General features: G+C 41.9%; 2 protein-coding genes across 4 annotated transcripts; one reads left to right on the forward strand and one right to left on the reverse strand.

Annotated features, from left to right (window-relative positions):
* Positions 1 to 824: 824 nt before the first annotated feature.
* CHIC2 (cysteine rich hydrophobic domain 2) lies at positions 825 to 31787 on the reverse strand. 3 transcript variants are annotated; one of them, XM_059469978.1, is made up of 7 exons: positions 31494 to 31787; positions 24727 to 24781; positions 24429 to 24584; positions 11093 to 11149; positions 10867 to 10926; positions 7893 to 7973; positions 825 to 2316 (listed from the first exon to the last, which is right to left on the reverse strand). In XM_059469978.1, the coding sequence occupies exons 1-6, from the start codon at positions 31610 to 31612 to the stop codon at positions 7923 to 7925; spliced, it is 498 nt and encodes a 165-aa protein (XP_059325961.1). In that variant the 5' UTR covers positions 31613 to 31787; the 3' UTR covers positions 825 to 2316; positions 7893 to 7922. The 3 variants fall into 3 exon arrangements, with proteins under 3 accessions (XP_059325961.1, XP_059325960.1, XP_059325958.1); XM_059469977.1 differs by having other exon boundaries at positions 825 to 4549; XM_059469975.1 differs by having other exon boundaries at positions 825 to 7973.
* Positions 31788 to 48932: 17145 nt separating this feature from the next.
* On the forward strand, positions 48933 to 49910 carry GSX2 (GS homeobox 2). Its single transcript, XM_059471264.1, has 2 exons — positions 48933 to 49386; positions 49570 to 49910. The coding sequence occupies exons 1-2, from the start codon at positions 48933 to 48935 to the stop codon at positions 49908 to 49910; spliced, it is 795 nt and encodes a 264-aa protein (XP_059327247.1).
* Positions 49911 to 70168: the final 20258 nt, after the last annotated feature.

A 70168-nucleotide genomic window follows, 5' to 3' on the forward strand; every position in this document is an offset into this window, starting at 1 on the left:
TACATTAAATCTATCGTGCGCTTTTCTGCTCAGCAACATTGTATCTACCGCTTTGCAAGCCCACATTACAACACCCGGAATGCTTCACAGCGCCGGGCAGGAGCACCCCTCCCCACCCGCACGTTGGGACATGAACATGTCTAACACACCTCTCATACATGCTAGAGACATTATACACATGCACTTTGTAAAGGGACTGCCAAGACTGCCATACTAGAGTAACCAACGAGCTTAAAACGTTTCATGCAAGGAAAAGCTGCCGGCTGATGAGAACCAAGGCCATCCTCGGCACGGCGGCGAGCACAGACTTCGTTTTTGTTCATAAGGTTCAGGTTAACCAGCATTTCATATTGAATAGTCTGAAAAACACGTGAATTGCATGGATGGGAATGATTCCTTCCTGAATAGGTGGTGTCTGCCCCAACTAGAGGACACGTGAATAAAACATAAAAGCTTCAAAAAAGAACACAGCTTCAAAATCGCCATTCAACCATAATGATAGCACATTTAATAAATCCTACTATCATTAGGGCTTGAAAAGCTTAAAGAACTCCAAATGTGGACCTAATTAAAAACCAGTTTGAAACACTTATAGCAGGCAATGCCTGTAATTTGGTAACTCCAGTCCTAGAGCCACCTAAATTACCAAAATAATTTTCTCTCCCCTCTCACCCACCCCCCCCCCCCCATTTAGAGTAAAAGTATCAACTGGAAGTAAGATGAGACCATTGCACAATACAGCAGTTTCTCAAGTTTTTCCTTTTCTTCCTCTCCCTACCACACCCTCCCCCCAACACAGATGAAAAACTGCAAGGCTTAGAAGGTATGTTAAACAATTATTTTATTAATTTATAATACATACAACTTAAGAAATGCTTTTAAAAAAGTTATATTGGAGTCCTTTCCAATTCCAGGTCAGGTCAGGAAAAACCAATGTTGATGTATTAAATATTATTCTATAAGTCAACAATAGATTAGCCTCAGTAATTTAGCAGTCATGGTTAAATATTCTTAAATATGCATATATACAATTGTGCAGCCTTAAAGAAGTCCTTTAATTCCTATCTTCTCCTCCCAAAGCTGTGCACCCTGTAAACACAGTGCTGGCTTCTAAGCTTTGTGTCTCTCATCTGGACTTAGGATACTTGAAGAGGAATGTTACAATAGTGGAAATCACAGCAAATCTATCTAAACTCTGTGAGAGGAGAGATGCCCAACTGGCAAAATTAACATCAAGTCTCTCTAGAAGTAGCAGCTTCTTTAATTTCCAGTTTTAGGTTAAATTATTGCTTACATGTTTTCTGCTTGAAATGGATTTTTAACATACTACAAAATATTGGGGTTTAAGTTTCCCTCTTGATGGTAACATCTTTTCAGTGACTTATTGACCATAACTGCTTCATACATTTAACAGGTCTTTCCTAAGCACACGCAGTCCAATGCAAGTCTCTGCAAATTCTTTTCAATTCTCTGCAACATGAGTTACACATGGTCTAGTTTAGCACACAACATTTAGGCACTGTTTTGTAGTTTACTATTCTCTTTCAAATTTATGTTTGCAATGAGTTCATATTCTGATTGCCAGACTCCATCCTTTATGAAAGAAAGAGTCTGGGTTAGACTTTTCAAATCAGGAACCACTTTCACATTCCCTGTTATCTCACTGAACCAAACTGTTCACTGACAATATTAACCAGTAGGTACACTGCATATCCTAACAAGTTAGAAAGCCTATTGCTAGCATAAAGGGATCAGAGATACACACTTGGAGTGGATGAGTTAGATATTTATATCAGCACAATGAAACCAGTTTAAACATACAGCTACTAAAAATATCAGTTACATTGTATCAGGATATGACTTCTTGAAACATTTCTAAACATGACTTTAAAAATGTATTCATAAACCTAAAATACTGTAACAAAAAAAAGTATTCAGCTGACTACTAAGTCTAGTTTTCAACATGAAGCAAAGTAACTTTCATTTATTAAGTTATAAATGAGGAGCAAACAACAAGAAAAAAGCATGTTTCAATAAACATAAAAATCTATTTGTTCTCTCAAAGTGAGCATTTGTCGATGGTTCCTTTCTCCATAAAAACTACAATTAACTACAAAAGTCTTACTTACCTGAACATAAATTGTTCTAACTGGATCCTACTTGCGGGCCTTAGATATACTGTCACATGACAGGAGCTGTCTGGACAGGTCAAGAATTTTCTTTGGAAACAATTAGTCATGCATTACAGGCTCCAGCTTAGGAAAAGACTGTTCTGCACTCAGCACAGCTCTCATCAGCAATTCCATTTTGGTCTGGCTATTTTAAATGAAGAGATGCTGAGTTTAGAAGGAAGCTTACCTTCTGCATTATTATTCTACATGATAGCAGAATTGTCTATCAACTAGAGCATAACCAAAACAAATCAATCACACACCAAAACAAAAAACAGAACAGAAGTTAATACACAGTCTACATAACTACTGAAATGGACTGCTAGCTTTTGCTTAACTTGCATCATTCAATATAATTTCATTCAGTTCAAAACTATTTTCTGCCATACTCACAGAACTCTAAACCTAATCTTCAAGTCCAATCTTTTCAGGGTTGCTTCTCCTAATTCCTATGTTTCATCTTTTGCCTAAGTTGTTCCTACCGGTCTGTTGTATTTTGAAGAGCCTAGCATTTATGTACCCCTTTTCAAGAATATAAATCTTAATGAAATATTAATGAGCTAAACAAACCAGAAGACTTCTTTTAAAGGACAACTTCCATGAAACCAGTAAAATGTAGTTTCATAAAAATGTATATTACCCAGGTGTTATGTGGTAGGGACACATATATACATCAGCACAAGTGTCAACATATGACCTTTCATGCAAGGAATCAGGGGGTTTTAATCTTTCAAACACGGTTTCTAATTCAGCCTACACTGACTGACATATCAGGAAGATGAAAGTTCAAAAAGTAATAAACTGCAAAGTACTGTTACCAACAAAACAGTCCAAATGAATATCTAATTAAGAATAAACACATGGTTTAAGCAGTGACTTTTTTTCAATTCTAGAGTACTTTGCCCCTTGAAATTATTCTACTTTCTTAAGAAGAATAAGAGTGTTTTCTTAGTACACCAGTATCCCCTGATTCACCCAGCCTACAGAGAAAACTTTACAAAGAATAAACACAGGAGTTAAGAAGGTAGCACCATTAGAAAGAATCACTCCATCCAAATCAGAAAAAAACCCCTTCATTTATCCTTATCCAACTTTGACATTTAGCAGCCTAATAATACAGGGTAAAAGAAGCTCTCATAACTTTATATTGATAACATTCATAATGGTCATGCATATTACAATCAAGTTTCTAGGGTGACATTTGCAAGTAAGCCTTCATGCAGATAGGCATTCAGCTCATTAATTCCAAGTTTGTATTTTTTATTAGTCCCTGAGAAGTTAATATTTCTACCTACAATATGGCTATTAAAGGCATTATAATGATCATACACTTAGCTGTTTGTCATGGAAATGCAACATGGCTATAGGGAGAAGCAAATTACACCAAATTAGCAGTGATGAATATAGATTTCTGCAATGCTTTCTTTTCATAAGCAAGGTTACTGAAGAGCAACATAAATTATTTTAGTCACAGGTACAAAAGTAGCCAGCACCACTTATCCTTAATAAGTCACTACTGTGAATCCAAGACATTTGAGGCTCTGAGATCTCTCTAATTGAGTGTTTCTTTTACACAAAATCATCTGGATTTTTACCTAATGTAGGGTCATCATGATCCTTATTTTAATTACTCAACAGCAGTGCTGGGAGAACTTAAAAGAACCACGGATTTTCTTTGCTTAACAAGTCTTTCACCTCTTCAATTAAAGTGATCTCTTTAAACTGCTCAGAATTCAAATGGGGGTTTTGGTGGACAATTTGCATTATTGCCAGCTGCTCAAAACCCATAAACTAGGGCTACAAAACAAGGGGACCAATTTAAAATTAAGACTTTAGGGTAGGGGGTGGAGGGAAGGGAAAAAAGACAAGTTCTTTTTCCTTGGCTCCTGGCTTCTAAGCAGGTACAGATTGCATTTTAAAGCTCTTCCCACAATCTTTGGGGCTAAATAATGACATAAAGAAAAAAAAAAAAATCAAACTGACTTTTAAGTAAGCCTGTGTCTGAGAGACAGTGTGTTACATTTAAACATCATGGTCTTGAGAATTACAAAAACGTATAATTTAACAAATTGAATCAGAGGTTATAATTTACATCTAAGTACTGTAAAAAGTTTTTACAAACTATTTTTTTGGGGGTTTAAGTATCATGGGAAATTCTGGATTTGCATAAATAGTTTATTAAAATTATCTTACTGACCTATTACAAAAAATGTACTGACTTCCTGTATCTCCATAAACATTTTCATTTCTGGTGAAGTTTGTCAATCCCAATATAAACTTCGAGTCACAACTATTTAACAGCAGATGAGCTCTTCAGAATTTTTCACGTAGGGTCAGAGAGAAAGTCCTTCTCCCTCAGAACTTATTTCCACCTATGACTAAAAAATTTAAAAGAATTTGTTTCTATTATATGACAGTAAGTAAGAAATCTTTATTCACCAGTTAAAGGCAACTATATCTAAAACTAATAATTAGCTCTCACAGGGATTCATAGATGCCTTCACCATTAGTTCAGCAGGGTAAAGATGAAACAGGCATAATTTGCTAAATTATTATTATCAACTTGATACCTAACTTAACTGTTCAAGGAAATTTGAAATAGGTAAGTTTATTTGTAGGAACTGCTGAGTTGCAAGAAGCTAAACAAGTTAGTATAATGTAATAGTTATTTTAGCAAAGAGTAGGCTGTGTCCTGGAAGTTCTACTACAGCTTCTGGTCTGCTCAAACTGCAATTTTCTTCTTTGCCAAGTATTACAAAAAAGGTAATACATTATCTTCTCACTAGCAATCAAAATAAATAGATTTAGTATTTCAGAAGCAACATCAAAAGAAAATCCTGACAACTGCCGCAGGCATTAAACAGTTGATTAAAGCTCCTGCCATCTTCAATTTCCATCACTATAATTAATGAATTGAAAAGGATTGTATGAAAATGTTTTGTAACATTCTTACTAGGTGAGTGTACTACTTCTTCAGGAGAGTACCACTTCTGAGATAAAATTCATCTCTCAATATAGGCATCTTCTCAAATTTCCTGATTATATTTTAAGTCAGAGACTTTGTATTAATAAAATATCCAAAATACTTTTTGAAGGAGTAAGTCTGGCCTCCTTACAAAGGAATTTAACTTTTTAGTTGCTCGGAGCTCTACTTTGGATCTTTATATTATTTCTTAAAGAAAAAGTCACAGGTATAATATAGAATTGTCTGCTAACCAAGCCTACGACTGCTGATGCACCTAGAAGTAGACAAGATCTTAAGCATCACTACTGTTGATGTGGAAGCTTTACTAATGGGATACTCTGTAAACCTGTAAGCCACACTGTTCATGGCTCTGGTCTCAGCACACATCACACCTGAAGTAGCTTTACTGTCCCTGGCTTTGGGTGCTGCTGGCAAGGTAGCTGTGGATGTGGACAGAACATACTATGGGAAGTTTGAGAAGTAAACTAAGGCAAATAGCTGCTATGAACATATCAGAAGCCATATCCTCCACTAGAGTGAGGGGATGGGTTTCCACTTCAGTGGAAAACTGCATCCATGACACAAATTCTAGTCAAATGAAATTTTTTATAAAATCTAGGCCTCATATGATCCAGTATTCATTTTATTGAAAACTGACACAAAATAAATCAATTATATTTCTGGTCAAAAGTATTTATCACCAGTTATCACTTCTGTTCAATTCCAACCTCTCCTCTGCACCTCCAACCTCCCCTGTCCCTGCTGCCATCAATGTAAGGTTTCTGTGCTCCCACAGGCTGACTATACTCTGAGGTTACAATTGATACTTCTGGGTGAGAGGAGGGCAGCAGACTCAGATTTGTACTGAAGACGAGGTTGAAATTGATTTTTAGAAAATTATAAGCATTTACTTTGTAGAGAAAGCATGGGTGGCACTCAGATGCCTGAGGCCAGCACAACACTGGGATTTGTTTATGAAAAATCATATTCTGTCAAGTCAAAGAAACACCCTTGTGGGCTTATATGAAAAGCATAGCTGAGCTATTCTCAAAGTGAACAGTAGGAATCCACAGATGAAAGCTGTGCAAAAGATGAATTTTGGTAACAGATATAGAAGGCTTAGATTTAAGAAAACTTAAAACTTTCTAGACCACTCCCACTATGGACAATTTAGGAATATAATACTCACTAGGGAATATTTTACAGAGAATAAATATTTTGAAGACATAGAAAAATAGTTCACAGCATCAAGGTACCTGTAATACATTACCTTGAAATAAAACTTGTATATTTAAAAGATTAAAAAGAGAAGACTATTCTTGTAGTGGTATCAACTTTTCATTCATACAAATATTAAGCAGAGTATATCTGTTTTTTAATATATTCACATTATTGCTTGCTAACACAACTGTACAAGGAACATGTTCTTAACTTACATCAATTTTGTGTACAGTAATTTCAGACACCTAAATAAATTTTACAGTTATGAGAGTTGCAAGTAAAAAACCCCAAAAGCTATGTGTGAAGATATGTAAAACTAAAGTATAATCAGAAGAAATGAAATACAACTGGCCTGACCCAAGCATACATCACATATCCAGTTTAAAAAAGTCTTATACTTGTGCAGAAAATAAACCTTGTAAACTAAAATGAGCAAAAGAAAGGGTGCAATAAATAACTGCCTAACACATTTAAACATAGGTTGCCCAGTGCACCCTACTCGGATTACTTTAATACATGGCATTTGCATGTGGAACTGTACTGTTCAAGAATTCAGGAAGTTTTTTCCTGCATCTGTGGCTTTAAAAGAAACAAAAAAAACAACCATGAAAGGTTTTCTTGGGCAATTAAGTTTTACTAAAACATGTCCTTCTGCACCCCTGTGTACAAGATCTGGTAAACAGCATGAATAAAGCTGGCACATGGCAATTGACTGAGTTAAAACAGCTACATTATAAAATGCAATAATAATATACTTTTGTGATCTTGAGTTCTACTAACCAGATGCATGCAATGCTCTCAGTGATTCTTCTAGTCTGAGTAAAATTATTCCACTTGGCTGCCTTATTTTTTTTTTAATTTTTTAAAGCCAAATTTTTTCAGAATCAGTTGACAGGACTTCTTCATGAAAAGCATAGAGATTTCTACTAACAATATCTGGATCCCAAAAATCACAGTTTCAAAAAGAACTTTGTCTCCTTTTGCTGGAAGAGACTAGTCAATATCCCAAAAAGAAATAAAAGTATTTACAATTGACTAGTCACTGACAGAAGCTTCCAAAAATCTTAGAAGCAACTTCAGCAGCTTCAAAATGACTAAAGGAATTTACACAAGGTACAGTCAACCAGTTGCATCATATAGGGATAAAAAAATACCTGTTCACTTGTATGTCATTTTCAGCTGTGTATTTATATAATATATATATGTACACACGCGCGCGCACACATATAAAAGACTCCTTTGAAAATCAAGATACATTAATAAACAGAAGTAGCAAAAGTAAAAATAACTTAAGTAGTAATTAACATTTGTATGAAATTACTTTGCAGAGTTTGACCAAATACACTTAGAACATACTCTTATTTTAAAAAAAAACACAGAAAACAACTAACCAACAAAAAATAAACCAAAATAAACAAACATGAAAACCCAAAACAAACAAAAACCAAATGAAACCACCACAAGATTCTGTAGAACCAAAGTTATGTCACTACCAGGAGAGCACCAAGCAAGGCACCATTGGAAAGACAACATACTTGAATAAGTCTCTATAAATAAATTGAATGCTAATCCGGTCGAAAAATCGGTGTCTTTGGTAAAAATTCTATAAGGATGACCTGTACAAAAAGAAAACAAAAATGTATTAAAGATGGCAGCAATCCTATTATCTATCACAATTACAATTCATATGGTTTTGGGCTTGTTTTTTTTTTAATTAGTATATCAAGCTGTGATAAAAAACAAAAAGCATGGCATTTGTCTCAGGTAGGAGACCATTAGATAAGTCATGTATGATAATTGGTTTGGAGTTGAAAACCAATACTTATGGAATAAAATTCAACTCAAAAAGTTTGCCTACTGATATGAAACACAAACTGAAGTAATTATGTTCAAGAATTATTATACAGTAATTTATTTATTGGGGAAAAACTACGAAAGATATAAATGCATTCACTAAAAAAAATAAACTAACAAACCGCTTGAATGCACAATGCATGAAAAGTTAGTTTACAATTCCAATTTCACTTAATTCAGAATTGTTGCCACTTAACACAGGATTCTAAAAGTGTATCAACTTTTGCAAAGCTCCCATATCTACAAATGTTCAAGTAGTTAACAAAAACTTGACTAATGGCTTTGTGTGATTATTCTTATGGTCTCAATTCAAATTTAAACTGCATTTTTCCCAGCTAAGTGCACTATAGGGTTCATTCCAGAACACAATCCAAGTATTTATCCTCTTTAAATAGGAAGCTTGAAGAAAATGTTGACTTGTGCACATTCTTTCTTCGGAGACAGTCATAACACAGCAGCATGATCTGATTTATAAACAAATAAATGCATCTGGTACATAAATAAGGATTTTATTTACTTGTAAGGGAAACTCACCTTTTTAAGAAGTTAAAAATTATTTCTCAATGTTTGTGATTGTAAAGGAGAATACAACTTAGCTGCTTAGAAAATAAAGACTTCTATCTCTGCAAGCATACAAAGCCTCAGAAAATAAAAGTCTCCAATCTTATTTCTAAGGCAAATACTTTTGGAATTACAAAACCTGAAATTAGGTAGGTAAGTTTATTTTTTGAGATATTCAGAAGTGGCTTATCTTCAGAAGTAATGCAAACTGCTCAAAATCCACTGATCACTGACCTGAGTCAACCATTGGATTCTGTAGACATACCAGGGCTTCTGATTTTCAGGCAAGTTTTCAAAAAGGGAGCAAGAAGTAAAGCTGAAGCACTGTGTTTATGTCAAAGGTACAAGACTAACTTGTCTTTCTTAATTTGATTAATTATTTATTTGTCATCTACTACAGTGCATTTCAAACCTCAGTTTGGTGAAGTACCAAGTTTTGGGTACAAAAGTCTGATTTTAATCATCTGTTTAGCAAAACATTGAGGATAGGCATTTATTATTTAAAATTAAATCACAATCATATTAGGGGCAGTTTTTAAAGACACTAGCAAATCAGTTCACTGAAAGCGAGAAAATGTCACACTGAGGTTTTGTAAAAATTTTCTCATTAATATACCCAAAGATAATATCTGACATTTCACAAACTGAAAATAAAATCTTTGACCTTTATCCTGTGAAACTATATGCCCATGCATATATTATTACAGTAAGCAGGTCAACTAATTTGAAATTATATTTGATAGAATGAATATTAATCTGTAAATGTTGCTGGGCCATAGTATTTACAAACTCACATTATTTTTTTTCCAATTGAATCTGCAGAACATTGGGTTTGACAATGTTTCCTGTAGAAAAATGAAGTTTTCAGCAAAATACAAACGCTTCATTTAGGCAAAGCTTAGGTCTATTTTCTGAAATTTGATTTATTCCATTTTCAGTCACACCCATATATCCAACCTAAAAGATTCAGTAGAATAAATTTTACAATAAAGTACTTATTCAGTGAACTGAATAGAGCCATTCTGTAAAAAATGCTTTTTGAAGACCTTGTATTTCAAGCAAGAGATAAGATCTAGTGGAGGGGCAGGGAAAAGGAGAAGACTAAAAGATAAAGATAATTTTAATATAATTTTGAATCACATTTAAAATTTTTATAGGCATTATAGATTTGTTATTTTATAGAACAGACAAACTACTGTGTAATAGAAGATCACAGATAAGTTAGACCTAATGCAGTATATGTTTCTCCAAAAATAATCTTTATTTTTAAAAAGCATACCTTCCTACAGCCTTTAGTAACTACTAAAGCATGAAAAGAAATTATGGAAATTCCAATGCTGTTTACATTTTATCAGATTAATTTCATCCTATCCTATGTACATCCAAAATATATTGAAAATGGAAATAAGAACAGCACCAAAAAGAACAAGTTGCAAGCTAAATAAACTGAAATCCTATGCAGGACATAGTTCATTTTAAAACACACAACTTCTCACTGTATATTTCCAAGATGGGTTTATGGAGTCTCAGCCAAAAACTAAAGCATATTAAAATACCAGAGACTGACTTGAAAATATTTTAGTGACACCAATTGGAGATAAAAATACTTTCAAGATACTTGAGGTAAGGGGCACTTAAAATCCAAAAAAGGTTTAAAGGTTAAAATCTTAAAAAGGAGCTAAAGGTTTCTTAAGCTCCAACAGCTTAGTTGAAAGGTCTTCTTCCATACTTTTGGACTTGATTAGCATTATATAAAATAGCCATATCTGACTTGCTGCGTAACCAAAGTTGTGGTTATTCTTTATACAGCATCTAAAATTTCACACTCCATCAGCACATGTTCAAGCTATTTTATCTTGGCAATTAATTTATTATTTTTCAGAACACAGTGAAGCGTTGTTTTCAAGTCATTCATAACTTTATAAATCAGTCCTGCACATGAAACCATGCATCTGTGAACCGTAGAAAATCCTTGCACTCAGGCGATTAAGCTCCTGACACCTTTACTGATTAATAATCATGAAAAGAATAAGATCAGAAGCAAAATAAATGATCATTTAATAGAGAAACTCACAAAACAGCCCTTTAACTTACATATTCCATCATGTTATTCGTTTCACATTTCCTTTTGCTTAGTCTCCAATGCAAGCACAGCTAGACAAGGAGGAAAGAAAAAGAAGAAAAATGAGCTGTATTTTATTGCAGCACACAGACTAGCCCATTTGTTCACCTTTCATATTTTTCGTTCAACAAAAGCATCTGTTTCCATACTGTGCAATTCAAACTCCAACAGTACGAAGCTGCTCCCTGCGGCACTCACCTTGTGGTATAACCTATTGTTTTCCCATTCTAATAACTTCTCAATCGATCTTCGTGTCTGGAAGACAAATGAGAAAGAATTTTACTCTTGACTGGTTTTAGAAAAACTTTGTTTTGCAGCTGCTTTTTGTGTGAAAAGGAGAGAGGTACAGGACAGTGACTGAGTACAAGGTGGTCTGTAGCACAATCAAAACTTGTCTGGTATAAAATATCTAGAACAGAAACAACTTTTTGTGATAGCCGAGTAGGTACCTTCAATCACTTTGGAACAAAAACTGTTGATATGCATGCTCTCTTATGGCAGTTTTAACTTTAAATTCACAGAAATTTCAAAGTGATCTAAGTATAAAAACAGGAGAACTGCTCCCCTATGATCAGTGATCTAAATGTACTGCTTCTAAGGTCAGCATATAAACTCACAAATGTTGCAAACTATTTTGCAGTGCTGTATGTCAAGTGCAAATACACAGTACTCTAAATAAATGAGGAATTTTTGTTATATTTGCATCCAGATTTTAGAGAGTGAAAAACCAAATGCAGAAAGTTACAGTATATTCCCCAAATAAGCATTAGTAAGTTTGTGATCTGTATAGAGAGCGAACCCAATATTTAGGATTCTAAAGGAAAGGTTTACTGCCTGTGTCATCCATACTTGACATTTCAGACAGAGAATCCAGAAAGCTGTTCTGCACAGCTTTTTAAGATTAAGCATACTAGAATTAAAGGACGCTCTGTGCTGCAAAGTCTCACAGCATTTTGAGTATAATTATTCAGTTATATTTACATTTGAGAAATACATAGTGACATTTATGGTCATTTGACTGCCAGAATATATATTGCTTAGCTCTAAATGGGATTTGCTACAGACAGTGAATAAAAAGAGGATAATTCATGGTGCCAGGTGTTAAGATGAGACCAACAGAGCTGCAGGTGCAAAAGGACGGAGCAATGACAAGGATCAAATACAACTTAGTGCAGCTGCAGCTTCCTCACAAGGCAGAGCGGGGTCAGGGGAAAGGATGAGAAAGCATCTTGCTGTTATTGCTACAAAATACAGTAAATGGACCCTAACAAACCAAACTCAATGCTATCCGAGAAACAAAAATGTCTGAGTAAAATAAAAATTCGACAACAAATTGTTCATGTCCCCACATATATTAACATCTTGGTTTTCAAACATCCTCTAGTTTAATACTGAAGCAGTTGTAGGGAAACACAGCTAAGCACGTACTGTGGTCACATGATTAAAAATTAGATCATTGCTATCTATCAGCATTCATTACAGCAATTTTTTTATTATGTTTTATTTCAATATCACAAGCCAAGGAATTATCAAAAGGTGGACATACCAGTGACTAATTTATCACATCAAATGGAAATTGAGTATTTTCGGGTTATTCTTATTATTATGTTTTTAAAGACAGTGCCCTTTAACAATAATCAGTAGACCTCACTTGTTTCTTTGTAAAGATAGCCTTTTAGAGTCTGCTCTCCTTTTAAATGAAAATAGGGCAGCAGTTATGGTCACACTTTTGTTAATTTAGTTGCCAGTCAGCTCCAAATCAAAAGAAAATAAGGCTGCAGAGTGTAATTAACATTCAGTTCAGTCGTTTTGTCCCTTGTCTAGCCCCCAAGCTTTGTTAAAATTGCCATCTGAATGCTGAAGGCTGTAGGGAAATCGATTTGATTCTAATCGCACCATGAAAAGAACATGATCTAACTGCTTTCAGCCCTCCGTAAATCTGTACTAGGTCTTTAGCACAATGCAACTTCCAATTTAAAAAGCACTGAATGTCTCGTCAATGACTTTGTGAAGAAAAAAGAACAAGGAGCAGACATAAAAATTCCAATAGTTGTTTAAGCATTAAAGTTCATTTGCATCACAGCAAACCTGAAAAGGGCTGACCTCTCAAACCGCCTCTCAGGTCTATGAAGTTGTAGCCTTGACAAGCTCACATTGACAGAGCTCATTGACTCTGAAAGGCTACTCTATCAATGGTGAAAAATGGCAATAGGTTCTACTCTGAGCAGGCATCTGCCTGCCCACCCGCTGCTAAACCAATGGTAAAACTGATTCAAAACCTGAATCTACCTTGTAATCTTCCCTTCCAGGACCTTTTAATAATAGATTAAGATCACTATACTATTTAATTTCATTGTTTGCCCTAAAGACTGTGAAAAACATCCAAGCTTTTCAAATTCCAATAAAATTACATCTATATTACAATACATAAATATAAATAAGAAATTGATATGTACTATTAATTGGTTTATTCAAATAAAAGGACAGCTTAAAGACATTTGACTAGCATGAGATAAAAATACATGCAGACTCGGGACCATGATTCTTTATCTTCCCAGGGCCTTAAATACTACTTACCCTTCCTATAGTATAATCTGGAATAGTCATAGCTCCCAAACACACCATATCACTAATACAGAAATGTTAATAAAAATTAGACTGTAAAATATTTCTGCAAACCTCAGAGCTTGGAATAAAAAAGAAATTCATTAAACAGCATCACACAATTCACTATAGTAAGTTTTCTTCCTACTTGACAGGTGAAAAAAAGCACTTGCACGTGCAGCTTAATTAATCACTGCTCTTGACATCTCAATGATTTACAGTGAGGAGCAGGTGAGGATATACAAAACCAGAAAGGAACACTTGATTTGAGTGTAGCATTTCCAGCGCACTAGGATGACAAGCTTGTATATTCTATCAATGGTGTACAGAAAAACCCATACAGCAAATTATTTGTTAGCCACAACAAAAGCACAAATTAAGTGGAAGAGAGACTTGCTTATTAGGAAGATTTAATGCTATACAGCTTTTCATTTTTTTTTCTTAAAAACTCAGTCCAATATTTGAGCAAAGAAAAAAACCTGCAATTCAAGCACACTTTTCAGCATACCAAGGATAAGAAAATATGCTTTGTAATATATTTTATTAAAAAAACAGCGTCTTCAATGCTATCCACAGAATTTTGTTAAACAGACCTCTTCAACTGTCTAGAAGCAATGTTTAATGAAATATTTTTGTAAAACAACAGATTTTTTTAAAGATATTCATGTCTAACAGTGTCTTTTGAAGAATCAGACTCCCAAAAACTCTAGCACAGAGTACACTTTCACTAATGCTTATCACTCCAGATTCAGTAAAATAAAGTTTTTCTCTCAAACATAGAAGGAAAAAAAAATCTAAGCCTAAATATGAACTTTCCATGCAGAAACAAGGATAGCACTGAATATATTACCAACTGCAAGACATTTCAGTTACACCTTTGCAGGGTCTATCCAGTTAGCTCCAGATGGAATTCTGATCTGGACAGGAAGGCTGTGCAGCAACAGGACCCCTCTGGCAGTGCACAGCCAGGAACATGCACACTGCACTAAACCACACTAGCAAATGGGCCAAGGCCCCCTCGAGTCCTGCTGTAAATCAGTGAATGACTGGTACAATATTAAACAAAAGGATCTTACATGACTCCCAAAATGGTGCTAATTGGAGAACTTCCCTTTGTCTTTGTTATGTGGGGAAACAACGTGGATAGCAACAACTCGATCCTCCACTAACAATCATATTTGTAGTTGTTTGGGAAAAACCAAAGACTCTCCCCATGTGCATTTGATCTTTGACTTCTCATCTGAAAACATACATATGTATACCTTGTGCACTATTAGCCCAGTAAATAGCATGAGATTTTCAAACTCCTTCATACAAAACTTTACCACAATCAAGTATTATTGGTTTTGAATATCGCCCTGAACAAATATACTTTATGCTTAAATCTCAAAATACAAAGAGACAACACTGGGCAGACTTTTGTTAGCTTCTCACATGGCCAGAATTTATATTATCCACCACAGAAAAAAGTCAACAGATCCTGACAGAGGTCGGAGCTATAGTATCACTATATTCCACTCAGTCAAAGAGAGAAATTACAAAAGCAGGAATTTCTATTCATTCTGGCTACAAAATTTATACCCAAGTAATTTAGCTATCACCACAAATGGTGAAATAGAAAGTTAGATAATAACTGAGTCACATATGCTCACTTTCAATATGCCAGAACATACTCTAAGCCAATTTTGAGGCCCATACTGGTACCACAAAAATGCCAAAGCTGTACACAAAACACACTTAACTGAATGATGCACATCTGTGCTGAGAATGTCCTCATCTTGAACACTATACCTCAAGCAAACCAATGTAAACTGCAAATTGGTAAAGACTGCCGTGTTGCTAAGGAATTCTCCATTTGTGAAGGGAGAAAAATCACAAAGGTGAAACCTGACTTGATTTCAGACCCTGGCATCTGGACTATCTGCTTTAGTGCACAGTAGTTTGATAAGGTGTCTGTTCTACTACATAGGTGAACGTGGAGATCTTGAGTACTTTCTCCTATTAGCAGCTAGGATATTTCTTATTTTAGACCATTGTAAGACTGCTCATCCCAGAAGCCACTTCAGCATCCATGCAAGAAAGCAAGTGAAATCTATACTAAAAAGAATGAAGAATATCTGGAAATAAATGCAGCAGTCTGGTGCTTTTTACAGGATCTTGAAAAACTGCCTTGTCCAACAAGATTGCTATTGCTGCATTTGCCTTACCAGGCATTTGCCTTACCAGATCAATTACTCTGTGCAGAAGGTGAGTCAGCCTAAAGCACAGATCAAAACTCCATAACACACAGAGAGAAATTCAATCAACAGAATTCTGGAGCAGAACTGATGACATCGAGTTGACTTCATGAAACTTCACATTCTGGAAGACAGCCCTGAGGATATGGTCTCACACGATCCATAAACTAACTCATTTGTACAGGTCTCAACTGTGGCTTGGTACATCACAAAGAGATTAACTTAAAGTTTAGTGAACCAAATCACACCAATTACTTTCTGGAAAGGTCTCTTCCACCAAAATATTTGCTGACACAAAGAGAAGCTCAGTGTTATTTGACACTACTTCAGGTAACACTTTTTTAATATCTAAACTCAAGATGATTCCTCAGTTACCCTGGTTGCCTTGATTGTCAAATTCCTGGAGTGTTTAAAGAAAGTAGTAAAGCCATTAAACATGTGCAGGATAGAGAAGGTGTGCAGAAACATACAGCCCATGTATATTACGCAGGAGTAAAATGGAGAGGGTATTGAATCATCACCAATGTACTAACTGACAGATACTGAACAAGTATTTTCCAAAGGCATTTTGGTCTGCAGTAGAAACACTCAGCAGAGAGAAACTATCAAAGAAAGTTTCTAGAAGTTGATTAAAGTCCTCTGTAAGTTTCCTCTGAAATACACAAAATCCAAAAGATTCAATATGCTAACTGATATTTTAGCCATTGCATATTTTAGCTGTCCTACAAGAGCTAAGTCACCAACTAAGCATTGCTAGCTACTTTCTATAAGGATGTAACACTGACTAGAGGCAACCACTTGTGAAAATTTCATAATATGGAGAAGCCTTGTAGCAGAAATAGTCTTGACCTTGGCAAAAAGAACACACTTCCCTTAAGAAGGCCTTGAAATGTGGTGAAAAACACATTTCTCAGGCAGACTGGTGTTCAACTGATCCATGAAGCATCATGACTACACTTCATCCTGTTACTTGAACTTTTAAATAATATTTGTAACTCATTCATTCTAGGATAAAATCTAGCTCTGATTCTGTCATCATAATGAAAAAACCCATGAAGCTCTGATCCCTCCAAGGAAATTATTCAAATCTAGACATGACAATCTAAAGCATCCACCTCCTGCTGAAGGACATTCCCACCAAAAAGACCACAGAAAATGAACATGTAAATTGGAATTGACTGTAACGGGGATGAAAATAGGATCAAATCTCCACCAAGGAACTCATCAGGTGTCATTCTCTGTGGGAAACTTCACACTGAACATGAACGAAAATTCCACCTCCATCTCCTCTTTTAAGGTTAGAGAGATGTTCATTTAGGTCCCTGTCATTTATTTCCAAAATATCCAGGAGTATGCCACAGAAAATAGTTCAAGGCCAATGTAGGTTGAGAAGCTAAAGAATCTCTGGTTACATCTCTATTAAGAAATGAAACTGTGCCCAGAAACACTCCCATTCATTTCAAGCCAGCTGGCAGGGAACAGCTTACATCTCTATCAGTAAGCTTTCATAACCTCCAAACCACTCACAGTGCCTGAAGCATTCTGATAATGCCTATGAATTGTTACACCATACAGACCCAGAGCCTGCCAGGGACCCTCCTAAAGTACAAATTATAAAGCACCAACTCCTAGGAACATTCCCAGGTTTAGTTTATTAGTACATAGGAATCCTTTGATTCCTGCTGTTAGTAGTGTCTAAGGACAGTGGCCAAGAATGGGAGGGAAGCCTCATGACCAGAAAGACTGAAAGACAGCACAAAACTCCATAGAAGAGTGTAAAATCCATCACTTCATTAATCTGCATGCTGAAGAGAATGATCCCTTTTAAAGGGACAGCTCCTACAGTCCCTTGTATCTGAGGGCTGAATCAGAAAAATACTGTAGCTACTTTACCAATTTAGAAAAAATAAATCTGGCAACTTAGTATTTCCCATCATCACTATAGTTCTAGATTCAGTAATTTATTCCAAAATTCAGCAAAAAATATTTTTATGAGCTCCAAAATTAGAAGTAGCTGGTCACTTCACACTTAAATGTGTTTGGTATGGTACAAGATTTATTAACTCCTTCACTCTTCTCCTTTGTAGAACTGCCCCCTCATCCTCCCAGCTGTTTTATCAGCAGTAATGGTTCTTGAACTACTGTTTTCTTCATTAAATAACTTTCTTTATATATAGTGCTTGAATTACTGAGAATGCTACACTTCAGCAGAAATAACATTTTACTGTGATTTGTTTTAATAAAGTGCAAACATGAATACTTTCCAGACCCAGGGTACTTTGACAAAAATCAAGAGAAGAGGCACAGAAGTGTGTCACTACTTCACACTTGCCAGAACTCCATTCTGCTTTTATGTTTTACAGTAAAGTCTAACAAGCTACTGTTCTGTCAAGTGCTTTCTACTTAGTTTAATTTTATCATATAAATTTCAGGTAATTTTGTGTTCTACTACTTTGCTCAACAGTGTTTGCATATGTCCCTTATTTGGGATTATATTTAAGCTGCTAAAGACAGAACCCTAAAAATGTTCCTTTCTAAATTGATTTCCAAATCTTACAACTAACTAGATCATTTTAGCATGCTCTTTCAAAATAGCTCTATGCAAATTTCACCCAACTCATGCTTGTAGTTTCAGGAACACATCAACCTGGACAGGAAGAGCAATATCAAAAGCAACACTAAACCCAAGTAACTGCACGATCCCTTTATATACCTTAGCCATCACAATATAAAAGAGGCTGTAACACAGAAATGTTAATTATACCCAGATTGTTTTGATTAATATTAAAATGTTCAGAGACATAATTCTAATTACAAATGCAATTAAATTTTAAATAGCATTTAGAATATTTATGATACATCCCAGAGATACACAATATTTAGGATTTATATAAAATCAAGAAAAAACAAAATCACAAATTTAACTTCAGAATACATATTTTTGAACTACAAAAAGGTTTGTATTTGATCTATAAAGCACCAAATTAGTATTCTGTGATCTCCTTTTATCTGTAAGTATGCTTCATGCCAATCTTATTGCCCTGTCCTCCACCAGGCAAGTCTGCAAATTAAAACACATGATAAAACTAGCTGCTCCCACACCCCACTGTGCACCAGGAAAGCACATGAAAACCTGGTAAGTTTTTGTAGGTTGCTGTGAAGGAAATGAAATCTGATTTCAGATACAGAAAAAAAAAAATAACCACACAGGTATACACATCATGATTTTACATTTATTTGCTCTACAAGCTGAGCTGCTTGAGCATATAGATGACTTAGTGACTCTTCTGACCAAAATCATAGTTAATAACAGCTAAAGCAAAACACACCAGGCCTGAATCTTCTGATTTTTTAAGTTTCCTTTCATAGTTAACACTTTTAAAAGAACTCCTCCAAATACATTTGAAAACAACAGTCAAGAATGCATATTTGATATATACAAGTTCCACTTTAAAAAAAAGTTTTACTAAGTTGACTAGAGCCAACACAGAAATTCTACATGCTCTGGTTAGGATAACCATAATAAATACATTAAAATTTTAAAGATTCTTCCAAACTGAACTATAATATAAACTGTCTAAACACCTCAAAAACAAGGCACCTTTTGTTTTAAGTAATTGCCTTGTGGAACTCCTCAGAAAAGCATTAAGGTACCATTAAGAGTACCTCCAGTGCAAAGTCCCTTGCAGATGGGCATCGGAGAAAAACATATATTTTCTTCAGTTTTGATAATAAATGAAATGTATTTATAAATTCAATAAACTGATCTAATGTATTTTAACATTAGTGTCATCCACTGACAAACAAGACTATAAAATTTAGGGAAATTCATTCCAGCTCCTCCACCACATATTTAATTTATACTTTGGAAGTTGTAATTAGCTATGTTTATACAGCAATTTGAAGATGTGAACTGCTATGAAAGTGACAACTAATGATGAGGCTTAAGCAGCATTCATCAGCTTTGTGTGAATTCACAAACAAACAAATCACTCTTGAAAATATTAGTACAGATCACACTGTTAAATATCTAATTCTATTAATTTTAAAAGATTGCCCATGAATCATTTGAAACATGCAATTTACTTGTACAATACTAGCTTTTAAAAAATCTAGCAGTACTGCAATGCTATCATAGTTTTCATTGTTACTGTTTCTGTTGAAATTATATATCCTATTTACCCATCAGGAACTACAGCATTTAGTTAATGCTGAAAATGAGTGCCAATTCATTTGAAAAAGTGGCTTCAAATGGGCACCTCAGCCTGCAGTGCTTTTTGAATTATAATTCACTATGCCATTCTTTTTATTCAAATAACAACAACTTAAAGACTAAATGTTCATTTGTACAACCTGGAATTTGTCCCAGAAAAGATGGTGAATTCTATGAGTAAAACTTCTTAAGATCATTTATGATCCATATCTGCAAATGAGGGACTGTACTTCCTGTAACTTTCTTGCAGCTTTTATTCATTAAAATCGAATTAAGACCACATAAAAGGAGAGAAGCAATAAGATACTGAATCAAACAAAACACTTATTTTACTGCTGAAGAGTAGAAGGCTTCTTCCAAATATCTCAGTGCAAATGGAGAAAGGAAACAAGACTATGCAAGGACTCCAAAACCAGCACTGAAACGAAAAATTCAGTGAAGGGAAAGCTTTCACTGCATAGAAACAAATTAAAATTACATAATTAACAATTAAACTTACAAACATTTGTTGCTTAATTAATTCCTAGTTTGAAGCATCTGTTGATTTAAGGAAACAAACCATTACCTTATATTTCACTACATGAAATGAAGCATGTATTCCTAATATACACAAACTTTCAATAATTTCACAATTTGTACTTACATTTGTGATAACTTTCTCACATTAAAACTTAAAAAGTCAATGAAAGACAGTAAAAATACAGAATGAAAAGAACTACTAAAAAAATTATTCTAACTCTGAAGCTGAAATTGACATTTTGTCTACATAAACCATTACAAAAAAAAACCTTTATCTGAAAAAGAGCCACAAACTATACCAGCAATTCAAGACCAGGGTAGATTGGTTCAGACTGATTCAAACAGGTATTTCAATTGGTCATTCTGTGAAAAACTTCTATATTAAAACTGTTGTTTCATTTAATAAAATCCTTGAGAAACTCTCCCACTTGTTAGCTTCCTATATTTGTAATTCAACAAAACAAATTATTTAGTCTTCTGTTTCAGCAGAAAAGGGCAAATATGAAGACTTGTACATTTTTGTTATGAAATTAAAACACAATCTGCAGAAATTTCAGGTTGGGAACACTCCCATCATGCTTTCAGAAATCAAACTCTCTAATTGTAAAGTCTTGGGAGTCTATTGTGATCATTGCAGCAAAGGATACAACAGAAGTCAGCTCCAAGTAACTGTCCTTTCTCTGGGAATCACTTAGAACAGGGCTGAGCTAGCAAAGCCCTCAGGGTAACATTTCTCAGACAAGTGCAAGTAATGCAAAAAAAGCAGCCTTTTATTTATTGATCATTTGTTACACTTGTTTTACAGTATGAGTACAAGTGCTAAATAATTCATTGTATCTATAAATTAAAGGGAAGAAATAAGCACACATCTTTATAGACCCCTGTTTCCTCAAGAATCCTGGTTGTTGTGACTTGTGGCTGAGTCCAGCCAGGGAAGGGATAGCTAAAGAAGTCAAAGCATGAAAGGTAATTTGATCAACACAACCCTCTTCCAAGACACAGGTAAAGTCTGACACAAGCAGTTTGAGAGCTCAAATGTGAGCAGTTCACACCAAATACATTAGTCTTATGTATTGGCAAATCTGCAGCACTAGCAGCAAACCAAGGTGATAGTGGGAGAATATGAAGTTGCTTCTTGTCACAGTTCTACTGGAATCTACTGAGCAAATAACAGACTGGAACCTAGATGAACCAGGTATTTTTTACAACTGCTGTTTTTGCTGAGCAGCTCCAGGTAATTCACAATGCAGTTTCTCTTATTTCTACACTTTAGGAAAGTATGCAATGTTAGTTTCCTGCTCTTGTCACAGTACTTTGACATAAACTGACAGAAAGTCCTAAGATTTTTCCTTTATGCAGAAGCTTGTGGATACAATTCGATACTGATTGAATTATTATTATTATTACAGGGTTCAAACCCTGTAATTCCAGTTAAGAGGGATTTGTATTACTTCATATTTTCCCGCTATAGATCAACCAAGACAAAGTTAAATCCACCCATATCTGTACAAGCAACCCAAGTGGCAGCAACTTTTCACCATTTTTCTGTAAGTAAAAGTAGTAGCCCTGACTAGAATCATTAAAAACTCTTCTGCTTGTTTCCTACGCTAGAATTTCCAAACATGTCCTTGAAAAATATTCCACAGTTTTCCCCCTTAACTCCTCCAGCACAGAAAAATGTTCCTTCTCAGCCATTTCCAGGATGAAGAGTTAGGAGCTTGGGAAAGCAGACTCTCTCCTTTCCATTTTAGAACACAAGTTAATTAATTCTCTATATACACTCTTCAGATGTCCAACAGGCACCAAGTTGTGAGTTCTCTATCTGAGAAACAACCCTGTAAAGACACATTCATTTGGCAAGCTGCTGACATGGACAAGGGATGCTGATCCATTGATTTAAATTACTTTTACTCTGGAAGAATAATCAAACTGTTATCAGTGTCTAGTGCCATTGTGCCATCTACAGTGGCACAAGATACTTTGTTTAGGCAGCTGAGCCCTAGTTGCACTAATGCTGGACATCCAAGTGCTGAAAAAGATCCAAAGGTCCATAAATGTCTTCTGGTGCCAACTCTAACAGGAAAAATGCAACCTTTACTGATAGTCTGGGCCACACTCTAGGATGACTTAGACAAGTTCAGTCACAAATCTGTGTCCATGCTCCTGCTGTTCATATTATTTCCAGGACTCTTCTCTCATTATGCATTCTATATTACAGCAACAATGACACCATTATCTTCTTTTCAGCATCCTCTGAACAAAGTATCTGTGGTTGGGGCTTTTTTTTTTCCAGATTTATCCTTTTGGAAGGAGCTTACCTTTTTACCTTACCCCACACATCTTCTCTAACTGCTGCTTGACCAGGTTCCCACACAGAACCTCTCTCCTCAGCTTCAAACTGTTTTCTGACTCCAGATGCTAGAAGCCCTTGTATTTTTTTCTGACACTGTTTGACACTGTATAAAAAGTTGATTATAGGACCCAGTCTAGAAGATGAGAGCTTGTGACATCAGCCCCTACCAAGTTACATCCTGTTATCATTTCCTGCTACAACACAGTATGTGAGAAAACTGGGTCAAACTTGATAACAGCAGAAGCATTCACATTTAGAAGTTAAACATGGACAGTAGTAATGGATACTTCTCTTGTGTTTGCTACCTACAGTGCTAGGCCTTGACTGGTAAAGGACTTCTCTACAAGCTAGTGAAGTCACCTGCTTATCTGTTGAAGCAATCACCAGATTCTAATTTCTTCTAGCAGATTTTTGGGCTAAGAATGTATGATCATGCTACAGGATACTTACCAGTTTGCAACAGCTTGAAGATAAAAAACTTAGGGTTTGATATAATTCACACTGACACCAACATTTTTGTTTTGGTTCATTTCTCCACAGACTCCAACATTACCAGGAGGCTTTTCTACTTTATTTTGTATACAATTAAAATTAGCCTTAAGTAATCTCTAAAAGAGACTAAGCATTAAGGTCTTAACACAGATAGTCAGATGATACAAAAAGGCATACCGGTTTTGCTATAATCAATGTTCACCCCATAAATCTTTTTTTAGAATGTCTTTACTTATTAAGTCTAAAAAAGTGATGATTTTGATAAAGAAAATAATGACAATGTTCATATACCAAATTGTACCCAAGTCGTAGCATTAAGAGGGATAACACAAGAGAGAACATATACAAGGCATGACATGAAATTGAAAGATGAACAGTACTAAATAGTGAGGAGATGATGGGGAGGCACAGAGACTTCTTGCACATTAGTGAAATAGAACTAGCCAAAGACAATTTTTACACACACAGAAAAGGTGGCAGGATAGTCTAATTAACTGCACTGAGAAAAGGAAGTGAAAACCAGGCATGTGTAATGAGCTTCTCTGGTGAACAATGCTCTAAGTGCCAAGAGTACATAGACAAAAGGCTATTTTCAAGTTCTTCATGTAAAAAGAAAAAAAAAGGTATCTTACTCATCTAAACTGGGAAGAAAATTTAAAAAGAAAAATCAACTATTCTTTTTAAAAACTGCTCTTTTAACAAAAAAAACATGTGGTTCTTTAGGGTCACAGTGTAATCAGAAGCTCCTCAAAAACAAACTGCCACTCATTCACTGGCAAATTCTCATCATCTCAAGGTATCACAGAGAAGATTCAGCTATTAAAGAGTATATTGAAAGTTGGTTCAATAACAATAGCAGCTTTATAAATGGCTCTAGGAGGCATTCAGCTATACAACCTCTCATTGAGTTACAAGCTCAAAGTCCTGACTGGTATATCCTGTAACTTTAACCAGTACAGCTGACAATTGATACCAAAATGTACAAAATAAAAGTGATTTAAGTAAGTTCTAGTAACAGTTTTTAATGGTGAAGGAGGAAAAAACCCTAAAAAACCAAAATGAGAACTAAACCAGTACAATTCTAACTATCAAAATTATATTAATAATTCAACTTACTCTTTTACTGAGGCAGATAACTGGCCACATACTACAACCTAAAGTGCAGCAGCAGCAAAGGCATCCACATAGAAGCCATCGCACATTAACTGGAAGATTCTTCTTAAGACAACTGTTAACTCTACTGATGCTGGCTTTGAATTCTTCAGGTGCAACCTACAAGGGAAATGAAAAAGAAGAAACAAACTAGTACTACAGCATTGTACTTTGTTACTTTTACAGTACTCTATACTGGGAACACTTGTTTGTGTAATAAAACCTGAACTCCAATTCCAAACCTCTATTCAAAGGTACTCACCTTTCCAGTTAAAGATGAAGGAAATTCTGCTTCAAATTTGTTACTTAGTCCAAACCTGCAAAAACAAAATTTCGATTGTAGCAAAATTATAAATAACCCTAATCCATGCCACAAATTACAAGCACCTCATAATACTCTCAGGGTCCGTATCAGTAACAGCATTTCAGGAAAACACTAGTTGTTATTAAGAGTAATTCTTAAAATTATACTAACAAAGAAAAATATACCATTGTACACAGATTAAAAGCCATCTTGCCCATAGTATCTTCTTCTAGTTCTCTTGATATTACTGACTCTTCCCCAAAGTCAGCAAAACCTATAAGCAAGAGTGGCAAGTGAGCTAAGTGAAGTACTTAAGGGGAAAGGGAAGCAATTAAGGGCCACAGTTGGAACTACCTCTCTCCTGCACCAGTACAGATGCATCTTGAAGAAAAGCTCATCCAGTGCTAAATAACTGTTCTAAGCATAAAAACAGAATAAACACCAGCTTAATTTTCAGAAAAGAAATACATAATAAGTTTCAAAACACAAAATGCTAAGTAACAAAACAAGGCTTAAACAATAACTAATTATAAATGTGAAGTTGTAAAGCAGTTTGAAATGAGCTGGAGTTACTAAATCTACTGGGTTTTACTAGACTTAAAGGTCAGAAGAGTGTCAGCTTATCTATTAAAAACGTTTTCTACCTTACAGTTGTTTGGTTGGGTTCACAAATACATGAACCTCAAAGAAAACCTAATTATTTTCTGGCATCTGGGCTGGACAAAAACTTCAAGTAGAGACTATACAGACTATAAAATCTTTAATGCGACTGGCTACTAATTTGGTATACAGCAGTCAGTGTAAAATTTAAGTTGTAATTAAAAAAATTCTGAATATAAACAGAGCAGTCTATCGATACTACAAACAAAAATCAGAAACTAAACTACTCTAGACTTGAAATACTGGCAGCAACACCCATCACACATTGCTGCATTGTATGCAGAAAAGCTTACCTGAGCCTTGACAGCTGAAGACTTTAAACACATAATTTGCTTTCACAATATGCTATCGAGCAGCTAGGTACTACCCAGAGTTTTAGAGTTGTTTTTCTTTTTCTTACTGAACTGAATGATCTGCATGCCAATGGAGAACTTTGTCCAAGTAATCAAATAGGCAGTTATGTGGTAAGCTATTGTGGAAACCTCAAAAAAGCCAGTGGACAAAAAGGGGCAGATGAGTTTCTCTATAGATATATAAAAGGTGGTGAATTTTGAGATTCCTAAACTATGCTTATGTGACACTCCACTAAAGTTTGACAGGTACAGCTCACAGGACAGATCTTTCATCACCACTCATCATTCTCTTAAACATCACCTCAATGCAAGCACCAGTCACCAGAAATAGCAATAAAATACTGGGCACCACTGGGAAAGAGATTAACAATTTTGACTCTCCATGAAACCCACATACTCAGTACTGGGTGCAGCTCTGGTATCCACATTTCATGAAGGATTTGGAGTTAGAAAAAGACAGAGAGAAGGAAGGCTAATATAATAAAGGGAATAAAACAGCTGCCTCAATAGACTAAGGCTGACATTAAGCTGGAAAAGAGAAGGCTGAGAGGGACACATGATTAAAGTGCAAAGTTTCAGGAAGGCAATGGTTAAGGGGAGTGTCCATCCACAAATCCCACAACAGAGCGCTTTGACTGAAATTAGCCAGAAATTGGTTTAAAACAGTTAAAAGAAAGTGCAGCTAAAAATAAAGTGCAGGTAGCCAAGTTCTGGGTTTGTTTCCACGTGACATTACTGATGCAAACAGTGCCAAAAGATTTGAAGCAAGATTACACAGGTTCCCTGACAGACACACTAAAGCAAAGACAATGCTGAAGCATACATCACTAACATAGCTGCCAATGCCAGAGAGTACCAGACTGGACACCAGGAACAGCCAGACTCACATGTAATCCATACACAGCAATACCTGCTGCCAAAGTTTGCAGCAGCACACTGGGCTATGTAGCTGGAGGATTTAGGTGACTTTTTCATAAGGTCTTAAGGCAAAGTAAGCAGGTAATTTTCCTATCAGCAATTACACGCAGTAGAATCATAGAAATATAAAATTATTTATGTTGGAAGGAATAAAAAATCATCTAGCCTAATCTCCCTGTCACTAGATCAGGCTGCTCAAAGCTGCATCCAATCAACGCTTCCAATGAACCAAGTGTTCCATTGAATACTTCCAATGGTGGTGCATCCACACCTTCTCTGGGCAACCTGTTCCAGTGTCTCATCACCTTCATCTTTATATCCAACTAAACCTATGCTCTTTCTATTTAAAACTATTCCCCATAGTCCTGTCACCACAGGCCCAAGCAAAAAGTCTTTCTCCACCCTTCTTATAAGCCTCTTTTGCATACTGAAAGGCTGCAATAAGATCTCACAGGAAACCTTATTTACACAGAAGTAATCTACCATATTTCAGTAATTCTAACTAGAACAGTAGCTCTGCAAGCCTGTAAGTCTCTCAAAATTCGTGAAAGAACAAATGAGAATTGTTACAGAGAAACACATATGGCAAGTTTACTACTTCAACACAGAACAAAGGCAACTTAAATTACTGGAAACATTGCTACCATTGAAAATCTTGCTGAATACTCCATGACAGGAGGACCATCCACCTTTCTGCAAACTGCTGAGTGAAAGTAAGCACTGAGGCAAAAGTTACATAAATGTCAGAGTCATGCCCTATCAATTAAGTGTCATGCCCTACTTAAAATTGCTAGTAAGTTGAAGTGGAAACCAAAGTCTGAAAAAACCCTAGCATTCACACACATTTTACAAGCACCCAAGCCTGGAGAATGACTTCAAGCTCAAGATACAGAGGTGCCATCCCAAGTCTCAAAACTAAAAGGTAATGAATGCCACTTTACTATATAATTAGCTTATTAAATCAGTATTTGTGAAGTATTCAAATGTTGACAGCTCCATCAAACACAAATATTCATAAAGCTCACAAAAGTCATGCCTGACAAAAGCAGCTCCCACTGGAAAAGCTCTACAGCTACCTGAAATTACAAACACTGAGGCAGAGTGAGGCACAGAAACGTCAAACCAATGCAGTTACACTTGGCTGAAGTCACAAGCAAAGAGACTGAGAGCCTGTACTCAAGGCTTGCGGTAATGTTTAATACATGGCAGGGTAGCAAAGCTGAAACTAACTCAAACAGTTACCAGCATAATTTTGAGCTTGACACATCAGAGTCTTGTCACCATATGCAGGTAGTAAAAAAGCGTACCATACATTGTAAGTAGTTATGTGATCTCAGAATTTTCACTCCTGACTGCAAGCTGAAATTTGGAAATTAAAGTATTAGAAACTCCACAGAACACCCCTACATGTTCAATGTAAATATAACTGCTATGACCAGAAAAATAGCAAAAGTAAGCCTTACAATAAAATATTGGAAATCAATGTTTTGGAGATGCATTTCCTCAGACAGCTGTCCTATTAGCTTTCTTTAGTACAATACTGCATCTCCAGTGACACACACCCTTCTCTGCTTGCTCTGTGCCTTCCCACTTTACATCATGTCTTCAACAGATCCATGCTCACCTCACTTTCTTTACCCTTCCTGGACCTGAACAAGCATTTCTGGAACCTGATTCCACTTCAAAGGTACAGATAAATTCCTGCCCTTGTATACAGTGGAGAAAGAAATGGTGAGAGGTGGAAACTTTAAAGTACAGAGGTTTACAGTTTAGGACACAGACAATTTGGAACCTTTTCCAGCATGCAGCTCAGATCACCCTAACAAAAAAATTTGACACACGCTATCCTCTTCCTCCTTGTCCTCTCTTATGGAAATACTAAACCATTTTTTCACTGCCTTAACTCTACTCTTTAGGTCCACATGTTCCCAACCCTTAACAAATAAATATACATTTCACAAATCTTAACATGCTTCATGATTCTCACATAGCCCTGTTTTCAGTCTCACATAGCCGTGTTTTCACTCACATGTCCTTGATACAGAGTCAGGTTGAAAAATACATTAGCAGACTTCAGTTTAATAATAAAGAACTTACTTGGATAAATACATTTTTTATAAGTTCTTTGTCCCCCCACAAAAAGTTATCTTGCATTAAGATATAAGTGCTGTAACAACAGCACAGAAAGGCATTCATCAGCACATCCCAATGGCTCACCACCATTCCAGCACTGAAAGAACAAATCCAGTATTACTAGTTAATACAGTCTGCTATATATATGAGACATGTCTCAACTGGTCGAGGAACAGGAAAACAGTCACCGGGAAACAGACTGGAAAACACTATCAGGCACCTACCATAAATAGTCTCTTCAGGATGTCAAACACAGCATGTACCTCCACTCCTACCATAATACAGATTTCAGAAACAAATATGAAACACCTTGGACTTTCAGTTCAGTTTTAAGTAAGGATCTCTATTTTCACAGTGTTTTCAAATTTTTGCCATTACAAGAGAGAACCTAAATTTTCAGCAGCCGGGTGATGTTACTCCTGTCTACCAAGCTATCAAAACTCTGCTGGTGTGAAAACAGTTTAACTGAATATTTAAAAAACAATGTTAAAAAAAATATTAGCATTGCCAGCCGCCTGCTTCAAACAGTGAGTTTAAGGAGAAAACTTAGTGCTAACCAAAAGCTCCACATCCTCAAAAGGCAAAGACTTCATATGCTTTATTTGGATAATATTTAACTGCTTTCCTTTAACTGATTTTAATTGCTCAGCTTAGAAAAGACTCACACACTTCCATTCTCTGTTGGATGAAATCAAGTAATGGTAAATGTCTTTCTGATGTTAATATGTACTCATGGAATTGACATATTTCAAACTCAACTTTATGTAAGATCAGAATGGATATGACAACAGACTATGAAAAGAGAGCTTCTGTTTAAATACACACAGCAGAAGCAGTCAGCAACTCTTCAAACTGCAGAGCCAGGGAAAGATCAACCCAGTATTTGCTTAACTGCTGATCATTTCTGTCAGACCTTCAAAATGCACATGCCTTCAAAGCACACATGCTTTTATGCTGGCAAGACTAATTCATCATGTACACAGGACTAGACCTATTCCTTATACTCACCAAATGAATGTTCTAAAAGGGATCTAACTTTTAATAATAAGCTTCTGGATCAATGACCAAAAAAATTATAGACTGTACAAAGGTAAAAGTGGCTGATGCTATGTAGTTTACTGTTAACACTTGGCACAGTGAAGAAAGTAGATGAAGATCAATTGCCTAATTTTGGAGGCACACACTGGTATTTCATTGCTCATTCAAAACCTAAAGAACAAGTACTTCAAGGAAGATCTTAAAGTAATAATGAGCTAGTAACTATTAATGAACAATTATCAAGTTAGCCATCCTTCAACCACAAGGCCCTTACTAGTCACAGCCAATGCTTCACAAGCTTCCACTAACTGGCCTGCATCTTGTCTTGCACAGCTTACCTTCAAGTATTGGAGAAGAAACCAATGTTTGCCTCTGTTTCGGTTATTTGTACTTTTCATTTGCTAATATGAAAACTATTTCATTGTGGCTTTGCTCTGTTTTTCAGAAACAGACTAGGCTACTGGCTTATTTTCAGTGAATCACTGGTACAGCTTCTGTTCACAACAAACAGCCATAAGTTGAACACACTGACTACATGCTTCTACTCTTTCACAGGGCCTCCTGGGCCTCCAGCCCCATCTATGTCCTTCTAACTTTCCAAATCTCTGTCTATCCATAACTTCCCATTTTTAACTAGACAACTAACTGCACTGCCCAGCTATTAGCACCTGTGTCAACCTAATAATAAAGCAACAATACACCCAAGTGCCAAAAAAATTGTCAAGTCAGTATCTGAAAATCAATAGAGTTTATGAGACTCAGAGAAGCCAATCACTGTATGTTCAGCTTTCATGTCTGCGCTACAAACCTAGTTCTGCTGAACACTGAACACAAAAGAAACCAAGTTTGTACAAAAGTTTGTTCTACTGTGCCTTGTCTCCAGGTTTGTATTTCAGCTTCTGACATTATACATTGTAACTGACAACTACTACACTTCAACGGAGTGAGCCTGACAGAACTGATGGAAGGAATGATACCCTCATCTCTTACATTATTGACAAGCACTACACAAGCTCATGGTCACTTGCTGCTAGATGCAGATATCAAACACACACAAAACAAAGTTGCTTCCATGTCAAACACAGCGAAACAACACACAGTAATCACAACATCATTTTACACATAGCTATCGGAATAACTGATGCCTTCTCTTTGTTAAAGTCCTCAGAGGTACATTAGCAGCCACAAGTTAAATGGGAGTGGGTAACAGGAACATAAACAACCTTGTTCAATAGTCCAGCCGGTCATGTGCTGGCAGATACCTGTTACACAGAGGAACTGAGGCACCTTACTTCCTGACAGCTCATCATTTTGGACAAATACTTCACATTCCTCTGCCAGTCACAGCCCAAGCCAGTCTTGTTTCCTCAGCCCTAGTTAGAGGTTTGCACCCGCCTGAGAGTTTCCAGGCGGCTCCCGGCTGCCCAGTGGGGCCGACAAGAGCCCTCTCGCAGCCCCACGGACGCAGGGGAAGGGCAGCAGCCCTGCCGGTGCTGCCCACGCCCACCCCCCGACTTGCCCCAAGTTGTACCCCCGAGCCCGGCGCTCCAGCCGCCCCCGTCCCGCCGCCCGGGCCTCCTCCGCCGCCCGCCCCGGCCGTGCAGGCCCCGGCGCGGCCCTTACACGGTGACATGGCCAGAGCCGCGCACCACCACCGGGTCGGGGGAGTACTTCAGGAGCTGCTCCTCCAGCGCTCGTTCCTCGTCCTCCTCCTCTTCGTAGATCTCATCGAAGTCCGCCATGGCCGGGCCGGGGCGTCCGATGAGCCACAGGAACCGGGGCGACGCGACGGCAGCCGGCCAGGGAGGCACACAGGAGGGTCCGGCGGGGACGCCCCGGGGCCGGGCCGGGCCGGGCCGGGCGGCAGCGGGGCCGCGTCAGCGGCTGAAGCGGCGGCTCCGGGCGGGGAAGCGCCCGTCACCCTCCGCGGGGGGAGGGGGCGAGGGGCGGGGCAGGAACAACAACAACAACATCCGGCCCCGGCCCCGCCCCCCCGCTCGGGGCCGCACCGGCTGGGGCGGGCCGGGGGCGGGCTGGCGGCAGCCGGGGTGTGAGGGGGCTCCGGGAGCGCGGTGCTCCCAGGGGCTCGGAACGGCTGGGAGCGACCACAGCGCTCATCGGGTCCAACCCCCTGCTCGAGCAGGGTCTTCCTAGAGCGCAGGGCATAGGATTGTGTCCAGACGGTTCCTGAGTGTCTCCGGTGATGGAGACTCCACAGCCGCTCTGGACAATGTGTTCTGGAATGTGGTCACCTGCACAGTAAAGGAGTTCTTCCTCCTTCCACACTGCGGTGGAGCTTCCTATACATCAATTCCTGGCCGTTGTCCCTTTTCCTATTGCTTGGCACACCTGAGAAGAACCTGACTCCATCCTCTGACATGCTCCCTTGAAGATTCTGATAGATACTGATTAGGTCCCCTCTCAGACATCTCTTCTCAATGCTGAACAGGACCAGCTCCCTCAACCTTTGCTCACAAGAGAGAGAAATCGCTCTCCAATCCCTCACTCGTCTTTGTTGCCCTCCACTGGACCTGCTCCAGGAGCTCCATGTCTCTCCTGCCCTGAGGAGCCCAGAGCTGGGCACTGCACTCCTGCTGTGGCCTCACCAGGGCTGAGTAGAGGGCCAGGATCACCTCCCTCAGCCTGCCCTTCCCAATGCAGCCTAGAATACCATAGGCCTTCTTCACTACGAGACTTTAACCCTTTTTTGGGCGTCCATGAAGCCCATGGCTGAGGGCAGAGGGTGGTGTGGATGGCGTGTTTGGACATTTGCTGTGAGCTCAGGGGGTGCTCACCAGTGCCTCTGGTGCAGGCAGTGTAGGGAAAGTGGCCCCTGGCCAAGGCTTACCTGCTCACGTGGAGGCTGAGACCAGCATGTCCTTTGGTGCTATCAGTTCCTGGATCTGCCATTCCTGCGGCAGCCTTGGATCCTCCATGGAAAGGATCATGCTAAGACCACTGTTTGCAGAGCAGAGGAACAATGAATTTGCAGAGGAACAGCCCCTTTAGGACTACATTGATGAATGCTAAGCAGAAAACCCTAAAAATGGCAGGGATTCTTCTCTCTTGGCAGTTTTGGTATTTTTCATAACCAAAACTTAAGACAAAGACTGGAAAATGCCAGGGTGGGCATAATGGCCTCAGCAACAGGTAGGCCATCAGCTGGTGTGACAACAGTGGAAGGCAGTGTGACATGGGATATAGCACTAGTAGAATGGCATTTTAAAAGGGGGGAGCAGATCTTTTTTATTTGACAGAGTGAACTGGAGTGGTGGATTATGTACTTACAGCAGTATCTAATATATAATGGCAGAGGGTTCAGCCTGAAACAGTCAAAAAAAAAAAAAAAAGGCAAATCTGCTTATCACAGAATGCCTTGGGTTAGACAGGATGTTAAAGATCATCAAGTTCCATCCTGCCCTGCTGTGTGCAGAGACACCTTCCACTAGACCAGGTTGCTCAAGGCCTTATCCAGCCTGGCCTTGGACACTTCCAAAGATGAAGCATCCACAGCTTCTCCAGGCAGCCTGTTCCAATGTCTCACCCTCACAAAAAATGTGAAAACTGTGTCTTTCTCTCACATTAAATAATTTCTTGCTAATGTCTAATACATGTCTTTGTAGAAAGTCCCTCTTCATCTTTCATGTAGGCCTCCTTCAGGTATGCAAGCCACCTTCAGGTCACCTGGAAGCCTTCTCTTCTCCAGGCTGAACACCTCCAATTCTCTCAGCATTTCCTCCTAGCAGAGGTTTTCCAGCCCTCTAATCAACTTGGGGGCCCTTCTCTGGACTCACTACAGCAACTCCATGTCCTTCCTGTGTTGGGGACCCCAGAGTTGGGTGCAAAATTCCTTCCAGGTGGGGTCTCACCAGAGCAGAGGGGCAGAATCCCCTCCCTCCCCTGCTGCCCTTGGGGCTCTGGATGCAGCCAGGACACCTTTGGCTCTCTGGGCTGTGAGTGCTCATGGCTGGGTCATGTCCAGCCTCTCACAGCACCCTCAAGTCCCTCTCAGCAGGGCTGCTCTGGATCTGTTCATCCCCAGCCTGTGTTCATGCTGGGGCTGCCCCAACCCAGGTGCAGCACCTTGTGCTTGGTCTTGTTAAACATTTGAAGATTCCACTTCTTATGCTTGTCCAGGTCCCTCTGGATGGAACCCCATTCTCCAGGTGTGTCAACCCCACCTCTCAGCTTAATGTCACCTGCATATTTGCTGGAGGTGCATTAGATCCCTTTGTCTACATCACTGATGAGGATATTAAACAGTGCTGGTCCCAATACAGACCCCTGAGGGATATCATTTACCACTGATGTCCATCAGGAGCTGTTGACCTCCACCCTCTGGATGCAACCATCCAACCACTTTCTTATCCATCTCACAGCCTACCCCTTAATTCCATCTCTCTCCAATTAAGAGAAAAGGATGTTGTGAGCTTTTACAGGCTTTACAGAAGTCCAGACAAATGACATCTGTAGCACTCCCCTTGTCCACTTTCATTAGTGTGAAAGGAATTCTGCATTCCCCTTTACTTTCTTAGTACTTCGTATATCTTATTTACAATAGCCTCCTTTTCACATTATAATTTTTGCTTTGAAACCTGCAGGGTTTTTTTCCTAGCTTGTTTCAGTACATCATAGAATCATAGAATGTTTGAGTCAAAAGGGACCTTAAATATCATCCAATTCTCCTGCCATAGGCAGGGGAACTTCCACTGGACCAGATCACTCAAAGACCCATCCAGACTACCCTTGAACACTTCTAAAGAGAGAGTACCCACAACTTCTCAGGGCAGCACATTCCAGTGCTTCACAACACTCAAAGGAAAGAATTTCTTACTGACATCTAAATCTAAACCTATAGTGTTTCAATTTAAGGCCATTTCCCCTTCTCCTATCACTACAGGCCCCTGTAAAACCTTCCTCTCCAGCCTTTTGTAGGCTCCCTTTAGATACTAGAAGGCTGATGTGAGCTCTCTACAGAGCCTTCTCCAGGCTGAACAATCCCAACTCTCCCAACCTACTTTCAATGGAGAGGTGCTCGATCCCTCCAGTCATCTTTGTGGCCCTCCCCTGGGTTTGTTATACTGATCAGTTTATTTTCTGAAAGACTACGTTGCCACTCACTCTCCATTACTCATAAAGATCCTCATGGTGTATTCCTCAGGTGCAGAGTGTACACAAAGATGTGATGATGCTTACTGCTCTGTGTAAAACCAGGGTAGAAGCAGTGTGGTTGTGAGGGAATCCAAGACACTGGCTTTGCTGGCAAGGCAAAAACAGCATTTTGTGCTGTCACACTAGAAAAATGTGACAGTATTTATATCATGAGCTTCTTGTAGCAGGTTTCATTTCCTAAATAATATAATTCTACAGAATAACACAGAATTCACCTGAGTAATAATGCACTTTCATACTAGTATGTTTAACTCATGGGGTTTTTACTTAGTTACTCTTCTTACATGTCTCACACAGAAATTGCATTTAGCAGGACTGATGGCTCAATAATTCCGTCTAACAGTCGATTGAGTAAGTGGACTAAATTTAATACTGGCAAAAGCAAAAGAAAACCCAGTAGTTTCAATGAAGCTATGCCTCCTTGTTCTACCTCACTCTACAGATGAATTTGGTAACCAGTTTGTTTTCAGATACCTGTTTCACAGTAGCAGATGGATAATCAGGGTTAGTGCTGTGCAGCGCAGCAGCACCATGCTGGAAGTCTTGGAAATGACATTGAAGGGATGGGCTTACCTACATCACACTGAAGCCCTTGGAGCAGTGCTGCAAGGACCAGGAAATGTTGGAGGTCCCAGATCCCTGTGCTGTGTGGCATGACAGGCTTGGTTAGCTCACTTGATGGATTTGAAATAAGACAAGAGAAAGAAAGTCCCAAGCCTCTCAATCTCGATTTAGGTGTGCATTACTTGCCTAACAAATGCCAGTTCCACAGTCTGCAGTTTCCAGGTGTTCGGTATGTGGCAGCATTTAATAGATGAAGAGCTGTGGCAGGCATGATGTGGAAGTTCTAAGGTTCTAGGCTGAGGTGCCCATGGTGCTTGAGTGTGTGTTCATAGCACCTGTGCTCAAAGCCTTCAGCACTGGACTCAGCAGTACTGGACTGCCCTCAGAGGCTGCAAGGAGACTCCTCATTTTGTGCAGCTTGTTCTACCACCTGCACTAAAGAAGGCAGACCTCTCCTTTGTTTCAAGAAGTATCAGTGAGCTGTCACTTCTCCACTGCTGATGTGTCCCTGCTATGTACCAGCCCTGCCACCAGCCACGTACTTCCAAGTCCATGCCTTCACATCACAGAGTTTGCTGGTGACTCTTTTGGTGTCTACTCTGACCCTTCCAGTTCTCCATCTTCTGATTTCTGCTTTTTTTTTTTTTTACTTTCCTTTCCTTTATTGTTTGTCCCTCTCCTTTTTTCTGTGTTTCTATCCCAGCTCCCCCTTTGTAATTGCTTCTTTCCCCTGCTTTCCTCTGACATCTTTCAGTTGTTACTCACCTCATTCCTCTCACAGTCTTTGTCTTGTTTCTCCCTGTCTTTTCCTTTGTTAATTAGTACATTGTTGGAACTTCTGAAGGAAATTGTTTCACGCAACAGGGCATCAAAGAGCAAGCAGCAGGTGCAGGCGTAACCTTGTTCTTTGAACTCCTACCACTACTCAATAGCAAAGCAAAGCTGGCAGGAACAGCTTCTCTTTCCCTGATTAATTAGGAGAAGAGAGGTAGCCAGAAGGAAAACAAGAGTGGGTGGTGACAGCAAGGGAAGGGGGCAAGCAGGGATGGTACAGAAGCCAGAGAAGAGGAGATAGAAATAATGTACACTGCAGAGGGAGTTTAACAAAGCCTCAGACCTGTAGCAAACCAGCCATTTACAGCAAACCTTCAAGGGCACCCACATCAGGCTGTGCTTTTCTTGATGACCTGGTCTGCTCTGGGACCTGGTCATCAGTCCCTTCTCTTGACACAGAGTCCCTCACCTCTGGCTTGGCTACTCTGTCCTGCTTAAATGTCCCATTGCTCCTGACAAATCTGGATAAAGTGAATCTGATAATGTACATGTTTCTGCTAATGGTAAATCAAATAGAATTTCTAAAAAAATTATTTACAGTGTTGCAGAAACATGAAAAGGCAAAGTCAGGAACGGGCACATAGCTAAAACTCACACAACAGAACTTACTGTTTGTCACGGCATTGTATTTGTTTGTCTGACCAATTTCATTATGTCATTTCTTGCTGATTAACTAATTATTTTGCAAAATCCCTGTAAACCCCAAATAAACAAACCAAGATTTTCTGTGCAAAAATCAGAGGGAAGTCTTGGCACCAGACCATCATGGTAAGTCATATTCCCATTTCTGAATTTATAATGAGGGATTGAGTGAGCTTCTAGAATAAAAAGGTATGTTGAATCACTCCAATTCATCTCCTTTTTTATTAGGTTTTCTTTCCTTCTGTCAAGCAATTTATTTTATTTTCCTTTTGGTCCAGCTTCCTATTTTGCATGAGGTTAATGAGAGGAGTTCATAGAAGATAGTATTTCTGAAAGAGACTCTTTATATCATAAATAAAGTACAGAAAGCATAGATTGCATGTCAAGAGAAAAGCAGATGCTTCCTTCTCATAATTCCCTTAACATAAAACAAAACGAAGAATAGAGTCCTTGTAGTTTCAAATCTGTTAAAACTGTGGATGGGTGGAGTTGGATACTCCTGATCTTTCAAGGACCAAATGACTGCACATTTCTGAAGGCAGAATCTCCAAATCCATGAAGAATTTGTGATACTCTTGACTTAAAGACCTACTTGTGTTTCACATAACCTACAGGCAGGATAAACTCTTGGCTGTTTTTAGGCATTACACTGGGTTTTGTTTTTTTCTTGGAGGACTCATTGACATGTAACGTACATGACAATTTGTTTCTTCTTTATCAATATTAGAATCTAATACAACATGCTGCTTGGGTTTTTTTTTCTATAATCACATCAATTAAACAGAAACACACAAAAATGTTTGTATTTGATTTAAGATTAATTTAGCATTGAAACTGATGGGGTTTTATTCAGTGCTGGGAGACCAAAAGCATAAAGTCCACTAAAGCAAAATATAAACTAAATCATATAAACATGCAAACGGAACAGCAAGTTCTAGGTTTTAAAAACATTCTTAAAACAGCAGATGTAGAATATCAATCCTTTCTTCAGAAAGTCACCTTTAAGAACAGTATCTGCTGGAAGTGCTGAAAACAAGTATAAAGGAGTAATGTGGGCTGAGTCCTCTGGTGTATGTATCAGAGATACAGATACTGTAACTTGGGTAAAGCTGTGGTCAACTTCTATTCTAAAAAAATTGAACTAAAATGTGCCCCACACCAAAATGGTCAATGACAAATGCAGGCCTCCCCCAGCTGCTATTGGAGTGAACAATCCCACCTCCCTGAATAACAGCACAGATTTTAAAATAATGTCTTTATTTTTTCTTGTTTCTTTGTTTTTCCCTCCTTCAGTGCCTTCTTGTAGTTTATATTTATTCTGAGGACAGCTATTTTCCTCTTGGCAAATATGACTGAATGACTAAATTGTTTACTTACTGCCTTAAAGAAACAGTGGGTGACTTACTTAACTACTGCAACTGAACTATAAATCTCAAAGTCACTGTAAAAAGAAGTAGCTTTTATATGATGAAATTGTTAAAATAAGATCTACTAATCTGTATTAAGGTGAAATGCCTTCATGTAACATATTTTAGAGAATTAGACAATGCCTTTGTCCATTTCTGCTTGAGAATAGAAAGTGCTAAAGATTTTATCCTGCTTAAAGACAAATACCCTCTGCTATGCCACCCACATGTGCCCAATCTGTTGGAAAACTAGAACTATGTAGTCCTTTAGGATTGAGAACATAATTCTTTGCCTGTCAGATTATTCTGATAAATTACATTATAATTACTTCCTCATTAGTTACTGTGACAAATGTGGATCTAAAGAGAACAGGGAAGGATATCTTTTATTTAAAATGATCAAAACCTGAACAATTGTGATTTCCTCTGAATACTTTCAAGTTCACTAATATTTGGGAATGCTAACATGCTCATTCCTATTGCATATAAGCAAAGAGAGATTTCTAGCATCAGTCTCTTTCAAAAACGTCAATTTTTATTTTCTTTTGAAAATCTTTAAAATAGTATCCTTTCTGCTTCCAAGTAGATATTTTTTCTCTCTGACAGTATTGAGCATCATCCTTAAATAATAAAAAATTAGATATTATTATTATGAGTTGTTTAAAGTGTGAAAAATTAATGTGTAGTGGAATATATTACATTCCTAGAGCATGATTTCCTCGAGGAAGGTAGAGAACAAATAACAATTCCAACCTCTGTGGTAAAGCATGACAGAGGGGAATAATCTGCAACTTCAAAGGAAATTTACCTTCCTTTCAAACCAAGGGAGACATTGGGAAAGAATATCCTTTCTTCAACATCCAGATCCTTCGAGTTCATTTTTGACTGCTGGCAGTCTCACCCTAAGCATTGCCTGATGCAGCTCAGTGCAAGTCTGTGCTTTATCCCATCACCTTGTGAGTGCTACAGTTTCTTGATATGCATGTGAAGAAGCAGCAGAGGAAAAAGTTGCACATCTGATTCAAAGGCACTTTGTGATCAGATTCACTGCAGGGGAATCCTTTAAGACATTGTAGCAGAGTTTTGCTCCCCTCAAAGAGACTAGAGTATGAATTCCATCCTGAGCAGAGAATTAAATCAGGGAAGTTTTGGTAACTTATCTGTTTGTACACAATGGTCAACTTGTACCAGAATGTCCTTGCAAGCAGGAGAATAACCCATGAAAGTTCTTACCCACAAAGGAATAGGAAAGCTGCATTAGGCTACTTCTGCCCAATGAGTTATTAAAGTACAATCAGATTCAGCAGACTCTGCAATTCTTCAAGGTGCCTTATGAAGCACTGTAAAATACTGCAGGATGCTGAAAAATAGATTTTGGGTAAAATCTCAGTTCTGCAGCTGTCTTGCTCTGGCACCTTGGACAAAATAAATTGTTTGATTATGTACACCTTTCCCACAGTGGGTGAATTACTGGCAGGACTCTTTATTAATTGGGATGCTCCCAGGGGTTTTTCCACTGGGTAGTATCTTAACATACAAGTGTTGTTTCTATGTGTGCATCTAGGAAGTGTGATCATGGCTTTTATTTTTATTTCTTTGGTATCCTTGAAAGACCTTTTGTAGCTCTGGAGAATGAGCTGACCTCTTTTGTTCCCCTAGCCTGAAAAAGGTCATATTTTGTTTAACTAACCTTTGAAAACACCAGGCCAAATTCTACTCCCACTGCACCATTCAAATAGCTGAAGAGTTATTCTGTCTTATAGCTCTGAACTGAGAGTAGTATTTTACCCAAAGCTTTCCATCTTCTGACTTGTAACTAGCCTGTCTTAGTACGTCTGAGAGTGCAGACAGCCACACCTCTTATACACTGTAGTGTTACTTGTATTCTAGACACATGCATGTTTTAATAGGAATATTCATTCCTTGGCTCAGCTGAAGTGTAAAAGAGAGAACACAGACTGCTAATGTGGACAGAGTTGTGTCTGAAGGACTCATAAAACTTTGGACTCCTTTTTCGCTGAGGTTTTTTCATCTGGTCTATGTATCATAATAATTTTTTGCACAATAAATTTGTGATTTATACCTTCATAGTTACATCTTCTACCAGCTTATGTTCCAGTACTACTTCTTTCTTCAGAGGCTTCATACTGTTTTAGATTATTTGGTTGATTTTGGGGAGTTTCTTTCATTTTAATGTGTTGGGGTCTTTTTTCTAACTTTATAAAATTATTTTTAAGACTTCTATAATTTTCTTTTTTTTATTCTATTTTGACATAGCCTCAATATTATAGCATATTAAATAATCTTTGAACTAATACACTTAGACAAAATCATAAAACGTGTGAAATTATTTTGTTTCCATGAATTTTTAAACAGAAAGCTTCAAATACAAGCTTATACAATGTATTCATGAGAAATAAGAAGAGGCAGACTATGCAAAACCTTTTTGTATTTTTTTAATAGAAACCTTCATCTTGGTTTCATTTGGATGTGCTCATATTATGTCCTTCTTCAATATATTACTTTCTTCATAGGAAAGCAGGAGTGGAGTACCTCTAGCCTGTATTTCACTCAGACTCTACTTCCTGAAACTTTTGGGTTTGTTCCTGTATTTTAAATTGAGGCTAAAAATGTGTGTAAGAAGATGAATGTGATAAAGGGCTGCTTCCAGCTACAGGCATTAGATATTTGTTTTCACATAACAGCTGCTCAGGCAGAGCTAAGACTATATTGTGAAAATAGAACTGAAGAAAGGAGAGGATTAGTTTGTTTCTTGTAGAGCTTTACAGATTGTATCAAAATCAGACCAAAGTTTATTCTAACATATGAAAAACTCTGACCATTTTGGCACATATGGCTTTTAATACATGTTGTAATAACAAGTGTAGAAACAGAAAAAGCCCAAACAAAAGCAACAGTTCCTGTTGGAGCAGAGTCAGAACACGGAACAGGCAATGAACTGGGTTGGTATAGGGTAGAGGACAGGAAGGATGCAGCAGAGCACTACTTCCACACTTGCTCTAGGTGCTCTGTGGACCTTAGTTTTTAGGAGTACAAATCCAGCATATTTTTTAGATAACACATTTCCTGAAATAATGAACAAATAAAAATTAAATTAGTACTGTTTCAAAATGGATGTTAAACAGAGTTTGTATGCATCTTCAGAAAAAATCCCATAAGGTCAGAGACTGTTACATAACAGTCAGAAATGTGTCAAGTTTTCTCTTAAAATTACTTCTATTTCATATGCCTATTGGTTGATCCCACAAGGAGTTCCAAAACCTCATTTCTCTCATAGTTAGAAGGAGATTTTTCCTTTTTTTTCTTGCTAAATTTCTACATGGCCAGAGTATATCCACCTGTTTTTATGATGATACTCTTCTTTGTATGGAGTAGCTCTTCTTTTTTTTGGATATTTACTTCACTGGTATAAACAAAAATCATGTCTCCTCTCTCTGAGTCTTCTCTTCTCATTGGGTTCCATGTTCCTCTGATGCTATACTTCTAAAGCTGTTCACTGGATGTGCTCTGATTTCGTTTTTTTCTGAGATGGACATGGAAATCTGTCTGCCATCACTGACGAGGTTTCTCCACACACAATGTCATGGGCTTTGACCATCTATATGGGTTTCTCCATGTATGGTTGACATACTCCGGAGTCCACATGCACAGTATTTCTGTCTGCTTAGTGCAGTGGCCTTGCCTGTCCTACTCTGTCATGCCTGTCACCTGGCCACACCACAGAGATGCTTTGTAAACATGGATAAATGTGTCTGGGTCGTTAATGTCACATTCAGGTGTGGAGCTCCAAGCTTGTTGTTTGTCACTGCGCTCCTCCCAGTATGGCACTCCAGCCTCCACAGGTACTGACTTCACCTCTTTCCTATGAATAGTGAAGTCCTATTGGCTGTGGCAAGGAAACAAATTAAACAAGGTCATTCAATTCCTTCTGAGACTTATTCTTGAGGAGATCCATCATAACTGTATTCCTTTCTGCTTTCTGAATTTGGAGGGGTGGTATCATCTCTCCTTAGGTAATTCCTTCATCAGGCTACAGGTCTTGAACTATACCACATCCATACTTTCATTACAGGAAAAATAAAGAAATTATAACCATTTTATTTGTTTAGGTTGCGTGAATTAAACTCAAAATTTACAGTTTTCTGACTGTGAAATAGTTAGCTCCTACAATATGATGATATGTTTGATGACCTCTTCATTTTTCTCACAGCAGCATTGAATGTCCATTCCTGTTAACCTGCCTTTTAAAAATGTGGTAATTGCTCTGGTAGAAAATTCAAAAGCCTGCTTCTTGGTCACTATTGGGTTTAGGTCACTATTAGAATGCTTCAACCTAACCATGACACCTGAGGATCAAAATTCATGAGGTCTGAATTTCAAGGAGAGAAATGGAGTGGGACGTTTAGTATTACACAGAATCTCATGTTCTTTATTGGACTGGGGCCTGTGATACTACCAAGTATCACTCTTGTGTTGATTTGTGGTGCATCACTGTACAACCAAAACAGATCGTGATTGGTGTGTTCAAGAGTCCACAGCAGCATTTTGAATCCTTGTTCTGACTCACATGACCTTGGGGTTTCATCTCCATCTCCCAACATAAAACTTCACTGAGGCTGCTGCAGGGGTTTAACTTTATTCCCTTTAAAGATACACCATCACAGCTTTCTCTCACATATATCATGTGTAGCAGCTAACAATTCTAGCTGTTAGAGCTGTAAACAGCAGCCATTAATGAAACCAAGGCCCAGACCCCCTGTAGTGTCTGGCCTGATGCTGCCCCATACCTGAAGAGTACGAGAAACATGGCAGACTCAGAGAAATATCAGACAAGACTGTGGGTAACAATCTCACTGGGTATTTTCTTATTCAAGCTCCTTCATGTGATCTCTTGTAGAAGTGCACTCTGGTGAGGAGACACAGACAAAAGATTTTTGCTTCCAGACACTGAAGGGAACCCATCAAAGTGCTAACACTCTTTTTAAGAAGGTGGAAGAGGAAGAGAATTAAGGCCTACACCTGCATATATATGAGCAGATCTGATTGACTTAGGAAGAGCCTCGTGAATTTCCCCCCCAAATAAAATACATAACAGAATTTAGCCTTCTGGCTGCTCTTTACATGAAAGACAGTTGTGTCTGTGGACCTGCAGGTGAAAGCAAAAGGCACTGAAGAGTGGATGAAGGCTGCTGCTGGAGGGCTTTGGAAACTGTCAGTCAAACATATGGGATCATAGTCGCCCTGGAGGACTCATGTAGAAATTTGCTATTAATCGTGTGAATGAGTAACTTTGTGGACAGCACCAACAGCGTGGAGTAGCATCATCTCTCCAAGAGCTGGAAGGGGTTGAAAGACGTAGCAGGTTTCTTCCTAGAGAGAGGTGGCCGCTCCCGCTCCAGCTGGAGCTCCGTGTCCCGCCGTCCTCCACCATCCCCACTCCAGGATGTGCGAGAGAGCCCGGGGGCAAGAGGGGCTGGCAGTCCCGGCAGGGTAGCCGGGGGGCTGTCGCTCCTCAGCGCAGGAGTGCCCCTTCATTCCCTCGGAAACGGCCCCGTTTCCTGCAGGGGGAAGGGAGGTGCCGTGCCAAGTTCTAGGTGGGGTAATTTATGACCGGGGATGGAGGCAAGGGAAATCTCTCACGGAAGGGAAGGGCATCTGCGAGGAAAGGGGAGAAGCTGCCTTCCCTCTCCTCAGCCCGCTGTCAGCCCGCAAACCCTCGGGTGAGCTCCCTGGCTGCGAGCCGGTCTCCGGAGAGAGGCTTCACGCCCCTGCCCTCTGGGGCCGAGAAGGAAAGGCGGGTGCCCGAAGATGGGCAGAGTTCGAGGAGTGGTGGAGGAGGATCTCGGCCTGGACTCTGCCCTGTTCCCCCAGGCAGCAAGCGCGGGCGGCCCTGAGCCCTCACAACCCCGGGGCACGGTTCCCGTTCCCGGCTCGGCCGCCTCCGGCTCCGGCCCCTGCCCTTAATGAGATTCTTTGAAATCCAAAAAAGCGAGATTTAATGTTACATCCTTATCTTTGGAGGAGCGCGGTTTTCTTGCCGCGGCGACGTCACTTGTTAAACAATCCGCGGCTGAGCCCCTGAAAAGAGAGGCATTGCACCCTTCGTGCTGAATACGCTTCTCAGTGCGCCTAACGCCAAGGCCTTTTGATGTCTCACAATGCGTGTTACGCCCAAAGATTGTCTCTTTGGACAGATCTACAACGCTTGGCTTCATGTTTGGAAGTTAAATGGACAGCGAGGTTGTAGAAACTCCCACGCTTGAAGCTGGCGCAGACACTCGGTACTTTCGCCTGTTACTTTCCATGAGTGAAAGCGGCAGGGGTGGAGGGAAGGGGCTGCTGGTTTAATCCGTGCTCTGAGGCAAAGGGAGGGGGGGAAAGCAATCCAGACTTTTCCTCTCTTTTCTTTTCTTCAGTTTATTCTTTGGCAGCCTTAAAATAAGAGCTATGTGCAAAGCGTGCGCCCTGCCTAGGTAGCTTGTGTCTGGAAGTCGCTGGCAATGTTGCTGCTCCATGAAATCAAAATTTATGATTATTCAAATGTTGGGGACTGTGAAAAGAGAGGAAGAAAGAGAGAAAATTAATATTGCAGCTGTTCTTCTGATTAATGAGAGATAATTGCTCATGAAAAGTCACCCCTGTGGCATTTTGTTGTCTCCTGGATCTTTGTTCTTTTCCACTATTATTGAGGACTTTCTTGAAGACTAAGCGGTTCTTTTCAATTTTTGGTATTCAGAAAGTGTTGCTTGGTTACAGATAATGGAGAAATCTCGGGCTATATTGGGTAAGATGTGCCACAGACAGCAATATCACAATGCCACTTTCAGAAAAGGATGGATACAAGTTAACGATGCGCTTTCAATAAAACATTAATAGACTTGTTCACGCTTTTATAATGACCTCCTTAATGGGAGCTGGGGGCAAGTCCTGAAGATTGTGTTCACTTCAGAAAGGCCAGCGTCGGGATTGCCGATCACTTTGGAAACTAATAGGAAATCAATGTTAGAGTAGGGAATAAATGCGATTACAGCGCAGGAGCCTGCGGCCCCTCTCTTATCCACGCAAGACTTTATTTTGAACGGGACTTTCCCGCCCGGGAACTGCCCCAGCCCGGGGCGCAGCCTGCCCAGCGCCACCGCATGTCACCCCGGTGTGATGTTTGCGGCCACGGCCGCTCTGCAGGTGTTGTTTAGGGTTTGTTGTTTTGAGTTTGGGTGTTTATTTGGTTTTTTTTTTTTTTTTTTTTGTTGGGTTTTTCTGGGTTTTTTTGTTTTGTTTTTCTGCTTGAAGCGTGTCCCCGGGCTGCGGCGCTTTCCGCTGAGGCAGCTCCTCCCGTGAACTCCGCGGAGATGCGCGCCTGAAAGCCAGCGCTTTCTCCGGGCGGGCATGCCGGGGTGGGGGAGGGAAGGGAAAGAGTTGCTTTTGTCATTTAAGCCGTGAATCTCTTCTACATAAAGGTGTTAGAGACATCTGGAAGAAAAGAGGGACCAGCACCCAGTCCTGCGCTCGGCGGACCAGGGGAGCGGCTCTGATGTTCTTTTTGAACTGCTCCACTTTCAAAAGGGGGCAATTTCGTTACATTCTCATTTGTTACACTGTCTTGAACTAAAGGCAGACAAAGCTATACTCTGTCACCCCGAGCAGAATGAAGGGAATCAAAGGATTTTCCCTTAAAAGGACTAATTTTCTCCTTGAATTATGAAAGTAATGGCTAGGTAACAGCCTGTGCTCTGTACCCAACTGCTTAATACCTTCTAAATCCTTCCACGTGGCTCTCCCAGTCGTAGCAATTAGAGCTCATTATAGGCTCATAAGAGCTCTCATTTCGGGGATTACTTAATGGACAATGAAATTTTATCGGACAGAATTATTGAAAAATAAAATTGTAACGAGGCCGATGTGATGTGGGCGCACGCCTTGCATCATTCCGCCTGGTTTGGGATGTCTTTGCTTTCAAATGACTTCTTTTCTTGCTCTGGCTCTCAGAGCTGGGTTTTTCTTAGTAATTTCTCTCTCTCTCTCTCCCTCTCTTTTATCACTGCGTTTGGTTTATTATAACAATTACAAATTGCAATTTTGATCCGACTCTTTCTCTGTTTGCCTTCCCTTACGACAGCCCCCTCCCCAGATCCACTCTATCACTGCAGACAGCTTTTTCCACAGAAGGTTGGGACTGTAGTATTATATTCTCCTTTTCCAGAATAGCCTTTCCTAAAGGAAAACAAAAAGAAAAAAAAAAATTTTAAATTAACATAAAATACAGATATTAGTTCAAATCTTCTCCAGATGTACTTTGCTTTAAACTGGAAGAGCCGAACCAAAGAGTGCCATGCTTGTGCACGGTGACCGTGGCAGGATCTCACGGGCCCCACGGGAGCTCAGGAAGAGCCCCCGGGGATCCCCAGGCCTCGGCGGGCGGCGGGGCCTCGGCTGAGCCCTGGGCAGCACTTTGGGCAAAAGTAGGTGAGGTCGGAGCCGACCCGCCTAAACCCCGCGAGCCCCTAATTGTTGTCACAAGACGCGGGATTAGCGCATTGCTGGAATAGCTGTCTGTTTACACTCAGGAGCCCCCGCCGGCCGGTAAACACTTTCTAATTGAATTCTAATCACATTCAAATAGCCACATAACAGACCTCAGCTGCAATTCATAAAACTTTAATTGCTATCCATAAATCCTCAGATCACCGAGCGCGAAGTGTCCCTAAAAACGCTGTTGCATCGTGCCTGCCCGGGGAGATGCGGGGGAAAAGGGGAGCAGGGCTAGGGGAGAGCCGGACCCTGCACAGCGGCACTGCCCGCGGCGGGATGGAGATGGGGATGGGGATGGGGTTGATGTTGAGGACGGGACAGCACAGCACAACCGGCCGAGACCGGGCCCCTCTCTTAGCAAGGCTGCAGTTGCACCGCCGAGCCTTGCTGGTTGCAGGGGCGAGGAAATGCCAACTCCATAAGAAGGCGGTTTTATTTTGCCGGGTTTAACAGTGAGACGCTGGGTTTGCGTGAGGGATGGTAGGATGTGCGCGGCCCGGCCCTTGGGCATGATAAGCGCTTCTGAACACGTTTCGGCTATTGCTGCACTCCCGAGTCTCTGTTCAGCCTCTGGTAATCAGGCGTAGTCTGTGTTTTCTGCTTTAGAGCACAATTGTCACTTCCCTTTCCCGTGTCAAGTGGGATGGGATCCGCAGTGTGTTTTAAATGCCGCTTCACATCTGCTAAACAAGAACGCGATAGTCCTTCTATTAACGATAAGTCTCTTCTTAAACTCCCATAAAACAGGTCATTGGAAAATCGCGTAATATGCTGCGAATACCTTGGCTTTGTAATGCACTCTGAAATGCTCCGGAGCCACCGACCGTATTTAGCTGTTTATCCAATTTTACTTTGAATGATTGCTTCAGCAAACTTGGTGGAGATCAAAGAATCCCTCCCTGACATGTTCGCTTTTCATTAGCGCTGCGCACTGCGGTCCTGGAGAGGCCGGGGAAGTTCGCTTGGAAGTTTTCCGTTTAGATACCGTTTGGCTGAGAAGTGTCCAGATACTTGAAGGCTTTGTCCGTTGCAGTAATTGCCAATTTGGCAAGACTCACTTGAGGTGAAAAGGGCGAGGAGAAAAAAAAAGCCACCCAACCCACCCTACGTGCATATGTATGCACAGACACACAAACGCGCTCCATCCCTAACCCTTTATCCACGGCTGCATCTGTGTACCTGGCTCCTCTGATGCAGAAAGGGCCTCCTGGAGGAGTCCTGAGTGCAGGGAGTGGGCCGGACTGGGGAAAGGTGTTGGCCCCAGGCCTCTGTGGGATCCTTTTTGATGTTCTTTTACTGGGGGTGAGGGGGCCGGAGTTGAACCTCTTGTTTCAGGGCATTACCTGCTCTCACCTCTCCTTCCCTCCCGGCGAGGGAAAGGAGCGTTCTCCTCGGGGAAAGCCCTTGAGCAGAAATTCCTTCCGATTAGTTTTATCCCCAGCATCCCGGCTGTGTTGACAGAGGGACATGCCTGCGAGCGCGACGTGTGACGGGGCCGCGGAGCAGCCGCCCCCTCCCCGCTTTCTCTGCTCCTATAATTTATTTGAGGCGGAGGCAAAGGAGTGAAGTCATCGGGCAACGAGCAAGCACGCACACTTTGCCCCCCTCCCCTACCCCGCTTTGGTCCCCCCCGGCAGCCTCTCCTGCCGGCCTGGGAAGCCGGGGAGATTTAGATCTGCGAGGCTTTCAGCCATCACGTGTTTAAATACTTGATATAAAACCCCGGCGCAGGGGATCCAGGCGGGGGGACTTTAAGACCGGCCCTCTCCAGGGACCCTTTTGTTCAGCTCTCAAACATAAGCACCTTCTCGACTCGCCAGGACTTCAGTGGCAACTTGGCCGAGCAGGAAAACCCGACTTTGGGAGAGCCGCCCCGGCCTCGCAGCCCTCCGCAATGTCACGCTCCTTCTATGTCGACTCCTTAATCATCAAAGACTCCTCGAGGCCGGCTCCGTCCCTTCCTGAGCATCACCACGGCCAGGACTTCTTCATCCCTCTCAGCATGCCTTCCCCCCTCGTCATGTCGGTGTCGGGCCCGGGCTGCCCGTCCCGCAAGAGCGGCGCCTTCTGCGTCTGCCCGCTCTGTGTCACCTCGCACCTGCACTCGTCCCGCGGCGGCGGCTCCGGCGGGGCCATCCCCCTGCTCAAGAGCCAGTTCCCCACGGCGGCGGGCGAGGCCCAGTGCTGCCCGCGGAGCAGCCACGCTCACCACCCGCCGCAGCACCCTCCGCCCGCCGCCGCCGTGCCCGCCGCCGCAGCCCTGGGACACGCCGCGCATCACCCACCTGCCTGCGCCGCCAGCACCTACAGCGTCAGCGACCCCCGGAGGTTTCACTGCCTCGGCATGGGTAAGAGCCCTGAGCCAGCGGGGAAGGGGGGCAGCGGGAGAAGGGGTGTCGCCAAGGGAGAGCGGCTGTCCCGGGTCGGAAAGCTGCTGGGGAATGTCTTCTGTCTGTCTGTCTGTCTCTCTCTCTAGCCTCCCCCACTCCTTTTCCCTGTCCCGCTGAAGTTCGCCTTTCTCTCCCGTCCAGGAGGGTCCGAATCCAGTCAAATTCAAAATGGGAAACGGATGAGGACTGCTTTCACTAGCACCCAGCTCTTGGAGCTGGAGAGGGAATTCTCCTCGAACATGTACCTGTCCCGGCTGCGGAGGATCGAGATAGCCACGTACCTGAACCTGTCTGAGAAGCAAGTGAAAATCTGGTTCCAAAACAGGAGGGTGAAGCACAAGAAAGAAGGCAAAGGCACCCAGCGAAACTCGCACGGGGGCTGCAAGTGCAGCACCAGCCAGGGGCATTACCCCCGGTCAGAGGATGAAGAGTCTCTATCCCCCTCATCGGCTACCGAGGATAAAGAGATCTCCCCGTTGTGAGATCCGCCTGCCGCCGGCTCCCAGCCCGGAGCGAGGTGGCGGCACGGCGACTCACCTGGCCGCGCTCCCCACGGACGGCAGCCCGCTAACCTGCCCCGGGCTGGCCCCCGCCGCCGCGGAGGGTTAATTCTCATCCATTCGCAGTAATAGAAATAGAAGTATATCTATATATATTTTTTTCGGACTGCAAACGTTTTAGTCGTGGGAGGTCAACCTAAACGTTACTTGTGTAACCCCAGGAGAGGGCACCTGCTCTTTCTAAAATGTAACATGGGACAAGGCTCGCATAGCCAGGGGTGTCTTCCTCTGTATCCCCACAGGCAATTTAAAGGAAAAAACGAAACGCCTTTGAAACCGAAAGGCGAGACGTTAAAAAAAAAAAAAAAAAAAGAAAAGAAAAGAAAAAAAAAAAAAAAAAAAAAAGACCTGAAAAGCAAATTAAAACCTGTAGATAACCTACTGGACGGACTTCTTAACAAAAATAAGAAAAGACATAACGATCGCCCGTTTGGGTTTGGGACGGCTGTTTGTCTGTGAATAGTTTTATATAAAAATTATATTTATATTTATTTAAATAAATGAAATCAGACGAGAATTTAACTTTTTTCTTCTTACCCCCCCGACTCCCCCTTCCTCCCATGAGGTGCTAGCCCAGTCGCAGCAGCGAAGGTGCGCTGGCTGGGCAAGGTGCTTTCCTTTGCGGTCCTTGTCCTTCGTACGGTGAAAGCATCGCTGTATATGTGTCAGACCTGCGTAAAGAGTGAAAATAAAAGCCATCAGCTACTAACACGAACATGTTTTCTGTTCCCCTGTGGCTCGGGACGGCTGGGGGGCGGAGAAGGGGGGGACTCCGCTCCGGCCGGAATGCAAATACAGCCGGTGCTCTGAGTCCAGCAGCCTTGTGTTCCTCCCCAGCCGGAGCCAGGGCACGCCCTCCTGGCCACTGACAGCTTTCTCCCGTCCGCCGGTCCGAAGGCACAGCGCCGGGCACCGGCGGCTGCCGCTGGCCCGGGGATCGCGGCTCGGGGCCGGAGGGAAGCGCTGGGATCCCGCACAGCCCCCGCCCCGCCGGCCTGGGAGCTCCGCTCTTCCCTCGCCCCCCTCCTCAAGGGGGGCTGGCTGCGCACGGCGACCCTTCACCAGGCTGAAACTCCGCTTGTTATTTTACGGGTGGATATTAAGCAGAGATCAGGGATTTTTTCCCCCCTCGGGTGTCGGAACAGCGTTAGCTCTTTTCGGTGTTGATTTCATTAGGCGCCTTGACCAGGCTTAGGGAGAAGGTCTGATGCAAACCCGCTAGGCTGAGACATGGTTGAAGCTCTCTGCAATTTGCGTCCGGCAGCGCTCAGCCACGGGTCCGGTCCTGCCCCTGCCTTGGGCAGCCCATCCTCAGCTCCTTGCAGGAGAGTTACCGGCGGCTGATGAGAGCGGGATGGACCTGGAGGTAGTCAGTCCCAAACGAGCCCCTTCATAACATTTTTCCTAGTTCCTGCAGTATTGGCAGACAGTAAGTTTATATACAGCAAGTAATATAAGCAAATCAGAAGTGCCTTTTGCACATTATATTCTTTCTCTCACATTTTCCTTGGGTGAAGTTTCCACTAATCCAATATACACTACCTCTGAAGCAATCCTTACATTTAATCCCTAATTTCAGAGCTTCAGCTCAGAGGTAGGTCTCCAGTTTGAGAGGCCTGCAATCTCCCTGGCTGCTGAAGAGACTTGGACTGGACTTGGAAAACAAATACAAAATCTCACTGGTCCATACCACTGATCCATACCATTTCACTGCCTGAGCTCACTACAGAGGCCAGCAGCCCGCGTGCCAGCTGAGTGATGGGGATGTTGGTTACCCCAGTGGCAGTCCTCTCACTTGCCAGGCTGGGGAGACCAAAGAGCCAAAGGCTTGAGGTCCTTGTGGCTCCTTACCAGGGGACTTCATGGAGGGTATGGCTGAGGGTATTGTCCCTGCTTCACCTAAAATCTGTTGAGGTGGAATCTGGAAACTGCTGATTCTCTGCTCCAGTTCACCTTGCTAACTTGCTTCTATAATCACAGTGGGTCTTTTCCAACCTTGAAGTTTTGGGAGGAGGGCATTAGTTCCACAGAAAGTATTGCCCACCCTCTCAGCAATGTCATCCCATGTGACAGGAGGGAGTCAACAGGCCTGCAGCAGCCTGGGAAAGCAAAACTTTGCTGGGTGAGAAAAAGCATCACAGTCTCTGAAATCTAACACTGCAGAACTCAAAGATATTTTAAAACTGCAAAGATACACTTGATAGAGTGTATATGTTCTCAGCACAACTCTGTGGAAATATGCACCTCAGTGAATAAATTAGTATTTCCCTCCATTTCTAGAAGATAAACAGTGAAATTTATCTTCATTACAGTACTTAACAATTTCTTTAAAAAATAGGAAAAATAAGTTAGTTGATCTCATAGTAATCAATGCTTACATGTGTCTTTCAAGGGTTGGGAGGTAATTGTGGCATATCATCATCATCATCATCATCATCATCATCACATACAAACTGTCATTTGGACAGTTGAGACAATATTTCATTTTATTTCAAAGTAAATGTTTCATGTAAAAAACTTTGGAAAAGATGAATGATAAAGTCGGTGTGACAGAAGCACCACTGGAAGTTGAATGTACTGTAATTTGCAGGAAATGTTTTTGAGGGTTTCCACATCCAGCATTCAATATTCTGAAATTCAAGCAAATTTATATTAAAATGTGTTGAGTTTTTCCTTCACCCCCTTCTTCTTTCTATCCTTTTTTTCCCTCCTACAAAGTGTGAAGTGCAATTTCCCCCCCTTATTCGTCCAGTGCCTAAGACAGGCAGTGTGCAGCTCCTGATGGAGACACTCCTGGTGTAACTTGGTGGCAGAGGAGTTGCCTGTGTCCTGGGTGGATTTCAGGTGTGGAACAGCTCCTAATGACCCTCCGGGTCACCTAGCCCCCCCAGCAAGGGGACGGTTACACAACTAAAGCAAGAGCGTTAGCGCAAGTGATGTGAGTCGTGTTTGTGTGAGTGACCTTCTGTAACCTGTTGCGTTATCATCCCTCCAGAAAAGCTTTCCAGTTGAGATATTTATTTACTAACGGTAGTTCTACTTAACTCTTTTCAATTAAAAAAAAAAAAATCAGAAGAAGAAAACATCCATCTTGAGGAGTTTCTCTGACCTTGGTCTGCATGGCTGAGGTCAGACTCATGGCTCTGCCTTCTCTGGTTGTGGACCCGCTGGTTGAACCTGCTCCCATGTCCTGATCAGATGTGTTAGTCTTCAGGCAGCATTGGCTGTGGCCTGCTGGAACTTGGCAGTGCTGAAGACATGATGTTCCTTGGGCTGCTCTTTCAGCCCTGCCCTGAAATCCCCATAGGTGCTGCTGAAGCCTTTCCCCACTCTCTGAGCTCTTGCCACAATGTCCATGGCCAGCATCTCACACTTCTCCCCCAGACTTGGGGAAGTGGAGGCCCTTGGGTCAGCTCCTGGCTTCCACACGTGGTGTAGCTGGGACACGGTGACAGGTACACTCCAGAGATTCCCAGACTGAAGGGCTCAGTGTTCTGGCCGGCTGCACATCCTCCCTGGGGGATATGGGGCAGGCTGGGCCTCATCAGTCGAGCCCCAGGCACACATGGAGAGTAGAGCTCACAGTGCAGGGATCCAGGCCAGGGAACTGCGGTGAAACCCTCCTTCCTCGGTACCTCCGGTTGGAGCTGGGGCAGAGAGGGGACAGTCTACCTAGTCCTGCTGCATTCACCTCTAGTTTATCCTAATTTCCTACTCCTGCCTCTCCCGCTGACCTAACCCCCATGGGACAGGGCCTCGGGTGCGACTCCCCAGTGCCTGCCCAGTGCCTGCCCAGTGCCTCCCCAGTGCCTCCCCAGTGCCTCCCAGTGCCTCCCCAGTGCCTGCCCAGTGCCTGCCCAGTGCCTCCCCAGTGCCTCCCAGTGCCTCCCCAGTGCCTCCCCAGTGCCTCCCCAGTGCCTGCCCAGTGCCTCCCCAGTGCCTCCCCAGTGCCTCCCAGTGCCTCCCCAGTGCCTGCCCAGTGCCTGCCCAGTGCCTCCCCAGTGCCTCCCAGTGCCTGCCCAGTGCCTCCCCAGTGCCTCCCAGTGCCTCCCAGTGCCTCCCCAGTGCCTGCCCAGTGCCTGCCCAGTGCCTGCCCAGTGCCTCCCCAGCGCCTGCCCAGTGCCTCCCCAGTGCCTGCCCAGTGCCTCCCCATGCCTGCCCAGTGCCTCCCCAGTGCCTCCCAGTGCCTGCCCAGTGCCTCCCCATGCCTGCCCAGTGCCTCCCCAGTGCCTCCCCAGCGCCTGCCCAGTGCCTCCCCAGTGCCTGCCCAGCGCGTCCCCAGTGCCTCCCCAGTGCCTGCCCAGTGCGTCCCAGTGCTGTCCTTGCGGGCAGGGGCAGCCGGACCGGCGGCAGCGCTGCTCGGCGGCTCAATGCTGCCCGTGGCTCTTTCCCTCTTGCACGGTTCAGTGGACGGCACGGCCGCAGGACGAGGCCAGGGCCAGAAAGGATCACTCGGGAGTTTCTGTCGGGTCCACACGGGGATAAGATGGGCAGGAAGGGGCGAGTCCTATTATCACCGCTCTGGGACCCTGGCGAGCGTCCTGACACCAGCTCGGAGGACGTGGGCAGGGCGGGGAGCACTCCCATTCTGGATCCGGAGCCTAAAGATGACCTCATGCAGTCCTTCGGGAAAGAAACCCGGCCAAAAAACTTTTTATTGTTTTTAGAATACATTTTCGCGGATGCTCGAAAAGCCTGTTAACTACGATAGCGGGAAGCGCACCCCGCAGCCTCTGCGCACCTCGGTCGGCTGAACCGGCTCTAGGTCGGGGCGAGGAAGCCCGGGCAGGGTTGGCAGCCCGGGCCCGGGGGTCCTGGGTGGGACCCCGGCGCTGGGAAGGCGGCCTCGCTCCCCGGGCCTGGCCGGTGGCGGAGCTCCGTGCGCCGGGCAGCTGCCAGGCAGTCCCGCATGACAGCGGAATAACAAACAGCCCGAACCCCCTGTGCCACTCGGAGCACCTCGGGGCGTGTGGCCGCGCTGCAGCGCGCTCAGGCCCGCCGTGAAAGGGCCGATTTCACGCAGGATCGGCTCCGCGCCCCTCTCCGCCCCCCTGCGCGCTTCCCAGCCGGCCGCGCTGAAGGCGATGAACCGGCCCCGGCCCCTCCGGGCCTCCCCCTGCCCCGACCCCAGCCGGCGTGTCCCGGGGGATTTCAGCTGCTGGAAGCGAACCCAAAGAGATCGGAAGCGTGTGCTGTGTGCTCTGGAAAAATAACTAGTTTCAGATTAATGAAGGAGTGACAATTTCAAGGCTAACGTTGGCACTGCCCAAGCCAGAGCGTGGGGAGCTCGCCAGGCTTTGCTTTATATTGTCTGCTTTTCTGAAGAGCAGACAAAGATGGATAGAGAGACATTGAAAAGCAGGAGGCGTATTTCAAACAGTTCAATAAAGAGGGTTGTCACTTAAAGACAAGAACCATAGTGCTTTGATGACTTTGTATTAGCCTTACCGTTTCAAATAAGTGACTCTACTCTCTTTGCGGAATTCACCGAGTTTTAGTAGATGACACTTCAGTGAAGCCGCTTTAGACAGAAATGAGAGCTCGTAACTGCGGGACAAATCTTCTCTTCGGAAGGGTTTTACACAGAAGATTGCCGACCCTGGGCTTTTTTCTTCCCGTCCCCAAATTTAAGAACCTCGGTAAAACCGAAGTTTACAATTTACGCGGAACCGCTGTATGAAATAGGGAAAAACGCTCCGCCTCCGTGTGAATGTAAAGAAAGCGAAAGGGAGACCTCGACACCACAGGAACAAACTCTGCCTCCCGGCAGAGCCCAGCAATACGGGGGCGGTCTTTCCAAACCAGTTTCTACAGCCTCGGAGGAGGCACCGACACAGAGTGTTGGAAATAAAGTTGTGCGGGCTCCCCCGGGCAGCCCAAGCGTGTTCCCACGCACGCCGGGGCACGGTCCCGCGTGTGCGCGCACTCCCTCCGTGGCCGCGTCCCCTCCGGTCGCCGGCCCTTCCCGCCGTGTCCAGTGCCGATTCCTCCCCTCTGCCCGGGGGCGGCCGGTGCCGCAGCCCCGGGCTGTGCGCGGTGGGAAGGGAGAGGCGTCGCAGCCCTGCCGGGGGAGACTTTGCTGCCAAACTCGATAATTATTTTATATATATATAGATGGAAACTGTTTTTTAAGATGAGGACCCCCGACCGCTGCAGCCCCCCAGGCTTTGAAGGCACAGCGAAAGGGCTTCACTGTGGGTTTGAGAGAACCATTTAGTCACTGTTTCATTAGGCACTATTTGAACCTTGCAACATGTGGTAATTTCTGGGGCAAGCTGAAAAGGGGGGATTATGTAGGAGGGACACAAGGAAATTAGCTAACGGTTAATTTAACTCGTTTTCTGGTAGAATTTTCGATACATTCCTAATTGACTGAGGAGGCAGGTGAAGTCTTCAGTTCCAGGCAGACTCATTCACGGTGAGAATAAATGGCTCTTTTTCAACCCTCACTGCTCACAATATATCATCAGGGAAAAGACATGCAGCGAATATGTTGATTTAGGGTTTTTTTATCATTATTATTAATGGAATTACACCCTGCTACGCAGGTGTGAGGGTAAAACCTATACTGGGAAGAAATCAGATTAACAATGAAATGAGAATTTTATTAGCTTTCTATGTCATATAGACCTGGATTTAAACTGTCAAAACAAGAAACGAGAGGGGCGAAATATAAGTCTGAAGAAAACAATCCCAATCAGTGGGCAGAAGTAGTAGCTTGGATTCCAAATGACAATTAGCTGTAATTCACGGTGAATATTGGCACTCCGTACTCTACACCATTTATATCAAATAGAGAATATATGATTAGCCCATAATGGTAAATCTCTTTTGAGTCCGGGGTTTGCCCATTGATCCTCACCGCACCAATTTGCTATGAAAACGGAACATTTGGTCGTAAGGTCCGAGTTTTAAAAGGTCGTGTCGGAAATAAACTGTGTCTAACATTCTTGCCGTGTTCGCCGAGGAAAAGGGATCCGGCGGGATCGGAATGTCCCACGGGCGTTTGGGAGCAGCCCAGGGAGCAGCGGAAAAGCAGCTGTGATCCTGCACCGGGCAGCTTCGGACAGCGGCGGGCTGGAGGTGACCCTGCGCTGGGACGGGAGGGCTGCAGGTGGCCCTGCGCCGGGGACGGTGGGTTGGAGGTGGCCCTGTGCTGGGAGGGGGGGCTGGAGGTGACCCTGTGCTGCAGGTGACTCTGTACTGCAGGTGCCCTGTGCTGCAGGTGACACAGTACTGCAGGTGACCCTGTGCTGCAGGTGCCCTGTGCTGCAGGTGACCCCGTACTGCAGGTGCCCTGTGCTGCAGGTGCCCTGTGCTGGAGGTGGCCCTGTGCTGCAGGTGACCCTGTGCTGCAGGTGACCCTGTGCTGCAGGTGACACTGTACTGGAGGTGACCCTGTGCTGCAGGTGACACTGTGTTGCAGGTGACACTGTACTGCAGGTGACCCTGTGCTACAGGTGCCCTGTGCTGCAGGTGACCCTGTGCTGCAGGTGACACTGTACTGGAGGTGCCCTGTGCTGCAGGTGACACTGTGTTGCAGGTGGCCCTGTGCTGGAGGTGCCCTGTGCTGGAGGTGCCCTGTGCTGGAGGTGTCCTGTGCTGGAGGTGCCCTGTGCTGGAGGTGCCCTGTGCTGCAGGTGGCCCTGTGCTGGAGGTGACACAGTACTGGAGGTGGCCCTGTGCTGCAGGTGCCCTGTGCTGCAGGTGGCCCTGTACTGGAGGTGACCCTGTGCTGCAGGTGACACTGTACTGGAGGTGACCCTGTGCTGCAGGTGACCCTGTGCTGCAGGTGACACTGTACTGGAGGTGACCCTGTACTGCAGGTGCCCTGTGCTGGAGGTGACACTGTACTGGAGGTGACCCTGTGTTGCAGGCACCCTGTGCTGCAGGTGACCCTGTGCTGCAGGTGCCCTGTGCTGCAGGTGACCCTGTGCTGCAGGTGACACTGTACTGGAGGTGACACTGTGCTGCAGGTGACCCTGTGCTGCAGGTACCCTGTGCTGCAGGTGACACTGTGCTGCAGGTGCCCTGTGCTGCAGGTGCCCTGTGCTGCAGGTGCCCTGTGTTGCTGGTACCCTGTGCTGCAGGTGCCCTGTGCTGCAGGTGACCTGTGCTGCAGGTGACCCTGTGCTGCAGGTGCCCTGTGCTGCAGGTGACCCTGTGCTGCAGGTGACACTGTGCTGCAGGTGCCCTGTGCTGCAGGTGACCCTGTGCTGCAGGTGCCCTGTGCTGCAGGTGACACTGTACTGGAGGTGACCCTGTGTTGCAGGTACCCTGTGCTGCAGGTGACACTGTGCTGCAGGTGACCCTGTGCTGCAGGTGCCCTGTGCTGCAGGTGACACTGTACTGGAGGTGACCCTGTGCTGCAGGTGCCCTGTGCTGCAGGTGACACTGTACTGGAGGTGACACTGTGCTGCAGGTGCCCTGTGCTGCAGGTGACACTGTACTGGAGGTGACCCTGTGCTGCAGGTGCCCTGTGCTGCAGGTGTCCTGCGCCGGGGGCAGCGGGCTGGAGGCGCTACCTGCGCGGCGTGCGGAGGTGTTGGGCGCAGCCAGGCAGGACCCGCCGTGGCCAGAGGAGCCCGCCACGTCTGCCAAGGGCCCCTTTGTAACCTGCTGTAGAAAATGGAGGTATTCTGCATGACAAAGCCCAATTAAACTCGCTATTCAGGACTTCTGCAGCTGGTAGCCCATTGGGAGAGTGGGAGGAAACGCGAATATATTCATTATGCGAAGGGGCGGTGAAAAGTACCAACAACCGCGGGTCTGGGCTGGGTGTTGGGTATGTTTGTTTGCTGTTTTGTGTGTCGATCCCGTTATCTCTATATGTAATTTGGTGGCAGGGGTGGGAGGGGGAGGAGGGGCGGGGTGGGCGCTGCCCGGGGCGCACAAGTCCCGGCCCACGGAGCCCCCAGCGGGCCGGGTCTTGCTCACAGCGGCAGAAGCATCCTCCAGCAAAGAGGAGCAAGGAAAGCTGCCTGCCAGGCTCAGGACAGCGCTGGGAAACTGGCGATTAATACACAGCTAAGCTGTCGGTTTTATGTTAGAATTTTCTCTCTCTCTCTCTCTTAATTGTCACTCAACGGGGGTCAGCTGTGAGCTGCCAAGGGGCTTTCACAGGCTGAGGGGCATGAAACCCCAGGGTGGACTGAAGGCCATCCAGACAAAATACTGTAGATCTAACACTAAGATTAACCCAGACAATTCATTTATTCATTTGCTTTCCAGTTCTACCTTCCTGAGCCAACAGGCCATAATATATGCATAGCTGTAGTTGGTATGTAAAATAACAATTTCCCAAAGTGTCTGAGAAATAGCTTACATGTTGCAGTCATCTTACCCTAAAAAATCTGACTCCTATAATAGCAGAGGAATTTTAGCTCAGAACTGTGTGCCTCTGCATACAGAGCTGTGTTTGGGACCACAGAGTCTCCAGCCCTGACCACCAACACATACATGTGAGCACAGATCACTCCCTTTCCTTCTGTAGGAGTATTACATGACAGAGAAAATTCCATCTCTCCATGCTCCCAGTCTTCTCAAAATACCATGAAGCTTAAGCCAGAATGTGGTCAACCACACATGCAGAAGATGTAAATAGCATTAAGCCAAGGAGCATAACATATAAAATGCATTTGTACAAAACTTGGTATTCCTTTTTTTCCCCAGTATTTTTAGATTTTAACTAACCTACCACCCTTATTGTATTCTTCTAGAACAGTTTTCAGAGTAGTCATGACCTCATATCCTCAGTGTTGCTACAGAAAAGCAAGTAGGCATCTCCAGTTTATGTACTGTGAAGGAGAGAGACATTTCTTTTTTTCATTTCCATTCTCTTGGAAGACCTGTCCTGGCTTTTGATACATCTTCTGGAGTGGATAGACAGGGATTCTATGCTGACTTGGTTTGAACTAGTAATCATAAAGGCACCACAATGTGTCTTAGACATTTGTCACAATTAGACATGTGATTGTCTCCACCAAATACAGGAGAACAGTGTAGGTCAGTCAATCGTGCCTGCTTAAAATCTGTAGTAACCCTGAGGGGAGCTAGAAGAGTAACAGAAGAAATCACTACTTGATGCAAATAAGATCAGTTTTAATTTTGCTGTCATCATTTTCACCCACTCCAATAGTTTTGTTTTGAAATTTCATTTTTTGACAGTCAAATGAAAAGCCATAAGGAGGGGTTGTTTTCTTTGTTTGTCAGCGTGACCTGCCAATTTCATATTACCAGTTTAAAATCATTATTGAAAGGCTGATGCCATTAAGAAAAGATCAGAAGAGGTTTTGGGTGGTTTGGTGTTGTCTATTTTCTCTTGCTAAATCATTTATCAAGATCTGATTTGTCTTGTGTAATTAACGCAGGACAGAGCAGGTTTAGGCAATGTACAATTTAATAGATTGTGGCAATTCAATGCACTGGATTTTTAGCAAAAGTTGTTGAATTGTAGTAAAGTTGTAATTTTTTTTCTCTTTTCCAATTGCTATTAATTAAAAGTGCTTGCATGCACAGAAGGTAGCTCTCGAGCTTTTTTACTTTTTCTTTTTTACACAAAGGTGAAATGTACTGAGTTCCCAATGCATATTACTCCACACCAGTCTGCCTTAGCAATGGATTGCTTCTTGAGGCAGTCTCCCAGACAGTGATAAAATGAGCAGACCTTTTCATCTTCAGAACTAATTATCAGAATGAGCTTAAGCTAGAAATTTGATTTAGGGACGGAATTCAGACCTTGCAGGTGAGCTGCCATTATAGATGAGCTTGAGAAGAAAGAAACTCCCAGCTAAAGATTTTTTCCAAAAGAAAAGAGGCACTGAGTCCTTCAAACACCTTGATTTGTGGAAACATTCAGGAACAAGACCCTCATACTTGGAGGGGGTCATTATGGTCTGTACTATCAGCACAGATAACAGGGCCAGCAGTTATTGGAGGTGTCTCCATGGGGTGGGAGAACGTGTCCCCTGCCACAGTGCTGACCTGAGCCATTTGATGCTGCTGAGTGGCAGTGCTGGAGCTCGCCATCCTGAGGGTACAGGCATTTGCCCATCAGACAAGCAAAGGGGGTGATGCTGCTTTTGGCATTGAGGGAAATCCTGTACAAGAGAATGAAAGTGAATCCTGAGAAGTGCAGGCTGCCAGAACGATGTGTGTCAGCCTTGTTTATGCTGGAATCTCATGACAGAGGACAGTGTTGTTGCTGAAAAAATGGCCTTTTCCTCTGGTCATTCACAGTTCTCTGGACTGTCCCATGTTTTGCTCTTTTTTCTTTTCTGTGGAAACTTCTGCCCTTGCCTTCATTCCATTTCTTGAGAAATATACAAAATCAGAGGATGTGATCAGGCCATCCTGTTTACAGCCCTGCACCTACATGGGAGGAGAGAGCATCAGTACATCTGTATGACTTCTACACTTTTCTAACTGACATTGGCTAATAGATCCCAAAATTACAGGGGGCTGAGTGGGTGGGATGAACTTGAGAGACAGATGAAGGTTCAGACAGATCACTGTCATAAATTTAGACTCTTTAGAATATGAGATTTACAGTGTCATCTGCTGCCAGAACCTGCACTCCCATAGCTGCTGGGTCAAAGTTGAGACGGTTTAAATAAAATCCTCAGTGTAAATGCAGGCTTTGAAAGAGTTTTTGCCAGAGGAAGACCTCTGCTGTGTTTGAGATACAGGAATATCAGCAGGAACCATGGTCTGCCTGAAGCCATAAAGATGACATACTTTGGTGGTCCTTTGCCTATAAGAACTAGGGAGTTTTGACTTAAAAAGAAAAGACTTGCATAAAATTACAGGAAGAGGAGAGAGTAAACACAGTGCATATTTAGAGCAAAGGACAGCACTGATCTGTTGTTGTTTTCATAACTGTTTTTTTCCTCTTGTTAGTCTTGTGTTTAATTCTTCCCATACTCTAAGGAGAAATGGAAGAGATTCACTAGTTTTCCCTTCACATTAGTGTTCTCTCCAATGCCCTTCCCACCAAGGCAAACCCTGGGGCATTTAAAGAAATTTGACATTTGAAATTAAAGACTATATTTTTTGTGTAAAAGGTAAACAGGAGATAGAGATGTTTGAAAACTATTTCTGTCTTACCCTCATTTAGAAGGGCCAGCTTCAACTTCCCCAGCCTCTGAAGCAAGCTGCAGTCCCCAGCAAGAATGTCTTTCTCTGTATCTTCACCTTGGTTTTCCCATTTGATCTTATTCAGGTTTCAACTTATCTTGAGGGAACATGTGAATCTTCTAGGTCCAATTTTGCAGTAATAATGTTTTAAAAATTTTCATAGGAAAGCAGGGTGTATTATACCCCAGCCTGTCTAGTATATAATGCTGTCTTCCACAGAATTAACAACACAGAAACCACTGGTTTTGCTGGATTTGTTTTTATTCCCCTCTTCTTTTTTTGTGGTTATTTAGGAATGAAATAAGGAAATGTTTCTCTTTCACCTTTTAAGATCTTTACTCTTTGGAGACCAAGGGAATAATGTTGGGCAATGGTTTATTGTTCTTTTGTTGGTTTTATACACATATGTTCTATTACACACATGCATGCACAATTCTTTCTACACGCTGAAAAAAGATTAGAAACTAACAGGAAATTTTGTATTTGAAAAGATTATTTATTAATCAAAATGGTATACATTTGCAAAGACATTTTTTGGCAGGGGACGCCGGCAAACCTACGGAATTAACAGCTCTACAGATGGGCAACATCCAGCTCTGAAACAAGGAGTGAAAGAAGACATGGTCCAGCCAACTCGGAGAAAGTCTTTAATGGGACCAATTTGCTCCAAGATAGAACTCGAACTAATGCCACCTAATGGAGAGTGGGAATCACTGCGGCAGAGGAAAGGATGGAAGTTTAAGGTCGGTTCAGGGGAGCTGGGTAGTTCCCCCCTGGGCTCTCTTTGGAAGGTATGGTGAAAGCAAAGGTGAAAGTTGAAAAAAAAGTGGAGAACAAAAGTTTTCCCAAAGAAAAGGAGTATTTTGATTCATTGGTGATTTTACTGTTCAGGCTGCCAGACTGTATAAAAGAGGGAGCAGGAATGACCATCAAATCAAAGAGGGAATGGGGATTTGAAAACTTCATTGTTATTGTAGCTAGAAGAGAAAATGGCACAACATGAATCCATTCTAGGGGCAATGATTGTAAATGAGAAAGGGAATGGCACAAAGGTAACCCTTTCCAGTCCTAACAAGGTACACTTGTGTGGTCCTAACACCCTTTGGTTCCCTATTTTGTGCAATTCGCTGGTTTCTTTGCTACAATGACTGCATGCTTGTAGCCGTGCAGCAGTGAATTAGCAAATAACATTTTCATCTTTGGAAAACAGAAGTTGCCATTGTAATTACATTAATGCTAATCAAGAAATATGTTTTAACTGTTCTACAGCATCATGAAAGAGATGTTACAGGGACTAAAGCAATACTTTCAGTATCAGCCTACTCCATCCACTTAGAGCACTCCAGAAATGGGATGTTTTTGCTAAGATGAATGTATTCTCAGCAAAAAAGGTCAAGGGACAAGCACTTCAAATCCCGAGCCTGGCTCAGATATGTGCAAACACAACAGGAGTTACAAACAAACCTTGAAGTGTCCATGCAAACATAAGTTTGCACAAGCAAAGCAGGATGCACATGTGAATGGGACTTTGCTCACATACACTAACTAGCTGGAGCAGAAAGCAGCAGGAAAGTTTTGCTTTCATCATTTTAGAAAGTGAAGCAGGAGGGTGATATTTGCCTGGGCCACTTCACGCTGTTGGCCATTTCCCACCCTCTGGGGAAAGCGCTGAGAAGGCTTTGCTGGTCTGTAGGCACAGCTTGGTGGGTTTCTATGCAGCTGGAAGAAAAGTGGGGCAGGAATTCAGAGGTGAATTACAGTGAGGGTCAAACACATCCTTATGGAAAGTCTCCTGGGGACTGTTAGAGAGCTGTTGACTGTTAGAGGGCTGCTAAATCTTAAAGCCAGATTTGGAGCAGGACAGAGTTTGCAACAGGTCAGTTAAGTGTGGGCCAAGGTGAAAATCAAGTCTCTCAAGTTAGGTGGTTCTCTAAATTTCATGGTATATTTTTTATAGACCATTTGAATTTGTTAACAGAATTTGTTAAGAACTGATTAAAAGATTTTGTGGCTACTACAGATATTTATGTATCTCTCTCTGTATCTCTCTATAAACACTTTAGCATATTATCAGAACACTCAGAAATCCCAGCATTATACATCTTTTAGCAAATAAATGACAATTTTAAGGGCTACTTATGGGGGAAATATACCTGGGTTAAGTCTATAATGTAAATTGCATTTTTTAAAGAAAGATGTACTACAGATAAGGAGATGGGATGGGTCATGACTTCACTTTTAGGCCTCAGTTAGGTCTTCCATCTAACACAGAAAGTATACTTCTTTGTATATTTCTATTTTAATTATCCATGCCACAGGAATTAACTATTTTTCCTAATTTGCATTTTCCAATACTTTCTGGTACTTAATAATCTAAAAATGCTCCTTTTTAGGACCCTATTGCCCTTCTGCTTTTTTGGTGTTTGGAAGTTTCCCACCATGTGTATATAGCCACTGATCTCATGTTAAATTGATTATCAGTATTCTGAGTCAAAGGAATAGATTTTGAAGCACAAGAAAAGACTGGAGGTGTTATGTACTGAAATAAGTGCAAGTGTTTATTTGAATGGATCACAAAGCATTTGTGCATCTCAGCAACATGAGGGCAAAATAATTTTCCAGATATGCAGAATATGAAATAGCAGGAGTGGCCAATGTGTTGTCTAAGTGAAATGTATTCTCTCTGAAGGTTTATATTCAAATGCAAACCTGAAGAGATTGATGTTTGTATTGTAGGTATCCACAGGAAAAGGAGCTTATGCTTTGATGCAGCAATGGCATTGTCAGCAGTGCTGTTGGCAGCCCAGAAATAACAGCAGTGCAGGATAATTTCTATCAGCTTTCTTTTTCTATTCTTCTAAGGTTTCATTAGTCCAATATTAAGCCTCAAGGAACCAAACTACTTTGCTGCACTTGCTATGCAGAGCAAACTTTCCCTTGACTCAAAACAGATCTCTGCTAAAATTGTACGGAAATCTGTTCTTACACTGCTGTGGTTGATTTTATTTATTCATTTATTTAAGTTTCTCACTTTCTTGCAGAAAGTATTGTTTGTTGGAGCTTCCCCCACTGTGTGTCTCAGAGAACACTTGCTGACATTTCTTGTTCTTATGCTGAGTGAGGAGGATGGAAATAAAGCATCACCAAGTACAGATGATGAGAGACAAGACCAGAGACCAATTTCTGCAAATGCTGTTGTCTGTGCTGCTCAAGACCAGCCCGGTATGAAGGAGTGCTGGTGGCCGCTGATGCACTTGTTTGTCCCCTTGAGCCACCCGCCCTTTTGCATTCAACAACAGATTGTCATTCCAGTATTCTATGTCTTCCTATATGTTACCTTAAAGTTTTGGAATAAGTGTTTCACTTTGGGGAATGCCTGCTCTCCTAGAGCATGTTCCTCTGAAATCAGTGACAAAGTACTCTTTGATTTCATTGACTGCAGGGTCAGTTTCTAAGATAATACTGACTGTGTAAGAACTCTGAGAACTTTGAGCATACAAACCCCAAATTGTGATGTCACACAGGACAGCTGTTGCTATGATATTCTTCAATGCACTCTCATACACTACTCCTCCAACCCCTACATTTTCAAACAACAACAACAACAACAAAAAAGAATGTGCTTTACTAAATGCTCAGGGAGAGAATTTTTACATTGAGTTATTGTGCACACTAGATTTTACTATCATTTTTTGGGCAACACTGTTGACTTTGAGATCCAGGTATCCTACTAAGCTTTACGGCAAATTTTTGGGAGATACGTGTATTTCTGGCATTCAGTGTGAAAACTTGCAGCCTTTGCTCTGAAGTTGGTGAGACACTATAACAAGTGCCCATTCATCCAAAAACCCTCAGAAAATACAAATACAAAATCATTTTACATACAGTAAGACACCTTTGGTGGAAATACAATTTTTTTCTGGTTTTGTTTTTTTTTCTTTCAAGTGGAAATGTGTACACAGGTTATTTTCTGTTAATACATGAATGGTAACAATTTATTGGTAACAATTTAAGTACACACCTGAAACCAATTTTCTCTTAAGAACAATAACCCAAGAAAAAATAAAATAACATGTAAAAAGCATAGGTTTGGTCCATTTCAGCATGCTTATTTTCCTTCCTGGAGTGTATTCAAGCCTGCTTGAATAAACTCTTAGACTGGATGCTTGAAGTGAGACAAAATGAACCCTCACTGGCAGGAAGAAAAAAACAAAATGCAAGAATTGGTGATTCTATATATTTTACAGGGTGTCAGAGCTGACTGTTATTCCACATTCCCCAGACTGCAAAAATGTGAGAACTGTCAAAACTAAGACAACCACCCACCCTCTGCTGTAAGTAATGATTATAAAATATTGTAACTATGCCTCAGCATTTGCACACATACTTCCTTTTCTTTTTTTTTTTTTATTGGTGAAATAGAGTATACAACATTGTCAAGGGGAATTTTTTTACTTTTAACATGCCTTAAATATTCAGCAGTGCATTCCAATTCTTTGGAAAGCAGTCATTATATTGCATAGAGGATTTCAGCTTGAAATACTGAAAGAGAGACACACACACTTCACTGTAAGCAAACATTTCTGTCACTGGGAACACAAAGGCTGTCTTGTTTATAGTGCTCCAAGTGAACCATTTTAGAGGTGCTGTAGTGGATTTACAAGATGAGTTGACAGTGCTATTGTTAATCCCACTCGTCAGTGTAAGTGCAAAGGGATTTCCCCTTGGGAACCAAGTCCAACAGGCCTTTGAATCAGAATACTTTCTCATTTGGTGATTTCTTTACTGACCTGGTCCTGGTTTAGCAGTAGGTCAGCTAAAGGCATGGACTCTAAAGAGAAATCCTGAGAGTAGTTTCTAACTAGAGGGAGCAGGGGATTGATGCTCTTATAATTTAATGTCCTTTGCATTTCTTATCACTACCGCTATACACTCGAAACATTCTCTTTTAATTAGAGAATTCAATTTTGTGTGAGCACACTTCAGAGGTTAAGTATGTGATTAAGTGCTTTCCTGAATCACTCTCTGGAGACACCTCTTTCTCTCTTTCCATGAATGCAGAGGCAGCCAGCTCAGCTTGGGTACCTGCATACAGAAGGCCAGAGCTTCTGAAGTTCCTTCTTGGTGGATATGACTGTAAAAGGAGGCCAGACAGTTTTTCATTTCCAGATCACACACAACAAGTTCCATCAGTCAGTGTCTTCCTCTCCAGGTCTATCTGGTGTCATAAAAACCTTATTCAAATTGGCTTTGCCCTCCCTTGGGCAAATTCTGCTGCTCATGATGCTATAGCTCTGAAGGCTGCAGCAGTGGGGGTCTTCTGCTCACAAGCTTGTCTGACCCTCCCACTTGCTTTCTTACTACTGAATGTTAACCCTTAATGTTTGGGGAGAAAAGTAATTGTGGATGTATTCCTTGCCAGCTCAGAAATTATGATGAGATTTTCCTACACTTTTCCCATTTTTTTTGAGCACAGGGTAGTGATGTTGAAAGAGCTGGATTTTTCAGGTGTGGGGTTTTTTTAGTGGGTGGGAGGTCTATTTTCCAATCCTGCCCTGTCTGCATTCCCTATATTCATCTTCACCTCTGTGAACTTCTAATGCATCTTCCTGGGGGAGGTTTAGAGCGAGTAGTAGCATCTCAAAGGGGTTCTGTTTTGGATCAGGCAGTCTCACAGTGGAAATCTGGAATAATTTGACTTAGAATTAGCAGTTATGGGCAGATGCATAGTCAGTCTGGTGTAGTGATTAGACATTAGTCATTTGGTAGGCAAGAAATTAAACCCACTGGCCAGAAAATGTGGAATAAGGGAGGTCGAGCCGCTCACTCCTCCCAATTCCTCCATCCCCATCCAACCTGTACAGTGACTGTCAGAGTGTGGGGTGTGCGTCAGAGGGAGCTCATCAGAGCACTACACACTTGGCTGCTATATGGCATGCATGTCAGAAAAGAACAGGGATTGGGGTTTTCTGGTCTTACCATCGTGAAGTCAAGAGCTATTGAGCCAACGCTGCTCATACAATCTTGGCAAAGAGGCAAAGACTGGGAAAAAGCCTGAGAGGGCTGACTGGCATCTACTGTGCTGTTTTGACAACTTCATAAGAAAAAAAAAAAGAGAAGTTAGTACCATATTTATCTAATACATTAACTTCTGTGAAGTTTTGGTTAGAAGCACCTTTGCACATTGTATAGAGTAGTTACAGATGGAGAGAACACATACAGGATACAATATTACATTTGCTTTTATTAATGACATTGCTTCTTCATTTTCATGTTGACCTCAGTTTCAGGTCATCTTTGTAAGGTTTTGTATCAGGCTCTAGATTTACACTGCATGCATATTGTCCAAACTGGGAGGATTTCTTGGTATTCTCTGCTTCCTTTTCTTAGACACTGCTAATTCATGAAGCACTTCTGCAGTACTACAAATTTGGGAAACCCATGTTGTACACCAGTAATTGGATCTGGCATGTTGAAAGAAACTTTCTTGTGATGGGCAAGAAAGAATGACACCTTTTTAATAGAGAAGAATCTATATTTAAAATACAAACACATGTGTATAAAGATTTCTTTTTCAACTACACCTAATACAAATAAATAACAGTTTTAACAGGTGCTTAGTTTGGGAACTCTCTCAGGTGATTTCCCAGAGTGTTTTATATAAAATGATAGGTAATGTACACCTGCTTCATTCTCTTACCTGATTCTCCTTTCATATATCAGGGGTGCAGCAGTGGTGTTATTTCAATGGGATTCCCCCTGATTTGGACCACATAGGCAAGAGTGGGATCTTTTTATGCTGAGCTGATGAACATTTTGTTGAACCGCTCAGGAAAATATTTTGAATGATGAGAGAAAATGCCTGTAATACAGCACTCAATACCTTCAGTTGGCATTGCTGTAGTTTAAAATAGTCAGCTGAGCTTTGACAACATGAATGCTTGTTATCTTTTCCCAGGAAAGTAAAAATCTTTCTTCATTTCAGTGGTGCCAAACCTGGCCTATCAAGAAAGTATTGTCATTTCCAGAAGACCATTTTCAGATTTATGGGGTTAACTCCCTTACAGTTTGATTTAAAATATTGTTATAATGAACTGTGTGACGGTTTCAAATGATGCATTAGAGCAATATTGCTTTTTGCAGTAAATGACCAACTGTTATTTCCATTCCTCCAGAGTTCATAAATTATAGCCTCTTTCTGGAATTTGGAAAACAGTGCTGATTCACTCCACTTTAAAAGCTACTTTATAGCACGGCGGGAAAATGTTTCATACCACAACTCCTTTAGCAAAATTGCCACTGCTGCCTTTTTAATATTTAGAACGTGCAACACCAGTGAGAAACCTGCAATCATAGACTTTATTCTCACATAGAAACATAATCAACAGTCTCAGGAAGGAATATGACTTGACAAAACCAAAGTTGGGGAAGAAATATATACCCTATAAATACACAAACAATAGGAATATATGGTGTGTTTAAGATAGCAGGAATTTTTTTCTGCTTAGAAACCCATAGCAGATGGAGCACTTTTACACTTGCCTTCTCTCCTGTAAGAACTGAAATGTGACAAAAGAAGTCAGTAAAGGACTTTTCCAAGTTTTATTTTTAATTGCTCTACTTGCATTTGATGCCTTTTTTATCAGTATGAAGTTGAGTCCCAAATTCCTGACCACAAGCTGAGCTACAGCTTTGCTTCAGAACAAAGCAGTTATACCAGCGCAGAAGGCTGCAAGCATTGCCCGGGATAAGAAGGTTATGACTTGCTGCCCTGTTTTCAAGGGAGAAAAAGACACAAAAACTTTTATGTGACAGACCAAGGCAACATTTCTGGTAAACTCCTGGGTGGCAGCTGGGTGACAGATGCTCTGACACAGCCAGTTTACACTCCAAGCATCTCCACCCCACTTGCATCTGCCCATGGAGCACCTCCCACAAAGTCATTCCTTTTTTCATAGTCAGCAGAGATGGATCAGGTAAACTTAATTGGCTCAATGAGGTGATTTTGGCTAACCTGAGCCATTTTAGGAGAAACCTATCAGGGA

The sequence above is a fragment of the Ammospiza nelsoni genome, chromosome 4, assembly GCF_027579445.1.
Source record: "Ammospiza nelsoni isolate bAmmNel1 chromosome 4, bAmmNel1.pri, whole genome shotgun sequence".
NCBI classification, from domain to species: domain Eukaryota; kingdom Metazoa; phylum Chordata; class Aves; order Passeriformes; family Passerellidae; genus Ammospiza; species Ammospiza nelsoni.

Coding starts and splice junctions, on each gene's coding strand:
- GSX2 (XM_059471264.1), top strand. CDS start 48,933: ATGTCACGCTCCTTCTATGTCGACTCCTTAATCATCAAAGACTCCTCG. Junction 49,387..49,569: donor GTTTCACTGCCTCGGCATGG/GTAAGAGCCCTG, acceptor TCTCCCGTCCAG/GAGGGTCCGAATCCAGTCAA.
- CHIC2 (XM_059469978.1), bottom strand. CDS start 31,612: ATGGCGGACTTCGATGAGATCTACGAAGAGGAGGAGGACGAGGAACGA. Junction 24,782..31,493: donor GGCTCTGGCCATGTCACCGT/GTAAGGGCCGCG, acceptor TTGTTTTTGCAG/GTTTGGACTAAGTAACAAAT. Junction 24,585..24,726: donor CTTCATCTTTAACTGGAAAG/GTGAGTACCTTT, acceptor TTTCCCTTGTAG/GTTGCACCTGAAGAATTCAA.